Genomic DNA, 71,740 nt, shown 5'->3' on the forward strand with positions numbered 1-71,740 from the left:
ACTTTCCAAAGAATGCTTGAAACACCATGTTCATGAAGCGTTGGAAAGTTGCAGGAGCATTTGTCAGGCCAAATGGAATGACTCTAAAAGCATAACAACCCCAAGGAGTGATAAAGGTTGTTTTCAATTGATCCTCCAATGCGATACCTATTTGAAAGTAACCCGAGTAGCCATCGCACACAGTGTACTTCTCATGACCAGCTACCTCATTTAGTATCTCATCCTGGAATGGGAGGGGAAAGTGATCTCTTTTTGTTGCCTCATTGAGTGGACGATAATCCACACACACCCTCCACTTGCCGTTTTTCTTAGGAGTGACAACAACGGGAGAGACCCACTCTGAATTCTCCACTGGATAAATGAAACCTGCTGCTAGAAGCTTTCTTACCTCCTTGAGTAGAGCCTGCTCCTTAATGACTCCTAGCCTTCGTAGCTTTTGAGCCTTAGGTGTGGCCTCTGGCTTCAACTCAATCTTGTGTTGAACAACATCTACTCCATGCACATCGGTGTAGTCTTTAGCAAAAAGCCTCGGAAATTTCCTTAGCACACATTTGAACTCCTCTCTTTCATCCTTTGTAAGTGTTGTAGACAACATACCTTCCAGCATCCCTTCATCTTGAACACCTTCGTTCTCTTGAGGACCTACCTCCTCCAAGCCTTGACAAGAGGTCTCTTGGTTGCTTGGCTTAAACCTTACCCCCATGACCTCGATGGAAGACTCCTCTTCAGTAATGCTGCCGCTACTTTCTTCTTCTGAAGTGCTATCGGTCCAACCTTCTTCCGTCTCACTTTGAGATGATTCTTCATGGAGCTCCTCTTGGCGTTGCTCCTTCATGTCAAAGACAACCTTCTTATGATTGTCATTCCTGCAAATTAATTTCCCACTCTCCCAATCCTGCAAAGCTCGCATTTTCATTAGCCATGGTCTTCCTAGGATAAATGGATAACCACTTCCCTTGGTCGACATAACATAAAAATCCACCGCTTTCTTAATGCCAAAGGCCTCTACAAAGACATTTTTACAAATACCTACACACCTAGCCTTGCTATTGTTTGTCATTTTCACTTTGATTTCAGGTGTCTCATGGATGTGCATGCCTAGTCTTTGCATGAGTCCCTCTGTCATGATGCAAATTTGTGCACCCCCATCCACTAGACCTTTCCTAACCAATCTCCCTTTGATGTAACAGTCTAGCACCGGTGTAATGTCCTCATTCATTTCAGCTTGTGCAATTTTTACAACAGGCACACTCTCTTTTACCTTTCTCCTAGTGCTAACTGCCCTTGTTAAATCCCTCCTAACTTGTGGACATAATGCAAGAAATTGAGGCCATGAAATATCAGGACCCTTACCTCTCATGTCTTCCAACAAGTTGTACGGAGCCATACCATGTCCAAGAGGGAAGTCTTGGAGGTTGATACGACGTCGAGTCCTCTTGGTTTCCTTGGTTTCCTTTGCCTTCTTGCCTTGTCCATGGTCACTCTGTGATGTGACTCCTTCTTTCTCTTTACCTTTTCGTCGGCCACGCTTAATGCCATTGGCTTCCATGTCAACCTCATTTGAATTTGTCACCTCTACCACATGCACATTTGGATCCGGCAAAGGTGGAACTCCTTCTACCCCTTGTGGAGGTGGTCTTGGTCCATTTGGCCTTTGTAGAAGCCTTGGTTGTTGACCAGCTCCTTCTTCTGCATTCATCACTGGGTAATTCAAGTTAGGTCTCCCTGGCTCTCCACGGGGCCAAGGACAATTATACATCCCATGTCCAGACTCTCCGCAATTCCAACATTGCAAGACTCTCCTAGGTCGTGGGTCTCGCTCTTCAGACTTCTTTGCTTGTCCCTTTGGACCTACGGCTTGTGCAAGGTGAATTGACAGGCTGCTTAAGGATTCATTTAACTTCTCAATCACTTCAACCGTTACCTCAGGAAGCTCCTTAGATATTGATGCTTGTGACTTACCTTTGGGTCTAAGACCTTCTATTGGAACCTCCCCCCTTAAGCACTTGAGTTTCCTATATTTCTCAGCAGCCCTAGTTTCAGTTGCATCAAAGGTAGCAGGTGCACCCGCCTCAACTTTTACCTTAAGGTCAGGAAAGAGTCCGGCTATGAACCTCTCCTTCTTTAGAAATTCTGCACCATCACCAGGGTTAGCAACATTTCGTATCCATAGAGCCCAAAGACGTAGGAACTCTTGCTTGTACAAGTAGTAGTCATCTAAGTCTTTTTGCTTATGAGAAACAATGTCTTGCCATAGCTTTTGAGTGTTTTGGGGATCAAAGAAGTATCTCTTGAAATGATTGACAACTTCCATGTAATTCTCTTTAACTTCCTCAGGCAAAGAGTCAAACCAAGTGCTAGCATCTTTCCTAAGGACTACCTCAAACATTTCTACACGTTCTTGATCAGTTACTATCCTCTTGATACGACAAGACATCTTGAAATTTGCCAAAAATAATTCTGCATCCTCTCCAGGCTCTCCAAAGAAAAGAGGATATCCAGACATTTGGCGTTGATTCTCCATTGAATTGATTTCAAAGTGACGCGTTTTGTTTTTTCTTTCTTTAAAAGATCTACACAATAATATTCTCTAAATTGCAATCTATTCTACAACAAAATAAAAATATTCACATCAAATGACCTATAATAATCAATGAGAGGTAGGATGACAGGGTTTGGTGACGCGAGAATTTCTCCTACTCTTTGGGCACCAAACATGAACACCATACGTTGTTGAAAATGGATTTTTCTACTAATTGCAATGTTTATTCTAATGTGTGGAGTGAAATGAAAGGGGAAAACCTCTATTCTTGGGCCATTATCCATTGTCTATGCATGACCTTATGCTTAAAACAAAACAAAAATATAGACGTCCAAACTAAGGTCGTACCTAATGAGAGGCAAAATAAAAGGATTTACTGATGCGTTTATCTCTGCCAACCTAAGAGGACCTAAAATTCTACGAATTACACGTTGAAATTGCAACTTAGTACTAACAATTATGTGTACCTTTTGCCTTGCAATGGGAATGAAGGGATCATACAAATTCTCGTGATTCATGCAAGCTACTTGATTATGCTAAAGGTTGAGCCTACACAAAACATACACAAGCCTTTCCTCAGTGGGGGCACCAAAATTGAGGCGGTCCGGGGCGGGCAACAAGAGAGGCGACCTCTAAACACCCCTCAAGGCTCCCGTGCTGCTCAATTGGGGCTGGGGCAACCACAAGCACAACACAACAACAAACCCACAGCCAAACCAAAACAAGATAGGGGCACCACCTAGTTATGGTATGCGAACTAGGACGCAAGAGAGATTTTGGCACAACCAAGAAGATGCACCACACAACACACACAAACAACCTCACACCAAGACACACATGAAATGGACCAGAGAGAGCTACAGCAAAGGGAAGAGAGAGAGGGAAGGATCTTGCGTAATACCTTATTTGTGACTTGCAAATGGAGATGGTTCGTTATGATGCTATCGTAGAACTTGGATAAAACTCACTCAATGCTTAGTGATTGCTAAACATTGCCAAAACACACACACACTGTCTTAGGGTGTGAGAGACCTCTCACCACAATACCCTCTTACAATGGACACAAAACTGGCAATGAAAAACACACTAAAACACTTTCTAAAATCAAGATCAACCGATAAAAACTCAAAATACACAAGTCACCTTGAATTCACCAAACCGTATTGCACAAATGGAAGGACGAAGATTTGAACGTCGAATCACGCCTTTGAATGCACCAAACCTCAATTTATTGATGATAAAGGAGCATATACAATAGTGGTTTTGAGATTTGTGAAACTCACGCTCTCTCACTTGCAATGTGTAGCTTGAAAGCTTCTCTCACACCAAGAGTGAAGCTCACAAGTGGTTGCTACACCTAAGTCTCTCCTCGCGCATAGAGTGTTGGGGTGCTATGTGAGATGTTGGAGGTTGTTTTACAAGAAGGAGAGGGGCCTATTTATAGGTTGGAGACCCCATACTAAGATTATTGGAAATCCTAATTTACAAGCTAACAAATCAGGATTATGATTTTTTTGAATATCAAAACATTGCGGGCCTTCTTTGTCTGCTTGAGTCATGGGTGTGGGCTCAAAAGAGAGCATTATTGATGGTAGATAAGGTGAAAGTAAGTTTTAAGGAAGGGGAGAGAGAGAGAGAGAGAGAGAGAGAGAGAGAGAGAGAGAGTTACTATACATGTCTTGAGGTGAGGTGTCTTTTATGGTTAGGTCAATGCTATTTTGTGTTAGTATGTTAGTGGTTAGTGTTAGTAATCACTAGAAAGTTAATGTTACATTTACAATGGGTAGAATGAGGTGGATGGTTGAAGTAAGATGGTTGAATGAAGTGAGAAAATCCTTGTGATGGTGAAGCTTGAAGAAGTTTTGGACTTACTTGTGTAGGTTCTCAAAATGACTATCGACCTTCTTCTTCGTCTTCCCTTCTTTACGCCACCGCCGCCAACGTTGATTATCGCGATGAAAATGGTAATTCCGTTGATGATATCTCTTGATTTGCAGAGGTTAATCGTGGTACACATGCTGAATTTATGTATATATATAAGGGGTAAGATGGAATTGTACTTTGGAAGTAATAGAGAGAGGCATAGAGATGGTGTATGTACATGGAGAGCTCATATGAGAGCTATGGGAGTAAGTGGGGAGGTTAATGGTGAAGAAGGTGAGAGAAACCATTTAAGGTGCAGGTTTGAGTGAGGGATTGAGAGAAATGTGTGTGTGTGTGTGTAGAAGTGTGGAAAGAGGTGAGAGAAGACTATGGGCTACTTGTGAAAAAAGTGGGCAGACTGGGGTCCACTCAAAAACTCATAGCTCACCGCTGGTAGCTCCAAAAATCATGAAAAAATTTGAGGTCATTATTCAGAGCGTGGGCTACATTTTCTCTTTTGACCACTGCTCCAAATTCAGAGTGGAGATAGGTGCCAAAATTCTCACCAAAAAGCCTGTTTTTATGCTTGCAAAAGTCTTTTAGTGGACCCCTCCTTTGTTGAATTTGTACAATGCATCCAAGAGTGAGCCCCTCCTTTGTCATATCATAATACAAAGCATCCAAGTTGCCCTTGACACATGCATGGAGGAGGATTATTGGTGAATAAAGAAATATATACATGGTGGGACTAGTGTATGGACTATTCATGGACTTTAGCTCAATGAGCACATGGTGTTAGAATAATGAGTAAAAATAATAATAAAAATATGGAGGAGTTATGGATATGGAAAGATATTGGAATCATATGATATGGTCCCTCTTTGAATTATTTTGGGTGAAAGAGGAAAAGGTATGCAAGTAAATAATATAATAAACTTGACCAATGAGTAGAAATCAATTTTTTGTTTTCACAAGGGTGAGGGTGAAAATGTGGGAGTGATTTGTATAAAGGAAAAATATAAGGTTAGAGTATGTACATATTGGCAAAAAATATACTTATGGTGTAAGAGGATGAAAGAAGGTGTACATATGTTTAATAAAACACACACCTAAGTAGAAATATTTAAATAAAATACCAAAATAATTATAAAAAATCCCTATATTTAGGCCATATATACAATGAAATATTTACACACAAAGAGGCCATAATATACTTTTATTTTTTATTTTTTTTTATTTTTTTTGGCTCACCTAGCCCAGTGACTAGCTAGCTGAGGGTTTTTAAGAAGATATGGGAAAAGCCCCCTAACTCACACACGCCTATGTACAGTGAAATGGTAAGGATAGCCATAGCGTTTGGGTGAATTTGGTAGGGTGGAGTAATCTAGTATGGCAATTATGGAGAGCCGAAAAACGGCTATCATTAGCCCTTCCCCCAGGATGATGGTATATTCATGTACCATCATAGAGCATCTTTTCCAAAGAGAGTGCTTCAGAGTCCTTGACGAGATCTTCATTGTTTGGCCCCTCAGTATTTTGGCTGGAGTTACACTCATGCTTCATGTAACAATACTTACATGAGACAGCGGTCTTTGGACAGATCTTTGGTAGATCCTTTGGTAGAAGGCGACTCAAATAGGGCTTCAAGCGATACCCGTTTACCTTCCTGGAGTGCTCTTTACCATTCATGTCCATAAGCTGATAGTAACTAGAATTGAAAGCCTTCTTGACTATGTATGGCCCTTGCCATCTAGTTTCAAACTTGGCATCAAAACGATTGTCAAGTCGATTGTCATACCTTAGCACAAGCTCTCCTTCCTTGATGCCTTTGTCCTTCAGTTTCTTGTCGTGCGTTTCTTTCGCTTGTGTGGCTTTCCTCTTGTAGCACTCGTATGCTGCTTCTCTTTTCCACTCAAGCTCCACTAACGTAAGAAGTCGATCCATCCATACCTCTTGTTCATCTTGTGCTCCTTTGCCATGAAGTCGCATTGTTGGAATGTTGAAATTCTTGATGCAAGGAAGTAGAGGAAAATGTCGCAAAACCTTTTGTGGAATTTTTGTCCCGTGGAGATCTACTCGATATCTTTCGGAATCACATTTCGGACACTTCTCCATGTCTATGTATTCCCCTCTGAAAAGAATGCAGTCATTAGAACAAGCGTGGATAGAATTGTAATCCATCCCCAAGTTTCGCAAAATCTTTCTTGCTTCATCTCGGGAATCTGGCATCACATTGTCAGCTGGTAGTATGTGCTCTTTAAGCAATCTACACAACATAAAAATACGATACAGTCATGTGAAAATCTGTCAGATCATTATACATTTAGAGTTTTATTTAAGTAAACTAATTATAATAGATCACCTGAAAAGATCTGTGACGCTAGTGTCACTCCATCCAAACTTTGCCTGCATGTTGAGAAGAACCAGGAGTGCTTTCAATCTAGACATACGTGCTCCATTATACAATGGCGTATCGGCTTCACTTTTCATATCATCATAGATAAGCCTTTCTGAATCCATGATCATCTCGATCATTTCATCAATCTTGGGCTCAAACATTGCCTCGTTGGGAATGTGCTCTGCATGATCATTCCCCGAGCTGTCAGAGGCTACATCTTGTGGCCTCACATATGCTGCTTGACCAAAGCGCCTGCGAACACGTCTATTGGGTTGCAAGATTGCTGCTTGTTGGCCAGCGTCAGAGTCCAACGAGTTATAATTGGCAACAACTCGATCTATAATAGATGGATCAAACTCGCCAAATTCGCGAATGTGCTGCAAAGAAACACGTCTTGTCCGTCGCATAGCATGCTTGCATTGATTACAAGGACATAAGACCCTCGTTGAGAGATAGGTGTTTCGGTTGGACGGTCCCACATCCTCGTCACTACTCATAATGAGGATAAAAATCTTATAATCTGGACAACAAATTTAATATTCTATTGGCATTCTTCGTCTTATCTCTCTCTCTCTCTCTCTCTCTCTCTCTCTCCCTCTCTACCTCACATTCTCTAGTCATGTCCAATCCCCGCACACCTCGGTCTAGAGGTGCACGAAGATCAGAACCACTGGGTTATAATCTCGTCTTTATTGGTCAATACCTATATTTGTGGGTACAAGAAATCTACAGACCCACGTCTACATGATACTGCATGTAGTGGACAAAACCCCTTTGCCTCTTCTCTAGCTGTAGACACAAACATACAAGTGATCATTTCTTGGGCAGCATCATGAGCTTCTTCATTTTAAGACCTCTCAACATGCTACAAAGTCCATGCTTCAAACGTTTTGAGAAATGATTTCACCTTGAAGCATAAATTCTTCAGTTTAGGATTCTCATTCTTCCACACTCCCAATACTTGCTCACTACTAGCAAGGAATCTCCTTTGATTTGTAAGCGTCCGATTTTCAATTATAAACCAATGTGAAAACCACCTTGAAGATCCATGTACTCTGCTTCATTGTTACTTTTTGCATCAAGTTTTAGCCCTTTTTTCCTTACAAGTTTTCCTTGTGCATCATAAATGACAATGCCTTCCGAAGCAGCATTATGACTTCTTCAATAAGAGTCGTCAAAATATAACAATGAAGCATCGAATATGGCAAGAGTCTTGACTTTCTTATTTTGCACTACCTCTTCCTTAACCAAAACAAGAGTATCTTTATAAGTGAGTAAATCTTCCAGGGTAGCCCGAGTTACTCTCTTCCACCAAAAAGGTGAACAGAAGCTCCTGAAGTTCAATAACCCATTTCATCACTGTTTTTGATATATTCAAATTATTGAAAAGATGAGGAAGCAATGAATAGCTGGTGAGAAAAGTGAACAACTTTTGGAGCAAGTAGTGTCTAAAGTGTCTACAAGCATAAACCATACTGTTCGATCGGTCGTCACTAATTCAGTTTCAGAGTAATATCTTTCATGAGGAGTGTTCACTCTGCTATCATAATGAACAGGCTTCATATATTGAGATTCCTTCCCTTTTTTCAATTAACATGGACCCAATGGCATCGTGTCCCACTAATGGGTTAACATAAAACTCATTTTCCTAGTCAGGAGCTTGCATAATGGGTAGTGTACTCAAAACCTCTTTGACTCTGTCAAAAACATTGTCACAAACACGAGACCACTCCAAGGGATCATTCTTAAATGTTTGTTGCAATGGATATAATAGCTGTGATGCCAAAGGTATGAAACGAGACAAATATTTAACCTTCTATATGAAAGTGACCAATTGTCTGGTATCTTTTGGAGATGACACCAATAACAAAACTTCCACTTTCTTTGGATTTGATTCAATCCCATTTTCTAAAACGGTGTAAGGACCCAATCCACTTTCCTTTCAAAATTTTCAGGCCCATTTTTCAATCCAAAAGGAAGCTAGCAAAAGTAGAAACAACCCCATGGCGTGATGAAAGTAGCCTTTTTTCGGTCTTCAAGAGCAAGGATATCCTGAAAATATTCGGAATAACCATCACAGAGATTGTATCTTTCAAGGCAGCCACTACATCTACAAGTTGATCAATGAAAGACAAAGGGTAAGGATGTCTTGGTCACTACATTTAACACTAGGTTGGTAACCTAACAGGACATAAAAGTGTCCTTTCAGGGTTTTGAAAAAAACCTCCAAAACCATAGTAGATCCACTCATTTTGTAAAATCCTTTCATGAGGTTATAGTTCAAGGCCTACTACACATGGAAAAAATAAGAAACTTGTAAAATTTCTCATCTTTTGGTCACACCAAGCCTCCAAAGTTGATGGACCAGTGCATTTTCATCAAAAAAGTCATTTCTTACGTTTTGTTGCATAAAAACAAGATTAGGGATTTTTGTAGGACTTGAGATAAATTCCTTAGTTAACTTCAATGGGTTGGTGATCAGAACATATGATTGCTTCTCACTCATTTTATCTTTTTTTGCCAAAATAAATAGGTACAAAAAAGTTGAATTTTTACCATTCTGCAAACCTATCATCAAAGTTTCTATAGCCACGCTCAATACAAATAATATATGCATGTTTTCTTAGTTCCCTATTGTCCTTTATGTTCATAAGGAGCCATGGAGCATGTCAAAAGAATAATACATTTCTTACCAAGGGGAATCTTGGGGACAAAGATGAAGTGTTAAATACAGCAAACATGAAAAAACTGGGTTCAACATTATGAGTTGTAGAATCCCATAGAAACTATTCAATATATAGCCAAATTTGATCTTTATGTGACTAGATATGGTTACTACCTACAAAATGCATGTAGTTGTCACAAGAAACTAACAATATTAAAAAAGCTATACTTGATATACTATAATGTTTCGTTTTCTTCTATAATTGAAAAAATCAACCATCGTTGTGTACTATGCAGAATAGGGTATTAGGTGCTCCAAAACTCAAGGAATATTAGCTTTATGTTACAATATGCGACATAGAAAATCCAAAATGCATTTGGATATCATGAAATCCACCAAAAAAATCATAGAAGAGCTAAAATTGGCTAAAAAGCAGGATTTGACAATTTTTGTAATTTGGTCATAACTTACAACTTTAATATTTATTTCTCCCTAGAAGCATCACGACATGTTGAGGACTACTAAAGATAGTTCTCTAGCATTATAGACCTCACAAACATGAATTCTAGAGTAGTAGCTGATATGACCATGACCATGACCACCACAACGACCTCCACCTCCAAGAACACTAAGTTGTAATTCCTGCATCATGGTCATCATGTCTTGCATATTTCACTATAATTGTTTAGTATTAGCAACCCTTTGAGCAGGTTGGGCTCCAACCTCTACCTCATTTCCCTCATTTTGGCCACCATTACTTTGCACATGGACCACTTTCCCATACTCATTAAATATTTGATCCTTCCATTCTTTCTCCTTGGCGATAGTGACTCCTTACTCAAAGGTAGCGGGAATTTTCAGCTCAACTTTGAGCTTTAAACTTTCTTTTAAGTTTTCCACAAAAAGGTCCTTTATTAACATGGATGGAGGGATTTTATTTTCCAAAGCTCGGGTCCATTTATCCCATAAACGGGTGAACTGCATGACAAAATCATCAACACTTTGATTAACCTTTTGAGTATAGCCCAAAATTATATGCCAAACTTCATCAGGTACCTCAATGGATCTGTATTGTGCCAAAAATCTTGCTTCACAGAATTGTATTCCAAAACCACCCTTGGAGTTTGTGCTTGAACTAGCTCTTCATGTTTTTGTAACCACAATTTTTCCTCATCCTGTAAACAGTATTACCATAGCCACAACAATATAGCTTGGTCTAGTATATTTTGGAGCAAGCAATTGACTTCCAATTTTTCAATAAAAGTGTGTGCATTCTCATTAGGCAATCCATGAAACTGTGGAAACTCGTCCACCATGTTTGATTGCCACAGAAACACTTACATGTGACGCCAAAAGTTCACGGGTTGTCGATGGATCTCTCCAGTACCTAATCCACCTCACATTGGTCAGCCCAGTCCCAAGTGCATGGCTTTGCAAGACCTCATGACCCTCCAAAGTCTGCAATTCAATTACACAATTGCCTCAAGCATGCTGTCCACATTGGCTAACCCGGATCCGAGTGCATGGCTTCACAAGACCTCATGACCCTCCAAAGGCTGCAATTCAATTACACAACTGCCTCAAGCATGTTGTCCACAATTTGCACATACAAAGGAGGTTGTTCATAAGGACCCACATCCCCTTTACAGTCTCTCGCAGAATATACATATTTCACAAGAATTGGAGCATGGGGGCACTTGCTCCTCTGTGGGCGCACCAAAAATATGTTAAAATGCAAACAACAAGAAAAATGAGAGACTCTATAGCCTTGATGTAGGGGGTCCCATCGTTGCAATAGCTCCAATGACCAATAAAATTATCAATCCGGAGGGATGAGATACCCGGCTAGGGCATGGACACACTCACACGGTTAGTGAGCTAATCGTGGAAACACAAATGGTTAACTCTATGAGGTGAGCTTCTCGGCCTATGGAGGAGAAAATCTGCATTGAAGGGCAATCTCCATATCTACCTCTCTTCACCTCTAATCAACCCAATCACACACACTACGATTGCAAGATGCACACAACACTAATCCTATCATGCAACACACTAACCGCAAGCACACACACATAGATCTATCGAACACCACACTCCAATCAAACCTACATGCACACACAAGCAAAAGAGGGTAATCACACAAGATTAGAGAGGGGTTAACCACTAATTAGTGTAGATCTAGCTAATCTAAGCATCATAGGAAATCATAAGAAGCGTGAGAGAGGCATAGTGAAAGAGAATGAATCATTGATTAGTGTTAATCAATTCTCATGATCAAGGAGTAGCTCAAGGACTCCATACCCACACACCTCAAGAGCTCTCACGAAAGAGTGCTCTCAACAAATGACTTGGGAACCCTAATTTCTTTTACACACTGCCTTATATACCTAGGTTAAAAATATGCAATGTCCGGGCGCCCAAGGCCTTTAGGGCTCACTACTTACTGAATCTGCAACCTAGGCACATTAAGTGACCTATTCTTTACAACTTGGAACTCCCGTTCAGCCTGTAACACATTAGAAATATTACAATGGCTTGAAATAAATCGCAAATTTACAATACGTTACCATTTTGGAAAGACGTGGAAAATGTGTAACTCCAATCTTTACTGCTTCTTCACTTTGATCTTCAATGTGCATCCGTACGTCTTCAGTCTTTAGAAGCTTCTGTTGACTGACGTTGACTCAATTAACATTCCCCCCTTCCTATTTTAGTGTCCGTCCTCCGGCACTGTTGAAAAGTGTACGTGGAGGCTCTGGAAGGTATTTGATTGGTTGTTGGTGGGCTGATTGTCTTCATCTGTTGTTGAATTTGTTGGATGAGGTTCAATCTGCTATAGCATCTTCATTGGTTGGAATATGTCTGATGTGAGAGATGATGTTGCATTTATCCGTTGTAATAGAATAATGAGGAGGCTGTTGTTTATTTATGAAAAGTATATACAAGGGAAGTAGAATGATGAGGTTCTAAATTAGGGTTTAATACTTGGATGACAAGGGAAAAAACCCAATGGGAAAAAAGTGCCTTTGGGATACGCGCATTGTTGGGGTACTTATTAGCATCGAAAATAGTAATAAAGTACTCAAGGGGTTATTTGCTGATAGATATGGAATTAAAAAGGTAGCAAATATGAGAGGGTAGCATGATGGAACGTTGGTTTGCCTATTTTAGTCCACTCAAGGTGCATAGGTGGAAGCAAAAAAGAGTGTCTAATGCATATGTCCAATGGTGGGACATCCTATTTATGCATACTCAAAAATGCATGGAAAACAATATGCTGTGCAAGAAAGATTTTGAGGGGTTATTCAAAAAGATGGTGTAGCTATAAAATCATATGACATGGCTTTGAAATCTTGCACCCCTTTAAGAATGGTTTTTGTTGACGAGGATATCTTACTGTGCACTGTGCGTGACTGCTGGACTCTACGACACTCCACCAATTGTAAGTTAATAGACTTTGACTCTTATGTTCATCTCATCTAGCATGAGCGACATGAATCAGATATGCTCAACTCTTCCCGCTTGAGCGTAAGCCTAATAACTACAACTCTTAGCACAAAGTTTAATATGACTTGAATCTTTGGGACGAATGCTTTGCTCATTTTATGGCTCAGCAGCCCGACTCTCACTATGCCAAAGAGTGTTTTTTGCACCCTGGCGACTTAACTTTTTACAATCTTGTGCTTACTACAAACATTTCTTCAGGTAAAAGTAAGCTTGAATCCTCAAAAAGAGGATTAGTGAAGGACCAAGCTGGCATTGAAGGTTTCTTTTTCCATACTTGTTTTATCATCTTTGAATCTGCATTCATGTTGGTTGGGTTGTCCTTCTTTGGCTATGAAGACTCCATTATCTGTTTGATTCTCCAAGTAGGCATGTTGATAGGAGTCTTTGATGTTGTTGTAGGCCTTTGTTGATCGTTGACATTTAACTTTTGACTAGGAGCATTGGAAGACTTAGGAATCCAAAGCTTTGGATGAACTTTGTATCTCCATTGTTGACTTTTCTTCGTTCTAGGTCTTGTTGAGTTCTTGAGATATTCATGCAGGTCTGGTGTAGTTGCATCTGCTGGCTTTCGGTTGACTGGTAGCCAAATCTTTGTATAGCCTGTGTAGAATCCTTGTCCAAGAGGAACATTCCTTGAGATGTGTCTTTGTTCTGTATCCTCTTGAGAGTTGTGGTTGACTTTAACATCTTTCAATGTTGTTCTATTGTATACCTGCTGCTTAGGTATCCTAGGATATTATCGATGTTGATACCTTGTGGGACTTCTTTCTTGGGAGGGACTTGATGTTACTTCATATGCCCTTACCTACGGTTTTGGTACCCATATTTGTCTGTTACTTCCATAGTACTCCTGTGCTTTTAAGCTCAGTGTGATGCTATCCATCCCATGTGTTTGTCTTTCTGTGTTGATTTCATGTTCTTAATCCAAACTAGATCATTGACTTTGACTAAATTGCTCGAGACAAACACTTGCTTGACTTTTGTTTGCTTTCTTGAGTACTTTGGCTGAAATATCTTTGCTTTTCTAGGTGTCTCCTTAGAGGGTTCACTTGGGTCAGCAATTGACTTGAAATTTTGAAAGCATGACTCGCTTGAAGAAGCTAATCTATGAGGGTTCTTTGATGTAGAGGCATATTCTGTCACACCTTCTTTGCTAATCGATGGAAGTTCCACGCTAGCTTTACCTTTGTCTGCAAGATTTTTCTTCTTTAGCTCTGGTCTCGGTGGAATTCTCTGCTCAATAGCTTTACCTTTGTCTGCAAGATTTGTCTTGTTTACCTCTGGTCTTGGTGGAATTCTCTGCTCAATAGCTATTGTGGTTGCTCTTTGCTCTGTTTGATCTGCACTTGATATTGCCTGATTTGCTTCAAGCTCTTCTGAAGTTCTGATTGATGGAGATGAATCATCTTCAATAAGATCTGCTTGAATACCAGTCTCCATTTTAATTGTGCTTGAGGACTTTGTGCTGTCATTCGCGGGTGACTAGTCTTGGTCTTCCTTCTTTGATGTCTGTGATGACTCCGTCCTGTTTGCATTCTGTATATCTAACATCTTCTACGCCATTGGTATTCCCATGATGATGCTGTCTGGCATATCTTTTGTTGTGATCACATAGAATTGGGCTTTGATGATCTGTGCACTTACTTCAATGGTGGTGGAGATGATTCCCCAGCATTCTACTCGTTTATTTGCTGATATGCTCACAAATTTAGGAGCATCTTCCAGTTGTGATTGGCCATCTTTTCCAAGCACAAAAAGACATGAGGTTCTTGTCTAGCTGAAAATCTAGCTTTACTTCTCTTGAAAACTTTTCTTCGTTCTCACCAACAATGTTGCACTTGATCGTCTGAGGATTTGTTTCTGTATTGACTTCTTTTGTTGTGGCAGTGTCCTTTGGTTGAGCTTTATCTGTATTCTCTTTGCTTTGACTATCTGCTTCCATCGATGTCGACTCATATGACTATGATACTACACTTTTTTGCAATTGTTGAGCATTGCCCTCCTACATCTGAGTAATCTTTGACCTTACAAGATCCATTGTACTTTCTGGCAGAATTTGTCTCTTTGGAGGAGATTTTGGTGGTGACCTTTGTGTAGGTTTCTGGACTTTAGCTTTCATTGACTTTGACTTTTTAGCCACCTGTTCTGGCAGCTTGAGGCTTTGTATCACCTTCAGATAGTCTTTGACTTTAGTCGAATCATCTGTAGGCATTTTTACAAGATCATGACCTTGTTGATATTCGTTACCATGTGCATCTTGATATGCGTATGTGAGCTTGGTCACATGTAACTATTTGAACACTATTGGATTGGTCAGCTTTTGGCTTTGATTTGTGGAGATCAGCTGAAACTTTTTTCCCTGATGATTTTCATATAAGCATTTGTCTGCAGATTCTGAGGGAACCTGGGTCAATTGGAAACTTCCAGCAACCATATGATATTTCAATGGTTTCTGCCTTAGAGGGGTCTGTTGGCTAGAAGCTCTAGGGCTTCTAACTGCTATAGAATTTCCTGGTATAAGAGTTGAGCTTGAGGGATTTGCAGCTCCCCCCTTCCTAGGGTGATCACTATAGCCTGCTTCATTGCAAGAGGTCAAAATGGTTTGGCTCTGATTTAGGTTCATCTTTTGGGACTGTAAAGGTACACTTTGGGTAGCACTGTTGACATTTGGGATCGGTAAACCTTCTACATAGTTTCCTATGTATTTCCTTAAAACATGAAAAATTATTCCCCAAGTTAAGCTATAGATAGCATTATCTTTGCCCTGATATTTTCTATCCCATGGGTCTCCTATGATATGAGCTTCTGTGGTTTCAGGACCCAAGGCATCATAGATGCTAGACTCTTGTCTATGTCTATGATTGTTTTGGTCAAAGTATATGCTCGTTTGGTCATAACATCGAAGTTTGATTTCCAATGGAGGAGAGTTTGGCTCTGAACAGATTTCTGGGTTCACTTGGGTAATATCCTTCAGCTCTAGAGAGGATGGGCTATAAAAGATTCTTTCCTCTGAAATGAACCATCCTTTCTGATTTATCACTGGACGCACTTCTATGAGCTGGTATGTGGGCCGTTCAAACACAGGTTGATCCTTTTTGTACAGTTTTCCTTTTTGGTCTACATAGTGTGCATATGAATTATGTGTACCATACAAAGCTAACATCATTTTGTTTGATATGTCTCTTAGACTCGTGAATGATTGAACACTTGTGGCAGTGGATGCAAAATATTTTGCAAACCTAACATTCTTTTCAACCTTCGGTGATATCCTGATACCTTGACTAAATTCATGCAAGAATTTGTTGTTCAAAGAATCAATTTTAAGCTTTTCAAGTGCATGTGCATCTTTATGATAACTTTGAACTTGCACTGTTCTTACTTGTACTTCTAATGGTAATGCAGAATCATCTGATTGCATTAAAAGTGATGAGTTAAATGCACTTACATCGAGATTCGTATTTCCAATTTGCTTTGTACCTTGCTCGGTAGTTGATGTATCCCTCTTGGCTGGATTTCTTGGACAATTTGCATCAAAATGTCCACCTTTTCTTCCACAATTGGAGAAATACGCCACGACTGATGGTATTTCATTTGGTTCTGTCATGTCAAGCTCTAGCTGAGAAGTTTTTGTTCCTGTGCTTACCAAATTGTCGGCATCTTCTTTTAGAACACTAAGCATCAAGCTGTAGATTGCTCCATCTTGACTTTGTAGCGTCTTTGGCTTGATTCTCCAATTAGACTGGCTTCTACCGGTTGATCTGTTGGATCTTATAATTCTAGCTCTCGACTATAGATCTAACCACTGTAATCCATGTACAATGACCCTGATTGCATATGCACTAAATGGATGCTGTGCTAGCTTGTGCAGATTTTTGGATAAGCACTTGGGTTGATCTTTTGCACTTCTATCTACACTTCATCTTTGAGCTTGCAATACCTGACTCCAGTGAAGTATGTGAACATCTGGGAGTTCTTTGAATCTGGCTTTACTCTAATCAATAGGATCTTGGCTTCTGTGTTGCTTTTTTTGTTGCTCATAAGATACCTATGGCCTTCTGGATCTACATACAAGATTTTTTTCTCCATTGTAGCCATAAAGCTGTAAAATCTGGGCTTGTGCAATTGTGCACATGTTGCTACTGCTACTAGCATGCTCTGTTTTACTTGAATTCTCGGTTCAATTTAAGTCCATGTCGAATGGTTTTGTAAAAACTGCATGCTAAAAGATTTTGGTCAATTAGCAGAATTTTTTTTGCTCATTCTAGCTTAATCTGCAATCATATGTGAGTCGTGCCCTTGTTTGTTCAATTGGAAGCTAATTTGCAGCGCAATTACTCGCACTAGCCAATTTCTAGCATGCAGAATTTTTGAAATTTGATTGCCGCTCAACAGCTTCGAGTTGGTCGATTTGTCGCTTCTTCTGGCTGATCTGATTCTCTTTTGCACGGTCTGCTCGATGTGCGGTGTTTGCTCAATCTGTGGTACTCTTTTCAACTTTGCCATTTTCTTTCTCACGCTTTCTAGCTCCTTCTGATTTTTTCTGTCTTTTTCTGGCACTTCCGATGATATTCTTTTTATTTTTCTAAAATTTTTATGAAATTCTTAACTTTCTTAAATTTTCGGTATTTTTGCTGATTTTAATGGAATTTGTTGGGATTTTTTGAATTTTTTGATTTATTTGGACAATTTCTGAATTTTTGTGAATTATTAATGAATTTTTTTTGTAAGTTTTTGAATTTTTTCGTGACCTTTTTGAGTTTTTTACTATTTTTCTGATTTTTTCTAGAATTTTCTAAGAAGTTTTTAATTTTTTATGAGTTATTTTTATGGTATATTTTTTTATCAATTTGGAATTTTTATGAATTTTCTAGGTTTTTCTTTTATTTTTTTATAATTTTTTAAACTCTTCTTCGAAATTTTTATGATTTTCTATGTGATTTTTTATTTTTGTGAAATTTTTCTCTATATTTTTTAACTTTTTTGTTAGGTTTTTTCTAATTTTTTTTTAAAAAATAGTGATTTTTTAAACTCTTTTTTTAATAAAAGTTTGTGAGTTTTTTCTCCATTTTTTGTAAATTTTAATCTCTTTTATGATATTTTTTCTTTTTTGTGAGTTTTTAATTGGATTTTTGATTTTCTTAATTCTTTTTTTAAAATATTTTAATTGGGAGTTTTTTATTTTCTTAATTATTTTTTTAAATATTTTAATTGGGAGTTTTTTATTTTTGTGATTTTTTTAATTTATTATTATTAAAAGCCTTACTACCTGCACCTTACTTGGCTACTGACTTCGCTTACCTGACTGTTCAGCTCGTGATGGAAGGGACTGTCGGCACCGCTGTCGTGCTGTGACACGTACATAGTGGGAACGCATCCTACAAGATCTATCTTGTAATTTTTTAAATACATAATTATATTTCCTATAATATACATATGCATATTTAAGTATAATAATAAGCCTTCTATCTCATCCTATTATTTTTCTCAAGGGTAACCTATTCTTACTTTACCATCAAAAAATACTATGGGAAAAACGTCAATAGCTCCGCCTCTTTAACTTGGGGAAAAAAGCATTGATTCTTTATTTCTACTATCTCATTATCATCTCATACCATAGCTAGATCCTATATCTTGGGTAAACTCCAATATATATATATTATATGTATTTTTCATATTTTTCTTATATTTCTTTTTAAATAGCTACTATGAGGAAATCAAATCCTAGTGCGACACTATATAGGTGGCATGATTTCAAAGATGTACTTATTTCAAAGCATGATTACAAAACTTTGTCAAGGAGCAATGTCATGCTTTCATATGGCATGAGGTGTCCCTTGGAATCAAATGAAGTCTATGCTAAGGGGACCATAGGAAGACTTTTGCTTCCAGACATGGACCCTATTTTGATGATTTTTTTACACAAGGTTCCAATCCGAATTGGAAAACGATTTTAAAATGAAAATTGTAGATAATGAGTTGAAGTTTTCCATATTTTTACTTTTTTATTTGAAGCCATGGCTGAGGAGATATGATGAAAATACTGGACCCCAGTCTGCCCACATCATGCAGGGACAGCTCATTTCCAACTTTTCCAACTTCTGTTCACATTGGCTCCTCTCTTCTTGTGTAAACCCTTGGGGGTTCCCTTCACCTATAAAAGGGGACCTCTTCTTTCTTGAAAAGAACTCAAGCATTCAAGCCATTGATGAGAGGAAATTATGAGGGAGTGAGTAGTAATGCCAAATTGTACTTAGCCCCATTAACACTAGGTTGGTAACCTAACAGGACATAAAAGTGTCCTTTCAAGGTTTTGAAAAAGACCTCCAAAACCATCGTAGATCCACTCATTTTGTAAAATCCTTTCATGAGGTTATAGTTCAAGGCCTACTACACATGGAAAAAATAAGAAACTTGTAAAATTTCTCATCTTTTGGTCACACCAAGCCTCCAAAGTTGATGGACCAGTACATTTTCATCAAAACAGTCATTTCTTACGTTTTGTTGCATAAAAATAAGATTAGGGATTTTTGTAGGACTTGAGATAAATTCCCTAGTTAACTTCAATGGGTTGGTGATCAGAACATATGATTGCTTCTCACTCACTATTTTTTGTTTTGCCAAAAGAAATAGGTACAAAAAAGTTGAAATTTTACCATTCTGCAAACCTATCATCAAAGTTTCTATAGCCACGCTCAGTACAAATAATATATGCATGTTTTCTTAGTTCCCTAGCCTATCGTCCTTTAGGTTCATAAGGAGCCATGGAGCATGTCAAAAGAATAATACATCTCTTACCAAGGGGAATCTTGGGGACAAAGATAAAGTGCTAAATACAGCAAACATGAAAAAACTGGGTTCAACATTATGAGTTGTAGAATCCCATAGAAACTTCAATATCTAGCCAAATTTGATCCTTATGACTAGATATGGTTACTACCTACAAAATGCATGTAGTTGTCACAAGAAACTAACAATATTGAAAAAGCTATACTTGATATATTAGAATGTTTTGTTTTCTTCTATAATTGAAAAAATCCACCATCGTTGTCTACTATGCAAAATAGGGTATTAGGTGCCCCAAAACTCAAGGAATGTTAGCTTTATGTTACAATATTGGACATAGAAAACCAAAACTGCATTTGGATATCATAAAAGCTACCAAAAAAATCATACAAGAGCTAAAATTAGCTAAAAAACAAGATTTGATAATTTTTGTCATTTGATCATAACTTACAACTTTAACATTTATTTCTCCCTAGAAGCATCAAGACATGTCGAGGACTACTAAAGATAGTTCTCTAGCATTATAGACCTCACAAACATCAATTCTAGAGTGGTATACTTGAAAAAAGCCAAAAACAGTACCCGTTTTTTTACACAGTTTAGGTTGTGAAATGTTGTGCAAGGACAAGGTTAAAGATGGAATTGATATTCCAAAAAAATGTCGAGTTTTTTTCAGCTCATGAGACAACTTTCTACACAGATAGCACCTCAAAATCCATTTTGAAACTCTAGACATAATTCAAGGAAAATGGTCACTTAATAGGACATAAAAGTGTCCCATTACCAACCTAGTGTTAACATAAGCCTAAGCCTACACTTTCTCCTAGAGGAAGACTAGCCGTTCTTGCATGCTATCCTTGGAAGATCAACTCTAATCAAAGAAGGTCGTGGACTTGGGGTATAAATCAAAGTTGAATTCTCCCCTCTTATTCTTTCTCGACCAATAATGCTGCCGAAGGGTTTGTCAAGTAAGATGTGTTCTACATTGATGTTTTCTTGATTTCTTGTTGTTTTCTTTTTCATCTCTAATCCAACATATATATATATATCTATATATATATATATATATCTAATCTCATCTCCTTAACCAAACCTATCTCTCTCACTCTTAGTAATTCATCGTCTCTAGAACTTTTATGTTCTCCTTGCTACAGGTACATCTCTCCCCGAAGTATCCTTAATAGCCTACGGGCAAGAATAGGGCTTGGGAGGGAAAGTCTCTTCTCTTCTCTTCCCTTCTCTTCTCTCATATCTACATTTTGCACATACTAGAGTTATCCTAGATGAATAATCCACATGATGATAATTTCTATTGCTTTCACTCTGTACGATCTATTAGAATTATTGTATGGATTAGCTGTAAAATACACTTTCAACAACGTATAGTGTTTCTCTTTGGCCCAGAAAGGCTCAATGAAATACTTCTATCACCGGATCCTATCATACTACCTCTCATAGACTATAACTTTTCTTTTGACGTAAACGTAGTTATCTTGCTATGAACCAAGAGGATTTATACACACAATTAATCCCAATCACTAGACAAAATATATATATTATGGTAAGCACAAAACGAAAATTTCAAAGAACAATTCGTACACACAATTAATCCCAATCACTAAACAAAATATATATATTATGGTAAGCACAAAACTACAATTCCAAAGAACAATTCGTAGCCTATTTGGTCAGCCAAGATTGAATGCCATTAACTCATCTATTAACCTTTTCATATTACCCATAATACGATATGACCATAGCGTTGATGTTTTCATCTTTGTGTTGTTTTGACACTCTCTTTTGTGTTCTTTCTTTGTGTGTGTGAGTGCAAGAGAGAAAGAGTGGGGCTTCTTTGATTGCACTTCCTTCCAAACCCTAGTCTTGATGGCATCTATGGTTTAACTCCTTTATATAGTTGTTTTTGAGTTCTCTCACAAACTCTCACAACCATAAGCCCGGTGCTTTCCTGGCAAGATCGCAAATTTCTCGATGTATTTTTGGGGAACCCGACGTGAAACTGACAGGGTGAGAGTTTGTGGGTAACCATGGGTGATCATGTTGAGCAACAAGGTATGCATTTTGACCCAGCAACAATGCAAATGTTTCAAGAATTTTCAATGTTCATGCACCAACAACATGCCACTGAAAGAAGGGAGATTTCTGCAATGAAGGCGGCATACAAGCGTCGTCAACAGAATGGATCAATTCAATGGCAAAGATGTAACCAAGTACTTACGCGAGTATGTGAAGGAGATGGAGCTGCATCGCGTGTCAGAAGGTGAGATGATTCAAAGCTTTGAGCTAGTTGTTGCTCCAGAAACTAGGGAGCATGTCAGGGCAATTAAAGATGGACATGAGAGAAATTGGGAAGAACTCAAAGTAGATTTAAAGGAGGAATATTTCATGGAGTACTCAGAGAGAGTGACCAAAAGGACATTCTTAGAATGGGTAGTCAAGCCAAAGCAAGAACTATCAATAACAGAGCTATGTAGGGAATTTGAGCGGCGCTATGCACAACTCACCAGGACAGAAAGGGCCACACTAGATGCAGAGAAGACAGATCTTTTCTTACAAGCCGCAAGTAAAGAGTTCCAAGAAAATTTGGAGCTTCTTCTTGAAGATAAAGATGTTGAGCAAGGACTAAAGACCGACTGGAATGAGGTTGAAGGTGCTATCTCACTGCTTGCCAAACGACAAAGAAGAAGGGTCAAGATGGTAGTAAACACTACAAGTCCTTCCACCTCAACTCCTGAAAAAATGGTAAAACCTACTTTTATCACTCCAAAGTTTGATGAGTCCATGCTAGATAAGCTTGTGAAGGGAATGCGTGACTTGAAGGTGAAGCTTGCAAATCTTGAAGAAAAAGGCCAACCGTTAGGGCCACTTTCTAGGCAAAGAAAACAGCCCAAATAAGGATTTGTTAATAGATGTATTTGGTGTGATAGTACATACCATGTAAGAAGGGATTGTGATGATTTTAGTGATGCTTTGTCAAAAGATGTTGTCTTTTTTAAGGATGGTAAAATCCACTTAAGAGAGACAGGTCTACCCTTGAGAACTAACTTTGGGAAGGGAGGAATGAAAACCTTAGTTGAAGATATGGCTACTAAGCATGCCACCTCTTCAGTTGAGGCAGCTACTTATGGAGTAAAAATTGATCATTTTTGTGATGAAGAGGTAAGTGACCATCATGGTCAAATTTGGCCAAATGTCATGCAATTAGCTAAAAAGGGAAAGCTTACAAAAGAGATTCTACATGAAGCAGGTGATTGCATATGTCTAGAAATAGGATGGAATGATCCAGTGGACTCATTGTCAGTGCATGCCTACATTACAAAATTCCAAGAAAATGAGGAAATTGTAGAAGAGAAGCATAGATGTGAGAATGCTGATGAAGGACCATCAAAAAGAGCTTCTAGAAGTGGGGGAAGAAGCGACTCAATGCCTTCTCAAACACCCTCAACACAAGGAACATCTCCACCTGAAGTACTCATGGAGGAGTCTACAACAGGAAAGAAGAAAGAGCCAACAAAAGGTAAAACAAAAGGCCCAACTTATAAACTACAATATGATATTGAGGTTGCTATAGATTTAAAGAAAGTCTTGGAGGAAAGGATCTTGAATAGCAAGATTGAGTTTACTATGGGAGAAGTTCTTGGCATTGCAAAGCGTGAATTCCATGAGGATATCATTGACATCATCAATAGGAAGAGGCAAACCCTTGCTGAAGTTTCTCGTCCTCCACAGGTTGAAGGGGAAACCTCGAAGACACAAGGGATGCAGCTGCAAAATAAGGAGGATGATGGAGCTGTGGTAGGATGCTACCAATCTAGTGGGAGAGTGAAGCAAGTGCATTTCTCAAATGATCGATGATGATGAAGTTGAAGATATTCCTAGCTAGGAGCTACTATTCACGAAGTCACTGGGCAAGGGCTACTACAGAAACTTTGGTCAAGGCTCGTGATCTTGAAGAGCCATTTGTTGCCTTGATTGACCATGATTTAGAAATAAACATAATGTCAAAGAGTCTCTACAACAAGTGCAAATGGCCGATGGACACAGATGATGGCTAGATGGAAAAAGTGGCAAACAATTCATCCAGTGAATTGTATGCAGCATGTCCAGGTGTGAAGGTAACAATAGGTGATGTAAAGATTGACCAAAAATTCTTTGTACAGGATACATCTTCATATCATCTCATCCTTGGACAACCCTACATTGTGGGAGTTTGAATGGAAACAAAGGTAATGGATGATGGTTCAGCATATGCTAGGTTACGTAGCAAAGATGGTAAACGAGCTGTCCAATTTCTCACAGTTTGTGTAAACCATGAAAGAAATCATGACAACCTCAGGAGAACATCCTCTACCAAAGGTGAGCAAAGAGTTTCATGATCATAGAGAAATGATGGGTTTTGACCAAGTACCATTATAAAGCGGGATTGCAGTGGTACAGAAAGAAAAAGGGTCTCGCCTGATCCAAAAATAGGTGAAACTTTCTCAATGAGCTCCTTGGTAACAAGGAATGGATCAGTATGTTTTACAAAACCTTAAGATTTGAAGAGATGTGAGAGGCAATATGTGCGTAATGTACAAATAGGCATGAAAAAGAGTGGGTTGCTAGAGCCTACTAAAATTTTTTTGGGTTTGTGTGAACAAGTTTCTTTTGTAGATACTATGGGTGAGCTTGATGCTATAATGGGGTCTAGTTTGCATCTTGAAAATGAAGTTGTGGAAGTTTGCTCTATGGAAATGTATCAAGTAATAGAAGCCTTTAAAGAAATCCAAATAGTTGGCCTAGAAGTCCATATGTTGAAACTAAATACAAGAGTGTAGCAAAAAATATGAAACTAGTACTTCACCCTTACCACCCAACAAACAGGGAAAAGATTGAGCAGGCTTCTTTACAACCAAGTTTGAGGAATCCTAAAAAGATCAGGCATATCTTCACAAAGGAGTCTTTTCAAGAGTTGCAGATTGGTTGCGAGGAGTTTCTAACACAAGAGGAGTTTCAAAGCATGGTAAGGCTTTTGCATTTGAGCCACATGAGATAGGATGTGTTGATCCTTCTATTGTAGCTCCTATGGTAATTTTCACAATACCTCATGTGCCTTGGAATCTACGGCCTATTCTGGTTCCAAAGCCTCATTTGCCAAAGTTAGTAGAGCTACTGAATGAGAAAATCAAAATGGGAATCTTGGAGCCTTCTTTTGCTCCATACTCAAACAGGTGGTTCATAGTTCCAAAGAAGAATGGTTCTCTACGCTTCATCCAAGATATGCAACTAGTGAACAAGGTGACAATTAGAAATATAGGTACAGGTCCAATTGTGGATGAGTTTGCAGAGGTGTTTGCAGGGAGGGCAATCTACTCAATGGGGGATCTCTACTTAGGGTATGATCAATTTCACCTTGCAATCGAAAGCAGATACTTGACAACCATGAGGACACCTTTGGATTTGGTAAGGATGTGTACCCTACCACAGGGAGCAACCAACTCGGTTGCACATATGATGAATGGGATGAATAAGGTCTTACGTGACTTTATTCCTCAAATCACAATGCCTTTCATTGATGATTTTCCTATCCAAGGATGTGAAGAAAGTGAGAAAGATGAAGCTTTGGATCTAAAGGGATGTCGCAAGTTTGTGGTAGATCACATAAATGATTGTGATAAAATTCTATCTAAGTTGGAAGAAGTCAATCTTACATTGTCAGGGAGAAAGTCTATATTTGGTGTCAATGAAGTGCTCATTGTAGGGCACATGTGCGGGCCATATGGTAGGAAACCTTGTCCAGCAAAGGTAGACGCCATCCAAATAATGAAAGAAACATGCACTAGCATCACTGAGGTTAGAAGGTTTCTGGGAGCATGTGTCTTCTATTTTATTTGGATTCCACATTATGCACATGTAGCTGATCCTCTTTATTAGTTTCTTAGAAAGAATCAAAAGTTTAAATGGACAGAAGCATGAAAAAGCTAAAGGAGTTTCTCCAATCAGCAACAACTTTGAGAAAGGTAGACTATGAGTGTCAAAGGCCAGTAATTGTGACTTTATACACCAGTCCTACAGGGATTGGATGGGCAATAGGGCAAGATGACAAAGAATGACACAGGCATGTGGTAAGATTCGGAGCAAAGGTACTAAGTGCTTGCCAAAGAAACTATCCAGAGGTAAAGAGAGAGTTATGGGGTATGGTTACAGCCTTGAAAAGTGGGAAAGAGTACCTAATTGGTGCATGTGTGGTTGGAAACAGATTGTCTACCACTTCTTGGGATGATTACAAGCTGCTCAACACCAGACATTGCTATGTTGCGGTGGATTGTCTACATTAAGTCCTTAAATCCCGAGTTCAAGCACATTGCAGGTAAAGAAAATACAGTGGTAGATATGCTATCAAGGTCAAGGTATGAAGATGAGTCACAAATGATTGACGAGGGAGATGATGTAGGCACAAAGTTCTATTCTATCTCTCATGTCAAAGGTAACAATGTCTGCATGACTAATCCACTTGAATTGTTCTTGAAAGAACTTTATAAAGATGATTGGCTTCTTACTGGAAGCTACTTGAGTACTCTAACAAAACAGGATGATTGGTCTGAACATGAATTCAAGAGGATACGTAGGAAAGCATATGGGTACTTTTTGAGGGATGGTTACTTGTGGAAGAATCGTAAACAAAAGGGTGCTACACCACAACGGGTTATATGTAAAAAAGAGACTCAAGTAAAGCTCATGCAATAATTTCATGAGAGTCTATGGGCTAGACACAGGGGTGTGTGGGCAACCTTCTCCAAGTTGAAAGAAAAATACTGGTGGAAGGGTATGTATAAAGATGCATCTCAATTTGTAGAGTCATGCGTAACTTGTCAAATGTATTCAAATGTCCGACATTGTGATGGATTGCACCCTACATATCCACTAGCCATGCAAAATAAATGGGTTGTGGATCTAGTCACAATGCCTCTAGGACTATGGCAGATGAGATACTTGGTTCTTGCACGAGAGGACCTAACTAACCAGGTTGAAGGAAGAGCATTAAGAGCTAGAACCAAAGAAGCTGTGTGCAAATTCCTTCTTGATGAGGTGATTTGCGGTTATGGTTGTGTGGGAAAGATCACTGCAGATAGAGGTGAGTTGGATGCTGAGGAAGCAAGAGAGTTCTTTACCAGATTAGGAATCAAGCTTTCTCTTACCACAGCTAACAACCCTGAAGACAATGGAAAGAGTGAAAGAGGGAATCCTCCTATCATCAAAGCTTTGGCCAAGGCTTGCGAAGGAAGAGTTGGTGAGTGGCCAAAACTGTTACCATATGCTTTATGGGCTGATCGTACAACACATAGCTCAGTAACTGACTACATGCCTACGGAGCTAATGTATGGTTAAAAGCCAGTGATCCCGATTCAAGATACAATTCCCACATGGAATGTACTACCCTGGCAAGAGGGGCTTAGTAGGAAAGAACTACTCAAAAATGCAAGGTTGAAAAACAAGGACTATTTTGATAAGCGACATCGACTCAGGAGCAAAGCAATTGACAAAGGTGACTGGGTTTTAGTGTATGATAGTAGCCTTGATAACCAGCACACAGTCATGCGTAAGTTCTCAAAAAGATGGTTTGGACTGTATTATGTAAAGCATGTGAATGAAAATGCTACTTACAGCTTGTCTGAACTAGATGGTACAGAAGTAAAGATTCCCATTGCAGGAAAAAGGATCAAAATTTTTAAGAGAAGAGGAGACAATGATCCAGAAGATGTTGATGAGGAAGAAGAGCAAAACCCAGGTGAAGATCAAAGTGAAGATGAAGCTTTGGAATTATTCACTGAAGAAGAAATCAAGGAAGATGTACAAGAGGGCTGATCTTACAAAGAAATAATGTGGCACATATCGGAGGATGTGTAGGTTTAGAGGGGGTGGATGTCGTGTTGTGACACGTACATAGTGGGAATGCATGCTACAAGATCTATCTTGTAATTTTTTAGATACATAATTATATTTCCTATAATGTACATATGCATATTTAAGTATAATAATAATCCTTCTATCTCATCCTATTATTTTTCTCAAGGGTAACCTATTCTTACTTTACCAATCAGAAAATACTATGGGAAAAGCGTCAATAGCTCCGCCTCTTTAACTTAGGGAAAAAAGCATTGATTCTTTATTTCTACTATCTCATTATCCTCTCACACCATAGCTAGATCCTATATCTAGGGTAAACTCCAATATATATATATATTCTATGTATTTATCATATTTTTCTTATATTTATTTTTAAATAGCTACTAGGAGGGAATCAAATCCTAGTGGGATACTAGGTGGAATGATTTCAAAGATATACTTATTTTAATACATTATTGCAAGCATGATTACAAAACTTTGTCAAGGAGAAATGTCATGCTTTCATATGGCATGAGGTGTCCTTTGGAATCAAATGAAGTCTATGCTAAGGGGACCAGAGGAAGACTTCTGCTTCCAGAGATGGACCCTATTTTGATGATATTTTGTACACAAGGTTCCAATCCGAATTGGAAAACGATTTTAAAATGAAAATCGTAGCTAATGAGTTGAAGTTTTTGCCCATATTTTTACTTTTTTATTTGGAGCCACGGCTAAGGAGATATGATGAAAACACTGGACCCTACTCTGCCCACATCATGCAGGGACAACTCATTTCTAACTTTTCCAATTTCTGTTCACACTGGCTCCTCTCTTCTTGTGTAAACCCTTGGGGGTTCCCTTGACCTATAAAAGGGGAGCTCTTCTTCCTTGAAAAGAACTCAGTTCAAGCCATTTATGAGAGGAATTCATGAGGGAGTGAGTAGTTATGCTAAATTGTACTTAGCCATTAACATAAGCCTAAGCCTACACTTTCTCCTAGAGGAAGACTAGCCATTTTTGCATGCTATCCTTGGAAGATCAACTCTAATCAAAGAAGGTCGTGGACTTGGGGTATCAATCAAAGTTGAATTCTCCCCTCTTCTTCTCTCTCCACCAATAATGGTGCCGAAGGGTTTGTCAAGTAAGATGTGTTCTACATTAATGTTTTCTTGATTTCTTGTTGTTTTCTTTTCCATCTCTAATCCAACATATATATATATATATATCCAATCTCATCTCCTTAACCAAGCCTATCTCTCTCACTCTTAGTAATTCATCGTCTCTACAAATTTTAGGTTCTCCTTGCTACAGGTAAATCTCTCCCCGCAGTATCCTTAATAGCCTACGGGCAAGAATAGGGCTTGGGAGGGAAACTCTCTTCTCTTCTCTTCCCTTCTCTTCTCTCATATCTACATTTTGCACATACTAGAGTTATCCTAGATGAATAATCCACATGATGATAATTTCTATTGCTTTCACTCTGTACGATCTATTAGAATTAACGTATGGATTAGTTGTAAAATACACTTTCAACAACGTATAGTGTTTCTCTTTGGCCCAGAAAGGTTCAATGAAATACTTGTATCACCGGATCCCATCATACTACCTCTCATAGACTATAACTTTTCTTTTGACGTAAGTGTAGTTATCTTGCTATGAACCAAGAGGATTTGTACACACAATTAATCCCAATCACTAGACAAAATATATATGTTATGCTAAGCACAAAACTACAATTCCAAAGAACAATTCGTAGCCTATTTGGTCAGCCAAGATTGAATGCCATTAACTCATCTATTGACCCTTTCATATTACCCATAATACGATATGACCATAGCCTTGATGTTTTCATCTTTGTGTTGTTTTGACACTCTCTTTTGTGTTCTTTCTTTGTGTGTGTGAGTGCAAGAGAGAAAGAGTGGGCTTCTTTGATTGCACTTCCTTCCAAACCCTAGTCTTCATGGCATCTATGGTTTAACTCCTTCATATAGTTGTTTTTGAGTTCTCTCACAAACTCTCACAGCCATAAGCCCGGTGCTTTCCTGGCAAGACCACAAATTTCTCGATAGCGCGCAGCGCGATGAGACCATGGCACGGAGTATGCGGCAGTAAACCCAGCGGAGATGGAGATCGCGTGTGCATATTGTGGCGTGTTAGTGAGGTCAGCGGGCACGACAGCGAGAGGAGAGAGAGAGAGAGAGAAATAGGGTTCCTGCGAGCGAGAGAGGGGAGAGAGTAAGAGGGAGAAAAAGAGACAGAGAGAGAAGAGAGAGAAAGTAGGGGGAGAGAGAGTGAGGGTTAGTGAGAGAGAGAAAAAGTGAGAGATATAGGGGGAGAGAGAGAGTGAGAGGGGGGGTTTAGAGAGGAGAGAGAATTGGAGGGAGGAGAGAGAGAATGAGATTAGAGAGAGAGAGAGAGAGATGAGGGGGTTCTTGCGAGAAAAGAAGGGCACTCTCGAAATTCTTCTAGTTTTAGGTCAAAATTTCAAGCTTTAGTCGGTAATTACACTAAAACTCATGAAAATTTCTCGGTTTTCTTCAAGGCAAGCTCAAAAGCAAGACGGATTTTTAGGATTTCAGCCGGTTAAAATAGATTCGATCTTGGTTTTTATTCTATCTTTGATTTTACGCACTGCGCCAAAAGGCAGAGAGAGGAAGTTAGAGAAGAGAGAGCGGGTGAGGGGGTGTATTCATGCGGAACGGGAAATAGGGAACGACCGGCGAAAAGAAGAAGATTTTTTTTAACGTCGTAGGAAACTGTCCCAAGAGATCGTAAAGATCTATCCGACGCGGAGATTTATTATGCGCCGCAAGGCACGGTACCGAAGCTCGAAACCTGCTTCCTTTTATTTTTTTTATTTTTTTTAATTTCAAATTTCCAAAAAATGCCAAAAATGCCCAAAAATTAGCCGAAACTCCAGAAAATCACAAAATTTGCCAAAAAAGTCAAAACAAATCTTGGAAAATTCTAGAAAATCTTTAAAAATCATTGTAATTGACAATCAAGCATTTATAACACCGAAAATAGCAGATTTTACCAAAAACACCAAATTTGACAAAATTGTCCATCGGTCCCCGGAAATAGTAAAACGCTGAAAACTCGACCACGGAGGGCACAAATGCGAACAAAATGATGCCATAAGTAGTCACACAAAAAATAGCTTGTAAAGATCGCAAAATCAATTTTTTATGAAATTATCCAAAATTAATGCAAAAATTAGTAAAAAATTATCAAAAATTTGCAAAAATTATCCAAAAAATACCCAAAAACTTTCTACGAATTCTCCACACATTGCGAAATGGTGCAGCCAAATAAAATTGCACAAATCACATCAATTCAATTGCCGATAACTTTATCAAATAAATCAAGACTAGGCAATTAAACCGACAAAATTTGGTAAAAAATTGACGCAGTTAGAGTGTGTAAATACCTATTTTGAGCACAAAAACGCAGCATCTCATCATTACTCACATCATTTATGCAATCAAAACATTGAATTATCCATGCAAAATTTACACACTTTTTAGGCACACAAAAGGGTTAAACTTGTCGGATTTGCAATGTGACTTTACAAATCAATAGTTAAGCATGAGCACAGTACACATCAATCATCACAATTCACAAATCATATTGCACACGTTGATTTCGAGGTGCTCAAACATGGGCAAAATAGTGCACACACACCTAAAATTAGCATACACACACTCAATTAGAATGCACACACACAAAATTAGCATACACACACTCAATTAGAATGCACACACACTTGAAATTGACCATCCAAGAATGCAATCAACTCAATTAAACATCCAATTATCAACACACATTCATCAATTAGCAATTGAAACTTATCAAATTCATGCACCGCCAATTCTTTAAAATTTCAGCATTACGATGGCGTGAAAATGAATAATCGCAAAATTTTCAATCCCTAACATCACATTGTATTGCATCAACATAGCATAGCATTACATTGCATCAACACTACATTGCATCATGGTGGGATCCCTACACAATTCTACACATCTCTAAATTCTCGGGAGGTTGAGAATACCACCTTGATTACCTTTCCGTTGAAGATCAATTGAATGGTCGAATGCTCCAATCCTTCATAGAACATTAGTAAGTTAGAAAAAATTAGTCAAATTAGCTAGGGTAACCATTAGTTAAATACACAATTGGCAAGATATGGTCACACATTAGGGAATTATGAACACAATGCTTCATGCACACATATTCAAAATCCACAAAAACATAAACACACAAGTGAAATTAGAGAGGGAACGCATTCGTTTATGCCACAATTACACTAGCGTAGGCCATCACCCCCGGCAACGGCGCCAAATGTAGGGGGTCCCATCGTTGCAATATCTCCAATGACCAACAAAATTCTCAATCCGGAGGGATGAGCTACCCGGCTAGGGCATGGAGACACTCACACAGTTAGTGAGCTAATCGTGGCAACACAAATGGTTAAATCTATGAGGTGAGCTTCTCGGCCTATGGAGGAGCAAAGCCGCAATGAAGGGAAATCTCCATATCCACTTATTTTCACGTCTAATCAACCCAACCACACACACTACGATTGCAAGACGTACACAACACTAATCCTATCATACAGCACACTAATCGCATGCACACACACATAGATCTATCGAGCACCACACTCCAATCAAACCTACATGCACACACAAGAAAAAGAGGACAATCACACAAGATTAGAGAGGGATTAACCACTAATTAGTGTAAATCTAGCTAATCTAAGCATCATAGGCAATCATAAGAAGCATGAGAGAGGCATAGTGAAAGAGAATGAATCATTGATTAGTGTTAATCAAGTCTCATGAGCAAGGAGAAGCTCAAGGACTCCATAGCCACACACCTCAAGAGCTCTCACCAAAGAGTGCGCCTCTCAACAAATGAATTGAGAACCCTAATTTCTTTTACACATTGCCTTATATACCTAGGTTAAAAATATGCAATGTCTGGGCACCCAAGGCCTTTAGGACTCACTACATACTGATTCTGCAACCTAGGCACAGTAAGTGACCTATTCTGTACAACTTGGAACTCCCATTGAGCCCGTAACACATTAGAAATATTACAATGGCTTGAAATACATCGGGAATTTACAATACATGACCATTTTGGAAAAACATGAAAAATGTGTAACTCCAATCTTTACTGCTTCTTCACTTTGATCTTCAATGTGCATCCGTACGTCTTTAGTCTTCAGCAGCTTCTGTTAACTGACGTTGACTCAGTTAAACACTTGACCAAATCACTCAAAAGATGCACCTTTTCTCTCCCATGAAGCCCACGAGCCCCTCCATAGCCAAAGCCTTGAGAGCTCCTTTCACTTTCATGCACCCATAATGGGCTCCCCCTTTAGCCTATCAAAAGGGGTGAGGGGAGAATCAACACCAAAAATTGGGGGAAAATGGCTTCAAATTTCTTAGGAAGAGCATAGACAAGCTTCCATATGCCATGAACGGCGAGCTCACAAAAAAACGCCCTTCAATGCTCACTGTTGGATTTCTCAAAACATGGGGAAAAGGCCATTAAAATTATTACATAAAGTGTTTATAAGAGAGCCCTACCCTTTTTTAGTAACTTTCATTTGATTGGATCTCTCAGGTGGCCCTTTTTGATCATTTTCCAAAGCTTGGACTTCTCATATCAACTCTCTCTCACCCTCTACCACATTGAACTTCTCAAGCTCAAGGAAGGGGGGACACTAACACTAGCGCCTTGCCCTTTGGCCTTCAAAAGTCCAGGCAACCAATGGACTGTGTGAAATGTCCTTGAATTGGTGACCATTGCCATCTTATAATCTAGTGCATTTCCACCCAACAGGCATCATTCACAACCGTCAGCTGCCACCTCGCTACTCTTGCTGGCCAAAACCATTGAGCCCTGCCCCCTCGGGGGGTGCACTATGTAATCACGTTAATGTATAATGTGAGTTTGAAAGGAGGGATTTTAAAATGCAAAAAAAATACGCAATTTAATAGAGATACATTAAAATAAAAGGTTTTTATATTCAAAATTTTAAAAAAGTCCTAAAATAAGGGGTCATTTTATTCATTCAAACATGTTAAAAGAGGGGTTTTATAATACCCCACGAATGCACCTTATATAGGGGGGTACTGAATGTTGGACCCCCCAACATGTTAAACATGTTGGGGGGTTTTATAATACCCTACGAATGAACCTTATATAGGGGGGTACTGAATGTTGGACCCCCCAAGCCTATCCCTGCATGGCCGCGTGCAACGTGCACACAACACCCAGACTAGAATGCCATGGCCATGCTCGTGACGAGCTCCAAGCCCTCATTATGATACCCCTACAATGGGCATGCTTCAGCCCTTATACACCACCCCCCAAGCCCTGGAGCTTTCTTGTGGGATTACGTGATGTGCCACGTGGTGGGCTTCCCTTCGATTGCACCCCTTGGGGGTCAAACCTTCACCAAAAAATTACTTCACATGAGTTTTTTGCCCCACGTTGGCAACATACCATGTTGTGCTTGGTCCACCGATTGATCGTCACAAAACCCGATCAAAAGCATACATTCCACGCTTCATTCTCCTTGAATGGCTCTACATTGCACTTGTTTGATGGCCTCAATCGCGGCACTCGACAATGCAAAAAAACTTTAGGCTCTCCACAGGCATAGTCAACTGCTAATTTCAACTCGCATTGATTTTGGTTAGCTTCATGCTCTGCACAGTCCACACCGGAACAATGGCAAGGCCAAAGAAAACTTTGGTGAAACACTTCCCAATGCGGCCAAGTAGGCACAAACTTGGCCCCCAAAAAATCTTCATCTAACAATATCTTGCCTTGTAGAGCTCCGATTGAAGATTCGAAAAGACCGGCATGCTCCATAATTCAAGATCTTTGATCCTCTCCACTCCCACCAGCTCTGATCACCTCTCTCCCTCTCTCTTTTTTCAAAAAATTGAACACCTTGCTGTCGTAATCCTGCTTAGCTCCTATTGCAAGTAGCCATGTCCTACGCAAGATGATAAGGTACACATTATCACCTGCTTTCATCACAAAAAAATTGATCAGGCACTCAATGCCCATCACCTTCACTCTCACGTCTTGAGACACACCTAAACACCTGGCTTTGGCATGGTTAGCCATCCTCGTGCACACATTTGATTAGCTACTTCTTTGACACCTGTTTTCTTCATAACAACCTCCATCATGATGAAAAATTGTGCTCCCCGTCTATATATGCTTGAACCTACATCCTCTTTTAATAAACACATCCACCAAAGGAAGTACATCCGCCAGGCTACCCACTCTCAATGCATGTTTTTCACTGCATGTACATTGCCCTTAGCCTTTTGAAGCCTAGTGCTAATGCTATAGACCACTCTCTTTGCAGTTTAGGATTAAAACCAACAACTGACCAAATGTGATGTTAGCCTTTCGGTTTTGCACATCACTCACCAGATCATATTTGGGGTAGTTGTGTCCCAGCTGAAAGTTTGCTTGCTTGATTTTGGGATGTGTCTTCGTTTTGCCAGTTTTTGGCTTCTCTTTGCCCTCATACACTTTCTCCTTTCTTTTACAAGCTCTAATTTGAAGATTAATTTCTGTTTTCCTTTCTATCCTTGCTCTTTTGTTGGCCAAAGCTCCATTATCCTTCTATTCTACCCCAATCGCTAGGGACATCACCACCATCCAAAGGAGCTGGTTGCACCTGATTCTTGACTACCTACTCTCTCAAGCCATTGAATTGTGCTTGGCCTCTACCTCTACCAGACTATGGAGAGATACCACCCCTTTCTCTTGGAAGATGAAGGAATTATGGTGCATAGTTTCCTGCTTCATCACAATTGTGACACCTGCCAGGCAGCGGCCTTGCATTGTCCCTTGCTCCTCCTGGTTGTCCTCTATCTATCACACTTAGCCACAATTCCTGTATTTTCTCAGATAAATCTTGTACGGTTTGCACCCAACCCTGAGGCACAATAGCTACACCCCACTTAGCATGGTTCTCCTCACGAAGATCATCCCTAGGACCATGCGGCCTGGGTAGGAACCACCACTTTGTAGCCCTACACACCCTATTCAATTTTGTTTTTTATTTTTCTACTTTTTGCCTTTGCAATGGCTATTGCACCATTGTTAATTTTTGGGCTTTCAGAATCCACCTTTTCCATCGCTTTAAGATGTAGGCACACGATGAATTTATCCACCTTGAAGTAATCTCCATGTTGAGGGAGCGACTCACACACCCATGAAGTGCATGCAAACACTACCTAGATCAACATAATGTCAATCGAGGACAAAGATGACACGACACTTTAGCAATGTATGCCATTGTTATCATTAAGTATTTCATCATGTGCATCTTTATAGAGTTTATACATTGGCTTTGGATTAAATACCGAAATGATAAGACCGCGCCAAGGCACATTGGGAGAGAAAAATGGAAAAAGCAGTCTGCAAGGGGAGGAACACTACAAATTTTCATTGCATCTAATTTTTCATTTTCCAATTTTGCATTTAGATTTTTGTTTATTAAGGTGACAAGGATTGCTATCCTGGACATTTCGAGAACGTTTTGAGTTTTAAAGCATGTAGCAACAACAACAACATTTAGACTGCAACATTGTAAAAGAGATGGAAATTAAGCGAGTGGCCCGTGACTTCGTAGTGACAATGGAAACTTGTAGGCAAAATATGGTTGAGCCCCAACCAGGAGTCATCTTGGTGGATAGCTAGGTCTGTGGTGGACAACTGGTCCTAAGAGACTCATGTTCAAGGGGAGGCATCTTTAGCCTTTGTGGCACCCTAGTTCAAAGAATCATTACAACCTATTTGGTATTGTCTTCGTGTTTGTTGAGCTCTTTGTTGTTGCACTTCTCTAGACCATAGTCCAAGAGGAGCATTGTTGGTTTTGTGGCCTTTGGTCTACTGCTAACAGCTGGTGTGAGAACCGTCTCTTGTACAATAAGTAGTCCAGTATACGCAAGTAAACATATGAGGGCCCATGGCTTAGCACATATGGTAGATGAGTTTCATAAGTCCAAATTTCCATCCTAGTAGTCAACATGTCTTTTCCACACTTTATGGAGCCACTCTTCACCTTTGGGATTTGCCGTTGACCCTTGGGAAAAAGTCACATGTGACCCTTGAGAGGAGCATCTAGCCACTAAAAGCTACTATATAGGTAGCTATTTTCTTGTACACATTTGAAACCCCAATTATCATTGTATGCATCTTGTAAGTTTATTATTAATCAAGTTATGTTTTGAGTCTACTCTCTCTCTCTCTCTCTCTCTCTCTCTCTCTCTCTCTCTAATAACAAGTGTAATTATGGAATGCTATCACCATGAATGCTAGTCTTGTCGATCCACCCTAGCCCAACAGATACCACTCCTTTCTCTCGACAGATGAGGGAAATGTGGCACATAGTTTCCTTCCTCACCATAATTGTAACACCTGTCAAGCATCGTCCTTTCCCTGCCCCTTGCTCCTCTTGGTTGTCCTCTATCCATCACACTTAGCTGCAATTCCTATGTTTTTTTGGACCATTCCTATATGGTTCGTACCCAACTCTGCAACACAATGTCTATGTCATTAAATATAATATCTAACCAACCCAAATGATTTTCTCATATCAAATTGATCATTTAATATGCGATAATAAATGGGAACAAAGGGTTAGAATATAGACATGTGCTACGAATCTATCTCAACATGGGGCCAATGGTAAAGGTGTCTAAATGAGAGATGGTCTGTCAAAGAGCAATGCTACCTAATGGAGCTTAAAGACCGTAGGGTTAGCTTCATTAAGGAACTCCAAAAGTTAGTGTTCAAAAGTCCTTGGACCTTAGTCAAGCTAGGGCTGACCTTGAGGTGGGATTCATACCCAAGCATGAGGTGCTTGTTGGCTTGCTACGTTTTAGTGGGAACTTTACCCAAAAGCTTGAGGTGTTTCTCACATGCTTAAATGATTAAAGTTCTTGAAGTATTTAACTCAAAGATATCTCTCAAAGACATGAACGTGCCATGCTTGGTTGAATAAGTCCTTGAAGTATTCCATTCAACCAAATGACTTAGTAATCATAAAAGACACACGTTCAAATGATCCTCCACATGTGACCCTCATGATGTGTTTGAATGCTACTGGATAGGTTTTAAAGGGGTCCAATGAGAATTTAGATACATAAAAATAAATAATCAAGTTCTTTCTCTCAAAGAGGAAAAAGAGGACACATGTCCAAAGGAAATAATAAAATAATACGAGAGGGAGAGAGAGAGAGAGAGAGAGAGGTGTGGACCAAGCATGAGAGAGGGGTATACTATCCCACACACACATACATTCTCTCATTGTGTGGAGTGCAAAATGCAAGAGCTCCATCTTCTTCTCCAAGTTTGTTGAGAAGTGGAGAGCCTACACCAACACTCTTGGCTATGGAATGCAAATCCAACCAAGACCTATGCTTCAATGCTTAAGCTTTCCATCTTCTTTATCTTCATTATTATTCTATTATGTTATGCTAAGAAAGAGGAGTGATGATAAGGGAGGCACTATTTCTTTCTCCTATGGAGTGTTTCTTCTTCCTCTTCCCTACCCTCATTCCTGCTAGCTCTCTTCACCTTCGAAGGTGTTTGAGGCCTAGGGACCGAGGCTTGAGATAGTTAATGCTTTTTGCAAAGTTTATGTTAAGCTCGTGATGCATGAATCTTTCCATCTTCATAGCATCACCAAGGTCACAAGGAACACAAAGATTGTATTGTAACAAAGTCTCTCTTGATGGCAGAATCTATAATACAAACCCCTTTCGGAGGGGGGACCGGCGGTACAGCCCTACTGTGTCGACCCATGGAGGTGCAAGAAATCCATACATGGCGGTTTGCAGGCAAGTGGCAGGTACATTGGGCAAGTATTTGATGGTGCTAGGGACCAGGTACACCGAGATGGGGCGCTTGCTAGTGGATAGTTGTCAGTGTTTCATCCAATCACAGGTGGTAGGAGCAAAGGCTAATATCACAAGCTTGGAAATGAAGCAAGGGATGCTGGATCCAACTGCCATAAAGTTTATGATATGGGATTCGGAGCGAGGTATCTTCAAGACACACGACTATCCGGATGTGTATGCCAAAGGCGATACTATACAGGTCATTTGTGGTTCTCAAACTTGAAAGGAAGAGGGTGCTATGATTGTATGTCAAATCGGACATCAAGGTCAGCGGAGTCGAAAGCTTTATGGATTCGAGTGCGGCTTCATGGTCGTTTCGGGTGTCACTTCGAGCTCCAAACGATGGTCGACCACGGCAAACACTATTTTGAACAATATTTTTGGTGATCGGGTTGGGATTAACACAGTGGAGCTGGATATTGAAGTATTCGGAGCTCACGAGCATTCTCACATGGGAAAGGAGGCCATGCTGGCTATTTTTAGAGGAGGTTTAACAGGGAGTTGCAAAAAAAGAAAAACGAGGTGTGGAGCATCCAATCGGGTGGCGCATGCGGACAGAGGACGGCATTTAGCATGCAGGAAGGCGGCCGTCTGTGAAAGGGAGAAAGCGGGCCAGTTGGGGGCACATGGGGAGAATGCAGCGAGCGATTTGCAAAGGAGGCCAAGGGTGGGGGCCACTTGCATGAGGAGGATGCAGCCGGTTGCAAGAGGGAGCCTTGCATGAGCCAAAAGGGGCGGATGGTTGCACAAAGAGGTCCTGCAGGGCGGCCAGTTGTGAAGGAGAGCCTGAAGCCGATGGGCTGATCTACATGGAGTAGGAACGCAACGGAAGTTGGCTTGTGAGAAGCCGCCATGGGCTGATCATGTAGGGCAGCGCTACAGTGAGGAGGGTCGCCACGGGGCTGCAGAAGGCAGAAGAGGAATCGCCAGGAAGGTGTTGCAGTTGGGGAGGAGGGACGCCCCTTGCATGGGAATAACAAGAGGCCATCGAGAGGGCCTGTAGAAAAAGCAAGGAGGTGGGAAGGTTGCAGGGGTATTCATGGGGGCGGCAGTGGAAAGCCAGGGCTGGCCAGTGGAAGGAGAGGACTGCCTTGAGATAGGGCTGCAAGGTGGCCAGTTGAGAAGGGTGGTGGACGAGAAGGAGTTGCAGGTGGCGCATCTGACAAGGGGGCCAGGTTGCAGTAAAGGAAGGGCCCGCCATGAGCCGCCAGGGTGGTGGACGAGGAGGAGTTGTAGGTGGCGCATCTGACAAGGGGGCCAGGTTGCAGTAAAGGAAGGGCCCGCAATGAGCTGCTGAGAGGGGAGTCGATTGCATGGGAGTAGCTAGGCGCCATCGACGGGATGTCACCCGCGGTCTCGATGATTGAGGGAGTGCCAGTATTGATGAAGCCGAAGGCGTGCCTTGGAGCAAGCGTAGAAGGTCGTCAAGTATATACGGCTACTAGCAGCCAAGGAAGGGTATCCAATGGCATCCTTGCACAAAATCGACAGTGTTCAAGATTGTGTTAGAGTTTTGTTTGTTTACTATGCATAGCTGAGTTTATAGTTTGGCCGAGTTATCTCGTATTTTGCTGTCACCTTCTCGCTTATCTCATCTTGTGCTTCTAGCCCGTGGTAGCGGTGGCTCCGGGTCTTTTGTGTGTGTGTGTGTGCACAGAGAGAGGTTGGGCGAGCTTACTGTGTATGGCAAAGTTAGATGAATGTGATTGTATATAGCTGGTGTCGGTCATAAGCGAGTCGGTTCATAGAAGATCGGCAGAAAGTGTGCGATTCTGTGTTGGTATGGGTGCTAGATAACTACTGGGCTATAGAGAGGCATTGAGTTTTTGTCCTGTGTGTGTTCTCATTTCCCCCATCCCATCAGTGGTGCCCCCACTGAGGAGCTACTAATTGCTCCTTGGTGAAGTCAAAGACGGTGTTGCGGCATTTCCAGCCTCAAAGAACAAGTGCGGCTAAGAAAGATGTGGTCGGGTTTTCCTACTTTTAGAGGTGCTGAAGATGCTAAGGTTTGGCTACAAGACTATGGTCTTTGCCTGCTGGAGAGCGGCTTGTCGAGAGAAGAGGGAGTGGTCCAAGCTTTCCCGCTCCTGATTCGTGGCAAAGCAAAGGTATGGTATGAGAGCTTGCAGGCTGAAGAAAAGCTAGATTGGGGTACATTGGAAGCGGCATTTCAAAGCCGATATGTGGTCAACCCGAAGTGGAGTGAAGTGAAGCAGATGATGGACGACCTAAAGCACAGCCTTGACGGTGATTTTCGAGCATTCGTGTGGGAGTTCAAGGCCATATGGAGCAAATTGGTCAAGGTAATTGCTGTAGAGAATGACGATTTTTTGAAGTTGACCAAGTTTATGGACTGCTTGCATGTCAAAGTTCGAGATAAAGTCGAGATGGATGGGCCATGCACATACAAGGAGGCAATAGCCTACGCACAGAGCAGGACGAAGAAGCTTTTAAAGAATCAGCAGGCAAAGTGGGTTCTCGCGAGTCCATTGGTGTCAAGGCCAATTGTTAGGGAAGAGGCTCAGGTAATACGACCCTTTGTTGATGCACATGTGGTAGCAGCGGATAGGCGTGATGACCGAGTAGAGACGATACCATGTGGGCCTATGAGGCCTCAGTAGCTGGCAGAGAGGAGTCTACCAAGTACCGCTTGATGTGCTTGACCAAGTGACTTCTGAAAAGCAAGCAGTGGAGAAGATAGCTGAAGTGCCAAAGTCGGTGAGTTTTGTGGAGAAAGCCGAGATGTGTTCGAGCTATAGGAGTGCCTTGGATACGAACAACACATGGGAAACGGAGTCTGCTTTCTCAAGGTATGAGACCTATGATGTTATGTATGTCAATAATTGGGTCAAAGAACGGTAGGTTGTAGGTGAAGAGCCAATTTGCAAAGACCAGGGGGTTGGGAAACCCTCTCTCATTCCTTGTGATGATCAGGCCATGCTGACTGAAGAGGAATGTCTTGATGAAGATGGTTGGGGATTCGATGAGCCGGTGATCGAAGTAGATGACGAGTAGCAGGTTTTGGTTGCTAAAGCTATGGCGAGGATACACGACATGCGAGGCTGTGTGCCTGCTCCAGTACCGCTTGAAGAGTCTACAGATGAGGTTGCCTTGCTTAAAACAATGACGTTGTGGAGAGTTCTCTAGCAGGTGAGGCGATGATGATGTATGGTGCAGATGCTTCACAGGTTGGTTTACAGGCTTGTTTTGTATATGAAGCCGACATATGGATACAGGTTGAAGATCGATGCTATGCGAAGCTGCACGAGAGGCTTGTTTTCGGGTTTACAGGTGCAGAAAAAAGGTTGATTATGCATGTACTATAGACGCATGGTTGTGTACAATGCCATGTATTTGATCCCGGTGGAGTTTGCATCACAGTAAGGAGAGCCTATGACTATCCATTTGATCCACGCGGGTGCTACAGCAGATGAATATCTCTCTCTATCTATATACTACCATTTATCTAGCTCCTGTATATAATATCTATCAGTTTTCTTCTTATACACTGATATCTTATCTAAATAATACTACGGTTGAGCATGAATGCTCAACAAGGGGTTGGGCAATGATGGTACAACCCTAGTGTGTTGACCCATGGAGGTGCAAGAAATCCATACATGGCGGTTTGCAGGCAAGTGGCAGGTACATTGGGCAAGTATTTGATGGTGCTAGGGGCCAGGTACACCAAGATGGGGCGCTTGCTAGTGGATAGCTATCAGTGTTTCGTCCAATCACAGGTGGCAGGAGCAAAGGCTAATATCACAAGCTTGGAAATAAAGCAAGGGATGCTGGATCCAACTGCCATAAAGTTTATGATATGGGATTCAGAGCGAGGTATCTGCAAGACACCCGACTATCCGGATTTGTATGCCAAAGGCGACACTGTACAGGTCATTTGTGGTTCTCAAACTTGGAAGGCAGACGGTGATATGATGTGTACGTCGGATCGGACATCAAGGTGAGTCGAAAGCTTTATGGATTCGAGTGCGGCTTCATGGTCGTTTCTAGTGTCACTTCGAGCTCGAAATGATGGTCGATCGCGGAAAACACTATTTTGAACAATATTTTTGGTGATCGTGTTCGCATTAATACAGTGGAGCTCGGATATCCAAGTATTCGGAGCTCACGAGCATCCTCACGTGGGAAAGGAGGCCATGCTCGCTATTTTTAGATGAGGTTTAACAAAGAGTTGCAAGAAAAGAAAAACCAGGTGTGGAGCATCCAATCCGGTGGCGCATGCGGAGAGAGGACGGCATTTAGCATGCAGGAAAGCGGCCGTCTGTGAAAGGGACAAAGCGGGCCAGTTGGGGGCACATGGGGAGAATGCAGCGAGCGAGTTGCAAAGGAGGCCAAAGGTCGGGCCCACTTGCATGAGGAGGATGCAGCCGGTTGCAAGAGGGAGCCTTGCATGAGCCAAAAGGGGCAGATGGTTGCACAAAGAGGTCCAGCAGGGCGGCCAGTTGTGAAGGAGAGCTGATACCGATGGGCTGACCTACATGGAGTAGGAACGCAACGGAAGTTGGCTTGTGAGAAGCCGCCATGGGCTGATGTAGGGCAGCGCTACAGTGAGGAGGGTCGCCACGGGGCTGCAAAAGGCAGGAGAGCAATCGCCAGGAAGGTGTTGCAGTTGGGGAGGAGGGCCGCCGCTTGCATGGGAATAACAAGAGACCATCGAGAGAGCCTGGAGCAAAAGCAAGGAGGTGGGAAGGTTGCAGAGGTATTGGGGGCGGCACTGGAAAGCCAGGGATGGCCAGTGGAAGGAGAGGACCGCCTTGACAGAGGGCTGCAGGGCGGCCAGTTGAGAAGGGTGGTGGACGAGAAGGAGTTGCACGTGGCGCATCTGACAAGGGGGCCAGGTTGCAGTAAAGGAAGGGCCCGCCATGAGCCGCCAGGGTGGTGGACGAGAAGGAGTTGCAGATGGCGCATCTGACAAGGGGCCCAGGTTGCAGTAAAGGAAGGGCCCGCAATGAGCTGCTGAGAGGGGAGTCGATTGCATGGGAGTAGCTAGGCGCCATCGACGGGATGTCGCCCGCGGTGTCGATGATTGAGGGAGTGCCAATATTGATGAAGCCGAAGGCCTGCCTTGGAGCAAGCATAGAAGGTCGTCAAGGATATACGGGTACTAGCAGCCGAGGAAGGGTATCCAATGGCACCCTTGCACAAAATCGACAGTGTTCAAGATTGTGTTAGAGTTTTGTTTGTTTACTATGCATAACTGAGTTTATATTTGGCGAGCTATCTGGTATTTGGCTGTCACCTTCTCGCTTATCTCATCTTGTGCTTCTCGCCCGTGGTAGCGGTGGCTCCGGGTCTTTTGTGTGTGTGTGTGTGCACAGAGAGAGGTTGGGCGAGCTTACTGTGTATGGCAAAGTTAGATGAATGTTCCGTACCATGTTTATGTTGCTAGCATCAATTAAGTTCCCCCTCCATATTCTCAAAGTAATCTCACAAAAATGCTCACTCTAATTCTCTTAATTCCACTATTCTCAAAGTTCATAATCCATTTCCATTACAAGCTACACCTCAGTTCCCATGGTTCTTCTCATGAACAACGTCTCTCAGACCCTAGGCCTACGTAGGAACCACCAATTTCTAGCCTGACACGCCCTATTCAATCTTCTTTTTTTTTCCTACTTTTTCCTTTGCACCATTGTAATTTTTTGGGCTTTCAAAATCCAAACTTTTCCTCACTTTAGGATGTCGGCACACCATGAATTTATCCAGATTGAAGTAGTTTCCATTAACCAATTGCTAGGCAATTGCTACTTGAACACACTTTCAAGAAATCTAAAAAGAAACTGGATTCTTCACCTACATCCCATTTGACTGCCTTCGATTTTGCATCCATTTGGACTGGACGTCTCTTTGCAAAAAAAAAATATGAAACTTGCATATAGAGCTGGCCAAGCATGCCTCGACTCACCTTCCAATGATTTGTACCATACCTTCTCTTTACCGTGCATCACCAATGGAGAAGTCTGATTTGTACCATACCTTCTCTTTACCGTGCATCACCAATGGAGAAGTCTGCATTTGTTGTCCTTGTTCAACATACATGGTGACAACATATAGAGCTCATAATCTGCAATGCACTCGTCTGCTCGATTCTCTTCACTGGTGAAAATTGGCCCATAGCTTCAAGATGCCATGTCAACCAACACCAAAACCGCTTTTTTTCATCTACTAATTGGGAGCAATCAACATGCTCCTCAGTGGGTGCACCAGAAGATGCAGAGGGGAAACACACCCGACACACAAGTAGGTTTCCTCTCTATAGCCTAGGATATACATAACACTCTAATCCGCTAGAGTTCACTTTTGAAACTCTACAGTCACTCCAGCAAACCACCATTTTCACACAACATAAGGACACACGTTGATGCAGCTAAAGTTGGTTCGAGCTAGGAGATCGTCAATGCTAGGCAGAGGCAGTAGCTGAGTGCAGTGCAGAAGGCTAGGCAACCAAAGGATAGCGGAGGAGTATGCTAGATGTGGTTTCTTAGGCCAAAGGTGTGCTGCAAAGAGCCAAGCAGGTTCGTGGCCTATTGTTTCAGAGATGTGGGTTTTATATGCTAAAATTTGGTGCTCAGTGTGCTCTAGAAGCCGGTCTAGACGGCTCATCAAACGGAGCCTCGGTGCTCAAGATATTGCGATTTAAAGTTGAAGTGTGTAGTAGATCCCCAACGGACAGGGCAGCTGGGAACAGGTGGCCCGGGCTGATGTCAGTGTATACATGTGCACAGCTTGAGTTATGGAGCATGCCTGTCTTTTCAAATTACGAATCGGAGCTCTGGATGGCAAGTTATGGCTATTGGAGGATTTTTCGAGGGCCGGGTCTGAGCCCAGTTGACTGCATTGGAGGATGTGCCGTTTGGCAGTTTTGCGGCCTCGCCAAGGTTCTCGAAGGTAGTATGCACTATGTGGAGCTAGTCGAAGTCGACTGCACATCAATCGGATATTCGGCCGCCCAGATGCAGGAAGATGAAGTTGGAAGCCTTGGACAGTGAAAGGTTGCAGATGATTTTTTCCGGTTTTTGTGGCTTTAGATAGCGACCTAAGAAGAAGCATAGTGTAGTGGGGTTTGCATGACTCAGGGGGCAATTCAGTGAAGATTTGGTCCAACTTGGCAATCTGGGTTTTCGATCATCCCACAAGGTAGTCGGGGCCAGGAGAAGAAGGCAAAAAAGAGGTTTTATATATATATATCTTTGGATATTTTGGAGCTTGAGGGCCTTGGAAGGTGAGGCTGCCATGTGGCGAGCACAGTGATCCCATATGCGGGCGCGCAGGGCATGAATTAGGGTATAAAGGCTGGAGAGCGAGCCCCATTCGGAGCATGAGGTGAAGAAAGGGGTCCTCCCCTTGAGCGTGGCTATGGCGGGCCCTGCCATACGTTGGTGTGGTGGCGTTCCGCGGTGATTTTGGCGGCAGTCGGCGAGGTGGGGGGCAGAGGTGGCGGCGCCCATGGGCTTGGTGATGACGTGGCACTACTCGAGAGGGCCCTATCCCGTGGCTGATAATTTGAAGGCCCCCTTTTGGAAAGCCAAGGGGGAAGGGCATTAGCGACATTGCTAATGCCCCCCCGGCTCGAGATAGGGAGTGAGTCGCACAACAGAGAGAGAGAGAGAGAGAGAGAGAGAGAGAGAGAGAGAGAGAGAGAGAGAGAGAGAGAGAGGAAAACCCGAAGGTCGTCAAGTGGGCAAAGCCAAGCAAGGCCAAGTGGCCGGACAAAGGGGAAGACCAAAGGAGCAGGGACAACTCTAAGCCAAGGCGGACAAAGTGAACCAAAGAGCAAAAGGAGCCAAGAGTGTCGGGGCAAAGGCATGGACCAAAGTGGTGAAAGAAGAGAAGAGAAAAGAGAGAGGGCTGGAGGGTGTTGGGTAAAAAAAAATCAAACCAAAAGGGCAATGCAAGGCTAAGCCCAAAGAGGGTAAAAATTGAAGGATAAAAGATAAAAAAATAAAAAATACCAAGGGGCAATAGCAACGTCGCTAATCCCCCCCCCCCCCCCCCCCCAAGTGCAAGAGAGAGAAAGAGAGCATATGGAATAAGGCGGTGCCCCCCTTCCCAAAAAATACCAAAAATGGGTGCCATATGGACCAATTAAAGGGCAGTTTCCCCAAATTGAACCCCCCACCCTATAAAACTCAAAAGTTGATCAAATTAGGGGCTTTTTGGCCTAGTTTTTGTGCCGTTTTGAAGCCTGCAAAGTAGAGCTTTTGGACAAAGGAGTGTGCCTGTCAAAGCCCTTTGCATTTTCTCTTATTTAAATGGCCATGATGATGGCAGTGTGAGTTTGTACAGGTGTTTTGTGGAGTGCAATTGAGCCGTTGTTGCCTCGCCTTGCTGTAGTTTCCCCTTTTCACCTTCTCTTTCTCCTGCTTTCATGGTTCTCCTCGGTGTCGGCTGTGTGGAAGTGGGTGCCCCTTGGACCGATGGTGTTTTGAGTGAGAGAGTGAGATTGAGTGTCTATGTGCATGTGTAAGGGTGGAGACAGGCACTGATAGTAGGTGTGTGTCGCGTGGTGGTTTTGTGGAGTGTGTGAGCAATGGTAATCGAGCAGGCGGTGGTCTTCTACTGTCAGTTGTGTGTTTGAAGGTGTTTTTCGAGAGGATAGGGGTGTTGTGAATACCTTGATCTATAGAGGTTCCCTTGTGTTTGTGTCAGGTGTGTTCCCCCATTCCCCCTCTCCATCTTCTGGTGCTCCAACTGAGGAGTATGTTGATGCTCCTAGTTGGAGTCGAAGCGGTGATTTCGGTGATGCCAAAGGTGCAGCCTTTGAAGAGCAGGTGCTGCTAGTGATGGCTTGGATGGGATTTCCCATTTTCACTGGGGTTGAAGATGCGAAAACTTGGCTTCAAGACTACGGGTTTTTCGTGTTAGAAAGTGGTCTATCGAGAGAAGATGGTGCGGTACAGGTATTCCCGCTCCTGGTTCATGGTAAAGTGAGGCTATGGTTCGATAGCCTTGGTGAAGAAGGAAAGGCAGATTGCGAAGCCTTGGAGGCGTCTTTTCGAAGCAGATTCGTAGCGGATGCGCAGCTAGATGAAGTAAAGCGGAAGCTGGATGGTTTGAAGCAAAGCTTGGAAGGAGATTTTCAAGAATTTGAGTGGGAGTTCGAAGCCCTATGCGGGAAATTGATCAAGGTAACTGCTGTAGAAAATGCCTGTTTTTTGAAAGTGTGTAAATTCATGGATTGCCTGGATGAGGAGGTGCAAGATAAGGTGGAAATAGATGGTCCAATGTCGTATGAAGAGGCGGTAGCTCTAGCGAGAGGGTGGACCAGGAAGATTTTGATGAAGCGCGAGGCTAGGCAGGGTTTTCCAGATGCTGGGATGCCAAAGCAGTGTGAGGTGGTAGTAGTCGAGCCACAGGTGATGCAAAGAGAAGTGCAAGTACGAGGAGAACCAAGGGTTCTTTGGCTACAAAGAGACATGATGGTTCCTATGCCTAGGATGCCGACTAGAGCGGTTCCAATTGTGGAGGATGTGCAGGTGGTTCCAGAGGGGACAAAGAATGTGCTGTCAAGTTCGAGTGAAGCTGTTGAAGCTCCCGTGAAGTGTGGTAAAGAACAAGGAGTGCGGTTCCTGAGCTTGAAACCGAAGAGGAGACTGGGTCAAGTGACAGTACCTCTATGGAAGCAGACACGAGTTGGGAGACCGAGTCATCCCAATCTAGGTATGATGAGTTTGACCTCTTGCATGTGAGTGGAGAGGCAGTGAATATGTGCGAGGAGCAGCATGAAGTGCAAGCTGAGATGATTAGTGAAGTCCAAATGGAGCAGTCTAGGCCTACGAGTGGTGAAGAGCAAGTAAAGCTGGTGTGCAGTGCCATGCTAATGGCCATGTTGATGAAGATAGCAGTGGATTATGCCATAGTGGTGCAGCAGGTGCAAAATTTTACCAAGAGGGATAAAGCATTTGTACTTATGGAAGAGGACGAAGAGGAGGTGGTTGAAACGGACAAGCAAGTGGTGCTTATTGACCTCGAAGGGCCAATGGACGAGGAGGAGCTCGACAATGCTGGAATTGAGTTCATGGCAAGTGAAAAGTTCAATGTGGATTCAAAGAAGGAGGTGCTTCTTACACAGTCAATGCCCTCTATGACACGTGATGCGAATTCCAAGGTGGTATCCAAGCTTTGTAAGGAGGTCTATGAGTGGTGGCTGAAAGAAATGGTGATCAAAGTAGCTGTGCAATATGTTGTTGACCAGGTATAGGATTTGCTAGACAAGGATCTAGCTTTACATGGATGGGAGGGTGGGTCAGGTAGGTCGCGAGTGTTGATTGATCAGGATGGTGAGCATGAGGGTGCTTTATTTATGGTTCTTGGAGGTGCTTTGTTGCGAGTGGGAAGTTTGCCAAGAAGGGCTTGGAGTGGTAGAAGCATGTTGATGGCGGTTTGGATATGCAGTTGGGTATGTGCCTTGGTGTGGCATTATGCAGGATTGCTGCAAGTGGATGAAAGAGACCAATCCAAGGTGTTTGACCCAAGAGGGTGATTACACGTAAAGCAGGGGTTGGGCAACCTGAATGAGCAAAAACAGCGGGTAGCAGGTGCCAGTTTTTTACATATGTTAGGTGGTTTTGCAGTGTACACTGAGTCTGTTTGTGGTGTGCAGTTTTTTAGTGCAATAAGGCCATGTGTGGTTGAACATAAATGTTGAACGAGGGGGTGGGCAATGATGGTGCAGCTAAAGTTGGTCGGAGCTAGGAGATGGTCAATGCCAGGCAGAGGCAGCAGCAGCTGAGTGCAGTGCAGAAGGCTAAGGAAGGTACCAAAGCCCTAGGCAACCCAAGGATAACGGAGGAGTGTGCTAGATGTGGTTTTTTAGGCCAAAGGTGTGCTACAAAGAGCCAATCAGTTTGGTGGCCTACTGTTCCTGAGATGTGGGTTTTATGTGCTAGAATGTGGTGCTCAGTGTGCTCTAGAAGCCGGTCCAGACGGCTCATCAAACGGAGCCTCGGTGCTCAAGATATTGCGGTTTATAATTGAAGTGTGTAGCAGATCCCCGAAGAACAGGACAGCTAGGAACAGGTGGCCTGGGCTGATGTCACTGTATACATGTGTAGAGCTCAACTTATGGAGCATGCCTATCTTTTCGGATTGCGAATCGGAGCTCTAGATGGTAAGTTATGGCTATTAGAAGACTTTTCGGGGGCCGGGTCTGAGCCCACTTGACCGCATTGGAGGATGTGCCATTTGGCAATTTTGCGGCCTCACAAAGGTTCTCGAAGGTAGTATGCACTATGTGGAGCTAGTCGAAGTCGACTGCACGTCAATCGGATATTCAGCCGGCTAGATGCACGAAGATGAAGTTGGAAGCCTTGGCTAGTGAAAGGTTGCAGATGTTTTTGTGGCCTCAGATAGCAAGCTCAAAAGAAGCATAGTGTAGTGGGGTTTGCATGACCCGGGGGGCAATTCAGTGAAGATTTGGTCCGACTTGGAAATCCGGGTTTTCGATCATCCCACAAGGTAGTCGGGGCCAAGAGAAGAAGGCAAAAAAGAGGTTTTTTATATATCTATCTTTGGAGATTTTTGGAGCTTGAGGCCCTTGGAAGCAGAGGCTGCCACGTGGCGAGCATAGTGATCCCACATGCGGGCGCACATGGCATGAATTCCTGGTATAAAGGCTCGAGTGCGAGCCCCATTAGGTGCATGAGGTGAAGAAAGGGGAGCTCCCCTTGAGCGTGGCTATGGTGGCGTTCCGCGGTGATTTTGGCGGCAATTGGCGAGGCCGGCGGCAGAGGTGGCGGCGCCCATAGGCTTCATGATGACGTGGCACTACCCGGGAGGGCCGGATCCCGCGGCCCATAATTTGAAGGCCCCATTTTGGAAAGCCAAGGGGGAAGGGCACTAGCGACATCACTAATGCCCCCTGGGCTTGAGATAGGGAGTGAGTCCCACAACAGAGAGAGAGAGAGAGAGAGAGAGAGAGAGAGAGAGAGAGAGAGAGAGAGAGAGAGAGAGAGAGAGAGAGAGAGAGAGAGAGAGAGAGAGAGAGGAAAACCCGGAGGTTTTCAAGTGGGCAAAGCCAAGCAAGGCCAAGTGGCCGGAAAAAGGGGAAGACCAAAGGAGCAAGGATAACTCTAAGCCAAGGAAGACAAAGTGAACCAAAGAGCAAAAGGAGCCAAGAGTGTCCGGGCAAAGGCATGGACCAAACTGGTGAAAAAAGAGAAGAGAAAAGAGAGAGGGCTGCAGGGTGTTGGGTCAAAAAAATCAAACCAAAAGGGCAATGCAAGGCTAAGCCCAAAGAGGGTAAAAATTGAAGTATAAAAGATAAAAAATAAAAAATACCAAGGGGCAATAGCGACATCGCTAATGCCCCCTCCCAAGTGCAAAAGAGAGAAAGAGAGCAAATGGAATAAGGCGGTGCCCCCCTTCCCAAAAAATACCAAAAATGGGTGTCATATGGACCAATTATAGGGCAGTTTTCCCAAATTGATCCCCCCACCCTATAAAAATAAAAAATTGATCAAATTAGGGGCTTTTTGGCCTAGTTTTTGTGCCGTTTTGAAGCCTACAAAGTAGAGCTTTTGGACAGAGGAGTGTGCATGTCAAAGCCCTTTGCATTTTTTCTTGTGTAAATGGCCATGATGATGGCAGTGTGAGTTTGTACAGGTGTTTTGTGGAGTGCAATTGAGCCGTTGTTGCCTTGCCTTGCTATTGTTTTCCCTTTCCCCCTTCTCTTTCTCCTGCTTTCATGGTTCTCCTGGGTGTCGGCTGTGTGGAAGTGGGTGCCCCCCGCGGACCTACGGTGTTTCGAGTGAGAGAGTGAGATTGAGTGTCTGTGTGCGTTTGTAAGGGTGGAGACAGGCAGTGGTAGTAGGTGTGTGTCGTGTGGTGGTTTTGTGGAGTGTGTGAGCAGTGGTAATCGAGCAGGTGGTGGTCTGCTAGTGTGAGTTGTGTGTTTGAAGGTGTTTTCCGAGAGGATAGGGGTGCTGTGAATACCCTGAGCTATAGAGAGGCCCTTGTGGTTGTGTCGGGTGTGTTCCCCAATTCCCCCTCTCCAACGTGTGAAAAAAACACCACACCGCATTCACATTCCACCACTGTCCATCTCTACCCGCTCACCACACACACCAACTCTCTGACTCATTCTCTCCTCACACAAGAATCGCCGGTTTGGGTTAGTATACAGTTCCACGAGCCAATACCGCGGGAAAAAACGAGAGCAGTAGAAGCAGAAGGATGGAGGGAAGAATGGAGACCAAAAATGAGGAGATATTGTCTTCAAATTTCTTAGGAAGTACATACACGAGCTTCCATATGCCACAAACAACAACCTCACAAAAGCCTCCAGGGGTCACTTCTTGCTTTCTTGCAGTTCACTGCTCAAAACATGGGGAGAAAAGCCATTAAAATAGTTTTAAAAAGGGGTTTCTAGGAGATCCCACCCTTTTTTAGTAACTTTCATTTGATTGGACCCCTCGGGAGGCTCTATTTGATCATTTCCACAAAGCTTGGACTTCTCAGATCAACTCTCTCTCACACTCTACCACATTGAACTTCTCGAGCTCAAGGAGGGAGGGGCACTAGCGCTAGCGCTAGCTCCTTGCCCTTTTTCATTCAAAAATCCAAGCGGCCAATGGCCCGTGTAAAATGGCCTCAACTTGGGCTCCATTGCCATTTCATCATCCAACACATTGCTCCCTAGTGGATACCTTTCACAACCGTTAGCCACCACCGTGCTACCTTGGTTGGCCAAAACCATCGGGCCTGCCTTGCACGATCGCCTGGAAAGCTTATGCAATGCCTAGAGAAGAACGCAATGGCCACACTCGTCAGGAGCTCCAAGCCCTCTTACCCAGGTCCTCAATACCTTCTTAAGTCCTTTCTCCAACCCTTGTATACACCCATAGCATTGCTTGGTACCATTTATAGCTTTGACCAACTTTTCATGTACCATCCTTGCCCAACCTGCTTGTCAAACATTTATGTTTGACCATAATCATATTTACAAAATTTGAAAAAACTGCCACAATGAACAAGCAACCAAAAAAACTCGCATAACCATAACCATATGCATAACCATAACCATATGTGCATGCTATGTACAAAGCTTCAATTATTTCATTTTCCTCATGCATTGAGATGGTTTTCCCACCCCCCTTGGTTATAATGTGATGCACATTAAAGAGGAGGAATGGAAGAGCAAACCCGACACACAAACAAGGGCCTCTCTATAGCTTTGGATATCCAAAACACCCATATCCTCTCAAAAACACATTCAAAAAACACACTATATGCTAGCAGACCACCACCTGGTCACTTCCTAATTCTTACACACTCCACAAGACCACCACTCAAAGCACACTCAGTGCCGTAGACCGTCTCTACCCTTGCACACACACAAAACTGCTCAATCTCACTCTCTCACTCAAAGCACCACAGGTCCGGGGGGGGAGGGGGGGACATCCACATTGCCGGTACCGCGAAGAAACACAAGAGAAGGAGAAAGAGAAGGGGGGAGGGGGAAATGAGAGCAAGATAGGCAATAGCTTCTGATTACACTTTAGAAGGCACATACAAACTTTTCACTGCCATCACAATGTCCATTTGCATGAGAAAATACAAAGGGGGTTGACAAGCACATTCTTTTGCCAAACAAATTCCATTTTGCAGGCTTTAAACAACACAAAAAAGGCCCACATTGAACAAAAAAATGTCTCTTATAGTAGGGGACCTTCAACTTTGGAAAACTGCATTTTAATTGTCCCATCTGGCATCTCAATTTAGCATCTTAGGAAGGTGGGAGCACCGCCTTGCTTCATTTTCCCTCTTTGCTTGTTCTTGATAGGGGGTGCTGGCTTGAGAGAGGGGTGCACTAGCAATGTCGCTAGTGTCCCATGGCTTTGTATTTTTATTATTTTATTTTTTTACTCTTCCGTTTTGACTTTGCCACTAGTCTCCCTAGAACCAACTCTCGCCACCCTAGATTTTCCCTCTTGGTCGGTCATTTTCTCCTTGAACCAACCCTTTGATGGACCTTTGAATTGCCCCTTTGCTTGCTTTATCCGGCCCTTGACTGCCACCTTCCACAAGCCTTTTCTCTCTCTCATAAGAACTCCCTCTCCCCTACCCCTAGGCACTAGCGAGGTTGCTGGGGGGGGGGGGGGGGGGGGGGGGGGGGGGGCTTTGAATTTGTCTTTAAAAGGAGGGGCCTTGGACGGCCATGGGACTAAACCCTTAGGGCCGCTACATCATCACCTATTGGAACCAATGTCAACCGCCACACCAACTCCCGTCGAGTAGTGAGCACCCACTCGCCATCGGCCCAAACAATGCCCGCAAGGAGGCACCATCGCCAAGAGCCACGCTCTCTCTCTCTCTCTCTCTCTCTCTCTCTCTCTCTCTCTCTCTCTCTCTCTCTCTCTTCAAGTGACTATCTAAGGCCTCACAATCCAACCTATGTACACCACCCTTCGATATCCACTTTGTACATGTGGGACTTCACTCTGCGCCACATGGTAGCATGTGAGGGTCTCACCCTTTAAACTCCCAAAAGCTTTACAAAACTTTCCAAAAAAACCCTTTGAATTGCTTTTTTTTTCAACCCCTTCTGGTATCCTACTCAGTCATTGGATCTTGGAGCCGTAAAGCCCAGCCGGTAGAGTCTGTCTTTGACTTGAAACCTCCCCATGCTTGATGCACTTCAACTTTCCCAGGAACTCTTCTCGAGGCCATCCAAATTGCACCATGATGTCGAGAACAAACAACGACTTCAACTGGCAATATCCCTCTGGTTCGGGCCCAGATTGAGGTGATGTTAGTCCCCATTGACTCCATTTGGTTCATACTACCCTCTAGAAACCCATCTACACCCAAAAGATACCAAATGGCATGTTACTCAATGCTGTCAACTTGGCCCATAACTACCCCCCCGACAAATCTTTTGATATCCATAACTTGCCCTTTGGAGCTCAAAGACATGCATCATCACCAACTTGATCTCTAAACATCTATTCTCTAGCATCCACTTTGGTGGCGTGTCCCTTGCTATTCTATTTGTTGAGGATTTGCAACACCCTCCATATTTGAACTTTAATATCTTTCACACTAGGGATCTGTTTAACGAGTTTTCTGGACCGGCTTCTAGAGCATATCGAGCACTCATAGAGCACTTTGTACACTTGAACCTGCCATCCCAATTGGCCCATTTTGGAGCCTTTTTGGTAGAAAAATCCACATGAGATATACATTTCCCCTACCTGTCGACTGCCCAAGACCTTGATACTGTTAAAACCCTTTTCCCTGCACTTGTGCACACAGCTAGTACTACTTAGCACCACTTCTGGCCTCAACCAACTTTGTTTGTACCATCATTGCCCAACCCCCTTGTCAAACATTTATGTTCAACCAATAGCATAGTTATAGAACTTAGAAATTGGCCCACAGAACTGACAACTCAAAGCACTTGCAAACCACAACCCTATGTATAGGCTATGTACAAACGCTTCATCTTCTTCGCACACTGTATACTTTAGGTGGGCTGCCCATCCCCATTAGCTACAATCCGATGAACCTCAGGCCCTAGATCTCTTTCAAAATACAACTTGAGCCGCAAATCGTTTACCCTGTGCCTAAGAGGCTTACCATTTTCTCTTACAAATTGACAGGCCCCATTTGAAAAGTCTTTTGGTACTTTTTACGGACCCATCCACTTCTTCTTAGACTTGAAATTCTCATACTTCATCACTCGCTTCCTTTTTGCATCTCCCTATCCTGAAAACTTGGTATGGCCTTCCCCACTTGTTCCTCTTAGTGCTTCACATTGTGATCCCTTGCTGCCTTATCATCTAGCTACAAAACATGCATACACGCTTCTTTGGACTCATTATTAGACCATAAAATGAGCCTCCCTTGAAGCCCTCCATAGCATGGTTCTTCATCAACCATATTCAAACCGCCTGGTAGAAAAGACACAATAGCACAATCCACACCGGGAAATCCTTGCCGCTTGCGGTCTATGTAAAGAAGTACCCTTCAATAGTATACTCACCAATAGCACAACATCAAGATCCAACATCTAGACATTTTAATCCATCTACGGCATGGATAAACATAGATTTTATCTTTGTAAACTGATATTTGAAGACCCTCTCACTAGTTTGAGAATAGGATCCACACCCAAATTTTTAGCCTCAAGAACCTACTCTGCTAAATCTTCAACCTGTTCACCATAGAATGGGCCAAGTTGATCATCTCCTATCTTTTGAAGTGCCACCTCACTCTCACAATCTATCCCCATTTGCCCTTCCAATACCTGCTCTACCATCACATCATCGAACATGCAAGACAAAAATTCATCGCATACTTCGTCTTTGAAAAGCATAGCAGTTCTCTTCTCATCTACACAAAAGCCCTCTATGGTGACTCCAAACAGATCTATATTAATTTTTACCAAGTTCCCCTTGATTTCCTCTTCCTCTGTGCTAGTCTAACCTTCATCGTATCTTGTCGTGTCATCTTCATCTTTAGCTGCCATAGGATGAGAATTACTCTCCTTGGTCTCCAAATCTTGTACAATTTTCTCAGTGAGGAAAAGTGAACACTTTGCTCTCCCAATCTTGTTTAGCACCTATTGCCAAAAGCCATGGCCTACCCAAAATGATTGGATAAGCATTATCACCTGCGTTCATCACAAAAAAGTGTATCAAGCACTCTATGCACATCACCTTGACTTTCACATCCTGAGCCACACCCAAACACCTAGCCTTAGGATGGTTGGTCATCCTCATGTGCACATTCAACTTTGCTACTGCCTTGACTCCCGTCTCCTTAATGACTGCTTCCGTCATGACACACGTGTGCCCCACTGCCTACATAGGAATGTATCTACATCCTTTTGTCAATGACCGCATCTAGTAGTAGTCAAAGAACATCAACGGGGCTACCTACCCTGAAGGCCATCTTTGTACTGCGTGCACACTCCCCTTAGCTCTTGGCATCCTGGTGCTAACACTCGTACAATTGACCAAAAGTAATGTTTGCTTTTTGATTTTGCACATCACTTACCATGTTTTGGTTGTACTTGGGGTATCCAAGTCCCAATTGGAAATCCGCTCGCTTGATCTTGTAGCATCTCCTTCTTTTGCTAGTCTCATGTTGCTCTCTACCCTTGTACACCTTCTCTTTACCCTTGCAAGATCTGGTCTCTCACTGGGTCTCTGTCTCCCTTTTGGCCCTTTCCCTTTTGTCGGCCAAAATATCTACATCCTTCTTATCCACCCCAATAATATTCACCCTTGGAAGTTCACCTCCATTTGGAGGAGCTCGCTGCATAGGAGTCTCCATTGCCTTCTCTCTTGGACCATCAAATTTCCCTTGACCTCGGTCTCTACCAAACAACGGGTATGTACCTCCTCTCTCTCTTGGTAGTTGAGGACAATCCGGTGCATAATGCCCCTCTTCTCCACAATTGTAGCACCTAACTAGCAATGGCCTTGCCCTGCTCCTTTGTCCTCTTGGATATCCTCTATGCTTAATTAGCTATAATAACTTTATTTTCTTGGAAAACTCCTGTATCGTATGCACCCAATTTTGCGCACAATGGCTGCACCTTAACTTCCATGATTCTTCTTGTTCATAGCTTCTCTTGGACTCTACGGTTGAAGGGGGTACACTGTTTTGTAGCCCGACACACCTTGCTCTATCTTCTTCTTTATCTTTTTGCTCTTTGATCATGCAATTGCTACAGCACCAATGTAATTTTCCTGACTTTCAAAATTAACCTTCTCTCTCACTTTAGGGTGCAGAAAGGCCATGAACTTGTCCAACTTAAAGTAACCCCTATTAGCCAATTGCATGGTTACCGCTAATTTTGGCCAAAACTCCTCAAAACAACCCAAATACAAATTTAATTCTTCACTTACATCTTGCTTAAGCGCCTTCAACTTTGCATCCATATCAACAGGGGATGCCTCCTTGCAGAAAGCGTGAAGAAACCTCGCCCATAGAGCCGACCACACTTACCTTGGCTCGCTTTCTACATCTTTATACCAAACTTTGTCTTTTCCACGCATTATTTATGGAAATGTCTACATTTTTCAATCGTCCTTCGATATACGCAATGATAGATTATACAACTCAAAATCCAACATCCACTCGTCGAGACTCTCCTCACCTCAAAAAATCGTTCCATGGCTTCTTGCCTTGCCACCATGACTTCCAACGCAAAAAAAACACTTATTTTTTATCAATTGGGAACAATCAACGTGCTCCTCATTGGAGTCACCAGAAGATGTATAGTGGGAATTGGGGAACACACCCGACACACAAACAAGGGCCTCTTTATAGCGTACGGTATCCACAACACCCCTATCCTCTTGGAAACACCTTTAAAAAAAACACTATGCACTAGAATACCACTGCCTACTTACTTACCAATGCTTACACACTCCACAAGACCATAACACAATGCACACTCACTGCCACAGTCCATCTCCACCCTTGCACATGCACACAATCGGGTCCAAAGGGACACACACATCCACATTGCTGGCACCGCGGAGAAACACAAGAGCATGAGACAAAGAGGGGGGGGGGGGGGGGGGGGGGGGGGGGGGAATGACAACAAGACTGGGCAATATTGATTTTATTACACTTAAGAAGGTACATACAAACTTTGCACTGCTATCACAATGGCCATTTTTTTGAGAAAATACAAAGGGGATTGACAAGCACATTCCTCTGCCAAATAATTCAAGTCTACAAGCTTCAAACGGCACAAAAAACCCCACATTTGATTTTAAAAAATGTCTTTTATAGTAGGGGACCTTCTACTTTGGAAAGTGCATCTTAATTGGCCCATCTGGCATCTCAATTTGGCATCTTTGGAAGGGTGGATCACTACCTTGCTTCATCTACTCTCTTTGCTTGTGCTTGAGAGGGGTGTTGGCTTGAGAGAGGGGTGCACTAGCAATGTTGCTAGTGCACCATGGCTTTGGATTTTTATTATTTTCTTTTATTTGTATTGTTTCCTCTTTCCTTTCCAGTCTCCCTTGAACTAGCTCTGACCACCCTAGATTTTCCCTCTTGGTCGACCATTTTCTCCTTGAACCACCCCTTTGATGGGCCTTTGACTTGTATCTTTGATTTCTTTATCTAGTCCTTGACTGCTACCTTTCATAAGCCCTTTTTCTCTCTCTCTCATAAGAACTCCCTCTCCCCTACCCCCAGGCACTAGTGAGGTTGGTAGTGGGGGATGGGGCTTTGACTTTGTCTTTAAAAGGAGGGTCCTTGGATGGCCTTGGACTAACCCTTAGGGATACCATGTCATCACCTTCTAGAACCAATATTAACTGCCACATCAACTCTTGTTGACTATGCAAGCCAACGTCGGCCATTGGCCAACACAGCTCCATGCGCCTGATGGGGCACAACCCTCGCCTACGAAGTGCCCACAAGGAGGCGCCATTGCCAAGAGCCATGATCTCTCTCTCTCTCTCTCTCTCTCTCTCTCTCTCTCTCTCTCTCTCTCTCTCTCTCTTTTTCTCCCCCTCTCTCTCTCTCTCTCTCTCTCTCTCTCTGTTCAAGTAACTATCTAAGGCCTCATAGGCCAGCCTATGTACATGTGGGACTTCTCTCTACGCCATGTGGAATCATGTGAGGGTCTCACCCTTTAAAATTCCCTGAGCTTTACAAAACATTCCAAAAAAACCCCTTCAATTTCTTTATTTTCAACCCCTTCCAATATCCTAGTCAGTCATCAGGTCTTGGAGCCACAGAGCAACATGTGTAGAGTTAGTCCTTGACTTCAAACCTCTCCATGATTGATGCACTTTCACTTTCCGGGGCCCTCTTCTTGAGGCCATCCAGATTGCCAAAATCAAGCTGGCACCATGATGTTGGTGCAACCAAAGTCGATCTGTGCAGGGAAGTGCTCTATGCCAAGATATGGATGCTAGCAAGTGCAGGACAAGGGGCCAAGGCCAATGTGGAGGACCTGGGTAGGCAAATGTTAGTGGAAGTGTATGTGTGATGCACTTTTTTTGGTAAAAAAAGGCCCTGAAATGGTTCAGCTAGGGTGACAGGTAAAGGTGCCCGAGATGCTGATTTGATGCTCTACAATATGGTCTTTGAGATGCTTTGCAATTTGGTTTAGACGACTCCTCAAACCGAGTCTCGTTGAAAGTTATGATTTTCCAAAGATGGAATGCTTTGCAAATCCCTGACGGGCAGGGAAGGTATAGACAGGTGTCCAAAGCCAGGATTAGTGGATAGCATGTAAGGCTCAAGCTACAGAGCACCCCAGTCTTTTCGGATTATCAATCGGTCTTCGGACGGGCAAGTTATGGCCTGTGGAATATTTGTCGGGGGTCGAGTGTGTGCCAACTTGGCCACCTCAGTAGGTGCACTGGCAATGTTGTTTCTTTTTAGCTCGCTAAGGTTCTTGAAGATTTCATGCGATGTGGGGAGCTAGCCAAAATTTGCGGCTTGCCGATCAGGGATGAGGGCATCAAGGTTCACCTAGTTCGCGTCGACAGGCAATCACGGCAAAAAGGGATTGAGTGGTTTTTTCCTGTTTTTTGAGCGTGTTGTTCGAGGGAACGTGATGATCGGGATGAACAAATTTCTTGGGGTTTGGTGGTAGCAAGTGCAACTCCAATGTGACATCGTTGGACAGGTGCCCAGCAAGGCCGAGCACGTGCCAAAACCAATCATATGCGAATTGGGGGTTAAAAGGCCATTAGTTGAGGACGTAAAAGAAGTGGTGGTTGGGGGTTAATACTCAAAAGGACTTGTGAGGGCAAATACAGGCGGGTACAAGCCATCCAGATTTTTTGTTAAAAGGTGGAAAAGGAATTGAGGATTAAAAAAAGGAGGAAGTTAAAAGAAGTGTTAAGCAAGGGTGCAACGACGGTGCCGTCGTTGCCCCTTTGAGATAGAATTAGAAAAGAAAGTATAAGAGGTGGAGGAAGAAAAAGAAAGAAAGGAGGAGGGTTTTCTTCGTCGCTTGAACTACGCACTATCAAAAAATCGGCGACCTCAAGGAAAGTCTTGGCTCCTGCACGTCAAGGAAGAGAGAGAGAGAGAGAGAGAGAGAGAGAGAGAGAGAGAGAGCTCTGTGTGGAGGAAGCAGCCATGGAAAGCTTGGTGCAAAAAGATGGGGAGAGCTCATCCTCATGTGTAGTTTTGTATGCATCAGCCAATGATCAGGGTTGTATGCAATTTTTTGTGGTTGAATGAAGAAAGATACCCGATTTTGAAGTGTACGATTGTGTCGTGCCGTATTTTCACCTTCCCTTTTCTTGTTTTCTCTATTGCAAGTGAGTGCGGGCGTGTGTCAACAGTGTTTTCCCCCCCGACAAAGTGTGTGCAAAGAAGGAGAGAGTGAGTGAGGGATTGTGTGTGAAGGGCAATGGCTATTGTTGCATTTCTATGGGTGTGGATAGCGTTATGCTCTGTGTGGTCTCAGGTGAACATCTGTGATCATGTGTGCACGTGTGGTCTTGGTAATTGTGTCATTTGAAGGTGGTTTTCAAGTGGTCAGGGATGCTGTGTATGACCTGAGCTATAGAAGGCAATTTTGTGTGTGTGTTGGGCATGTTCCCCATTCCCCCTCTCCATCTTCTGGTGCCCCCATGGAGAGCACGCTGATTGCTCCCAATTAGGTGAAGAGAAGCTGTTTTTGGTGTTGGTAGACATGGAGTCTCAAAGCTACGGGCAAATTTTTACTGGTGAGGAGAATCGTTATGGGTGGGTTGCAGACTTTGAGTTGTATGTGTTGTCATTGCGTATTCCGGACGAGGACAACAAGATGCATACCTTTTCTTTGGTGATGCGTGGGAGAGAAAAGGTATGATATGAAGCTTGGGAAGGTGAGCCAAGACATGCTTGGCCGGCTCTACGAGTGCATTTCCTACATGATTTTTGCAAAGAGGCGTCCCCAACCAAGATGGATGCCAAAGTGAAGGTGCTCAAGGAGGATGTAAGTGAAGAGTTCAATTTGTTTCTTGATTGTTTTGAAGTGTGTTCGGTAGACTTAGCGGGTGTGATGTAATTGGCTAATGGTGACTACTTCAAACTGGATAAATTCAGGGCATGCATGTATCCTAAACTGAGGGAGAAAGTAGATTTTGAGATTTCAAAAAACTATAATGGTGAAGTGGCCATCGCAAAGGCAAAAAGAATAAATATCAAAAAGAAGATTGAACAGGGCGTGTCAGGTTATGAAGCGGTGATCCAACCTTAGGGTCTGAGGGATGCGGTTCATGATGAGAACCAGGCAAACCGAGGTGTAGCCATTGTGCCACAAAATTGGGTGTGAACCCTGCAAGATTTGTCTGAGCGAATGAAATAATTGCGTCTAAGCATGATGGATAGAGGTCAATTAAGAGGAGCAAGGGGCAGGGCAAGGCCACTTCCCAGTCGGTGTTACAATTGCGGTGAAGAAGGGCACTATGCACCAGATTGCCCTCATCCGCTGATAGCCGTTTTTTGCCTTTCCATAGTGGCCATAGTAAGCTACCTCACCCTATCAAATCACTCAAACACTGTGGCTATCCCTACCATTTCACTGTACATAGGCGTACGTGAGTCACGGGACTTTTCCCATATCTTCTTAAAAAACCCTCAATTAGCTAGTCATTGGGCTAGTTGAGCCAAAAAAAATAAAAAAAAATTAAAAATATAAGTATATTATGGCCCATGCATATGTAAATATTTCTTTGTATATAGGGCTTAAATAAAAGATTTTTTCATAATTATTTTGGTATTTATTTAAATATTTCTACCTAGGTGTGTGCTATTTATGCTCTGTACATTGCCTCACCATTACCACAATTTGTTTTTATCATTTTTCATACTCTTTATTCCATATAGAAATATTTTCATGTAAGCTTCTCTTATATTTGGTGTAACTCCACCCCAACAAAAATCCAAAAAAACTAGTTTTATTTATGTGTATATTTTTTTACTATTGTGATTTTTCCCTTCCTACATCTATTTTGTTTTCTTTTCTAAAAAATTAGAACACCAAAAATATTTATCTTTTTATGGTAGCCTCATAATGAGAGAGATTTCTTTTGATCCCTTTATATTTTTTTCCACTTATATTATTTATATTTGACATGTACATTTTTTTAGACCCCTCAATATTTGATTTTCTTAGTTGTACTATTCACTTATATCATAATCTCAACAATATCTTCAATTATAGACCTACCAAATAAGGTCAAGGGTAGGTGGCATGCATACATGCACTATGGAGGGCTCACTCTTGGAGGTATTCAAAAAAATCATCCAAAGAAGGACCCCACAAGGACCTTGTGCAGTGGAAAAAAACGGTCGGTTTTACTGAATTTTTAAAGTTCACTTGCTCTCCGAATTTGAAAAGGTGATACAAACAAAAGTTATAGCTCGTGGGCTGAACTTTTGCCTCAAATTTTTTCATATTTTTTTGAGCTACGAGCTGTGAGCTATGATTTTATTAGTGGACCCCAATTTTCCCATGTTATGCAGCAACACTTTCTCTTCCACTTTATCATTTTCCTTTTTCACACACACTTCTCCACTCATCATCCCCACCTCTCTCACCCCTCCTCTCTGCACCCTACTCACCTTCTCCTCAACCTTGAAGAATAAGAGAAACCATGGTGAACTCATACCTCCCACACACAATTCCATTCCAAAATTGACCACCTATAGTCTCATTTTTCCTCCTCCAATTTACCCATATCTATAAAAAAAACCACAAAATTCAGCCTCTTCTCTTAAAAGACAGCATCATGGTGGTTGATTACTCAGCTTCAATTACCTTGTCTCTCAAGGAAGGTTAAGAGTGGAGAAAAAATGTACCGTCAAAGCTAGTGGACCGTCAACAAGCTTCAAAATTGGCCCTACTCAAGACACTTGGAGCATCAACCTTGTAAGAAATCCACCTTTTCTTACCTCTTAAGAGTTTTTTCTTCCTTATTTGTATCCTACATGGATACTCCCATTGTAAATATCCAATTCCATTTGTACATTAATACTAACTCTACTAACACTAACCCACTATGAAAAGTCCTATCACCTCCATCTCTCTCCTCTCTCTTTCCCCACCAACTTCTTGATAATTCCAAGCAAAAGAAATTAGATAAATTGCTGAAAATCTAACCCAACCATGGTTAGAGGAGTAACTCTAGCCTTCAAAATTGCTATAAAAGGAGGCTGTAGCTAGCACAAAAGGGGGGAGCCATAAGCAAGAGCACTATGCTATAGTTTGAGAAGCCAAGCTCAACCTCTCTAGAAGGAGCTCTTGAGTGGAAGCTCATTGTCTTATGCACGTGCATGTGTTGTAATAGGGGATTATCAAGGGAACTCTATGCCATTGTAAGAGAGAGAGTGATCATTCAATTGAGAGTAGGAAATCTATCATTTCTCCTACTAGTGTAAGCCCAACATTTGCTGAATCAAGGAGGGTGGATTTGGACTAAGCTTGGATACTTTGTCTCCCTTCCAATGTGAAGTAATGGACAACAATGATGCGTAAGTGTCTTGGTGTTTTTTGTTAAGTTCTTGATAGCTTGTCTCTGGTGTTGTCATCAATCTAGCCATAAGTCCCACATACTGTAAGAGGGCGACAGGGTGGAGAGGACTCCCCTAGCCTTAAGGCAGTGATTGGGGTAGCTTTTCTTGTGATGTGTTGTGGTGAAATTTACGCAAGCTATGTTGAACAAATACTAATCTCACTTTGATTTGTCATGACAGATTTGTAAGAAGGTATTAATGCAACAAGCATCCCCTCCCCCTTTCTCTCTCTTTCTTAAATATATAGTTGTGTTTGCTTGATCATTGCCGATACGTTTCAAAGCAGCCCGAGCTCTCTCTCTCTCTCTCTCTCTCTCTCTCTCTCTACGCGTCCTAGTTTGCATCCAAAACTAGGTGGTGCCCCAAATTTGTGTAGGGTTAGGTTGCGGGTTTGTGTGTGTGTTGTTGTTTTTTTCCAACCCCAACCCAATTGAGCAGCATGGGAGCCTAGAAGAGTGCTTGGAGGCCACTCTTCTTGTTGCCCGCCCCAGACCTCCTCAAATTGGTGCCCCCACTGAGGACGGCTTGTGTATTTTTGTGTAGAATCAACCTTTAGCATAGTCAAGTAGTTTGCATGAATCACGAAAATTTGTATGATCCGTCCATACCCATTGCAAGGCAAAAGGTACACATAATTGTTAGTACTAAGTTGCAATTTCAACGTGTCATTCGTAGAATTTTAGGTCCTCTTAGGTTGGCCGAGATAAACGCTTCAGTAAATCCTTTTATTTTGCCTCTTATTAGGTACGACCTTAGTTTGGACGTCTATATTTTTGTTTTGTTTTAAGCATTAGGTCATGCATAGACCATGGATAATGGCCCAGGAATAGAGGTTTTCCCCTTCCATTTCACTCCACACATTAGAATAAACATTGCAATTAGTAGGAAAATCCATTTTCAACAACGTATGGTGTTCATGTTTGGTGCCCAAAGAGTAAGAGAAATTCTTGCATCACCAAACCCTGTCATTTTACCTCTCATCAACTACCACACTTCTTTTGATGTACATGTGTTCATTTTATTTTAAAATGAAGTGCAGCCCGGCAAAATAGTGTGTATGTTTGTTTTTTATTTATCCAAGTTGTTACAAGAAACAAAAAAACGATCATTTGTTCTAACTGGGAATGTGTGTGCAATGAAAGTTCAATCCTTAGAGATCTAGCTCTATTACCAATTGAGTTGCAGGAGCAAGTAGTAAGGCATCTCCCTCATAACAAGAGGGTGGTGAAGTTAAGACGGAAGGTCCTACGCGTGGATTCCATTTTCCTCTTGTTGTTGGGCACTAAGGAAGACCGCGCATTCATCCAACTAGTGTGTGCCCTAAGATTGGTAAATAGAGTGAAATTTGGCGTTTGGCGAGTGCATTTCACCATTGAGGAAGACTCTTCAGGAAACTTGCGGCCAGAGTTCATGCTTCATAGACTCACATTTGGTGAATTTTTCCCTCATTTGCGTCTTATTAATAGTCTTCCTTTCGCTTTCAACAAAGGAGATAGGGAGCTATTCAGAGCTTGTCTTAATAAAGAGAGCATAGAGAAGATTGCAAATTTGTATAAATTCTCATCCTTCTCTACTTTCTATGACACTTTGTTCATAGAGACATTGTAAATCTCTTTATGCTTTTGAATGATTTAACCATAATCCTAAGGAGTTTTTGTCCAGGAATTTTGTAGGACAAGTGGAGTCTTTAAATCTTGCAAACTTGATTGGACTTGATGAGGATGTTCTTTATGAAATTGTGAGAAGGTTGCCTCACTCCGACTGTGTGGAACTCGAAGGAAAGGAGCTCCTAGTCAATTGCTACTTTCTCACGGCCTTCGACGAGCATGAAGATCTAGTTTTCATACAAACCGCTTGTGCGTTGGGAATTGTAGAGCAAGTACAATTTATCACTTGGGACGTGGTTGCTCTTTTGGATCCAGAAAATGAAGTTCTAGAGTTTTGTGTTTATCGCCTTAGCTTTGAAGAATTTCAACCCTTCTTAGAGCTCATCAATAGTCTACCTTTTTGTTTTGATCAAACAAATCGAGACCTTATTGAAGCTTGGATAGCTGAAGAAGAAAACCTAGAGTGGTATTTTCTTACTTCTTCATTTGCAGGCGAGTGGTTCTAAATCTCTATTGTATCCCTTATTGTAACTCGTGTTGTAATCTTTCATAATAATGGAGAGCCAACGCCAAATGTCTGGATATCCTCTTTTCTTTGGAGAGCCAGGAGAGGATGCAGAATTATTTTTAGCAAATTTCAAGATGTCTTGCCGTATCAAGAGGATAGTAACCGATCAAGAACGTGTAGAAATGTTTGAGGTGGTCCTTAGGAAAGATGCTAGTACTTGGTTTGACTCTTTGCCTGAGGAAGTTAAGGGGAATTACACAGAAGTTTTGAATCATTTTAAGAGATACTTCTTTGATCCCCAAAACACTCAAAAACTATGGCAAGACATTGTTTCTCATAAGCAAAAAGACTTAGATGACTACTACTTGTACAAGCAAGAGTTTCTACGTCTTTGGGCTCTATGGATACGAAATGTTGCTAACCCTGGTGATGGTGCAGAATTTTTAAAGAAGGAGAGGTTCATAGCCGGACTCTTTCCTGACCTTAAGGTAAAAGTTGAGGCGGGTGCACCTGCTACCTTTGATGCAGCTGAAACTAGGGCTGCTGAGAAATATAGGAAACTCAAGTGCTTAAGGGGAGAGGTTCCAATAGAAGGTCTTAGACCCAAAGGTAAGTCACAAGCATCAACATCGAGGGAGCTTCCTGAGGTAACGGCGGAAGTAATTGAGAAATTAAACGAATCTTTAAGCAGCCTGTCAATTCACCTTGCACAAGCTGTAGGTCCAAAGATACAAGCAAAGAAGTCTGAAGAGCGAGATCCACGACCTAGGAGAGTCTTGCAATGTTGGAATTGCGGAGAGTCTGGACATGGGATGTATAATTGTCCTTGGCCCCGTGGGGAGCCAGGGAGACCTAACTTGAATTACCTAGTGATGAATGCAGGTGAAGGAACTGGTCAACAACCAAGGCTTCTACAAAGACCAAATGGACCAAGACCACATCCACAAGGGGTAGAAGGAGTTCCACCTTTGCCAGATCCAAATGTGCATGTGGTAGAGGTGACAAACTCAAATGAGGTTGACATGGAAGCAAATGGCATTAAGCGTGGCCGAGGAAAAGGTAAAGAGAAAGAGGGTGTCCCATCACAGAGTGACCATGGACAAGGCAAGAAGGCAAAGGAGACCAAGGAAGCTAAGAGGACTCGACGTCGTATCAATCTCCAAGACTTCCCTCTTGGACATGGTATGGCTCCATACAACCTGTTGGAAGACATGCGAGGTAAGGGTCCTGATATCTCATGGCCTCAGTTTCTTGCATTATGCCCACAAGTTAGGAGGGATTTAACAAAGGCAGTTAGCACTAGGAGAAAGGTAAAAGAGAGTTTTCCTATTGTAAAAATTGCACATGCTGAAATGAACGAGGATATTACACCTGTGCTAGATTGTTACATAAAAGGAAGATTGGTTAGGAAAGGTCTAGTGGATGGGGGTGCACAAATTTGCATCATGACAGAAGGGCTCATGCAAAGACTAGGCATGCACATCCATGAGACACCTGAAATCAAAGTGAAAATGGCAAACAATAGCAAGGCTAGGTGCGTAGGTATTTGTAAAAATGTTTTTGTGGAGGCCTTTGGCATTAAGAAGGCAGTGGATTTCTATGTCATGTCTACCAAGGGAAATGGTTATCCATTTCTCCTAGGAAGACCATGGCTAATGAAAATGTGAGCTTTGCAGGATTGGGAGAGTGGGAAATTAATTTGCAGGAATGACAATCATAAGAAGGTTGTCTTTGACATGAAGGAGCAACGCCAAGAGGAGCTCCATGAAGAATCATCTGGAAGTGAGACGGAAGAAGATTGGACTGAAAACACTTCAGAAGAAGAAAGTAGCGGCAGCATTACTGAAGAGGAGTCTTCCATCGAAGTCATGGGGGTAAGGTTTAAGCCAAGCAACCAAGAGACCTCTTGTCGAGGTTTGGAAGAGGTAGGTTCCCAAGAGAACCAAAAGGTGGAAGATGAAGGAATTCTGGAAGGTATGCTATCAACAACACTTACAAAGGATGAAAGAGAGGAGTTCAAATGTGTGCTAAGGAAGTTTCCTAGGCTTTTTGCTAAAGACTACACCGATGTGCGTGGAGTAGATGCTCATTAGGAAATTTTGGAGGTCATTTGGAGGGCCATATGAAGAGAGAGAAAAATAGAGCGCGTCCAATGAGCATGAAGGCTACGTTACGTAGAAAAGTACCTGGAAAAACTCAAAAAATAGGAAAATAGCATAAAACTTTCACGAAACTAGGATTGTAGCATAGTAATTTCCTTACTTTTACCGAGCTTTTAGGTGCTTGCGTGTGGTCCCACTTCTGATATTCTCTCATGGTCATTAACATACTGGAGGGTGACCATTAAGCCCGCACAAGATATTGGAATTTTGAAACACTTTCCCTCCATTAGAATGCTTTCAAAGTGAATCTCCCTCCACTAAAGCTTTTCTCTGAGAGTTATGGCATCCACGTCTTCTCGCCCAAGAGCCTCAAGGTGTTTACTGTCTCTCACACCAACAAACAACAACGGCACTTTGCCTAGAAGGCCAAGTAGTAGCATATCCTCAATTACAATACCAGCTTCAATAAGTGCAGACAACCAATGGGTTGGACAAAGGATAAACAAAGGTTCATGGGTCCTCATGCAACCAAGAAGACCCAAGAGGTTTAGTGGTATCAACGTTTACCGCTCAGCATGGAAAGCCAGGGTGTTGGATTTCAAAGTTGAGATCGGCAAAAGATCTGTAAAGGAAGTTCTTGTTCAGCATGTGTTTACCCATCCAGAGGTGATAGCAAACGGTGGAAATGTATCAAATATACATCAACCACGTTGCAATTGTAAGTACTCTTGACATGTGAACTTACTGATACTCTCATTATAACTTTTCTTATATATTTTGCAATGTTTCTCCCGCTTGTTATGAGTAATGTCTCTACTCTTCACAACTCAATTACATTAGATTTGTCATTTGTACTTATTGATACTCTTAGTTTAACTCTTCTTTTATATATTGCAGATGTTTATCCCTCTTCTTATGAGCAATGGGAGCCTGTGGAGTGCATAATAGGCCTCTTCCATGTTGTACATGCCCATATTGGTTCTCTACAGTATTCAGAGAGGAGCAGCAAAAGATTGGCTGATGAGGGAATCTTTTTTTATGACCACTTTTACCAACTCAGCTCAGGCAATAAGAATGGCATGTTGGTGAAACTACCTCTACCGACCGATTGGAACACTGTGGACTGGCCAGTTCCCGAGGAAACAATGGTGGAGGCAATGCGAAGTAAGCTCTACAAGGATATACAAAGGTCTCTGCGTAGCTCTGTTCCTACCAAACTGGTTCGAATTGCAAACTTTTGTCCTGTTGCACTCTTCATAGAGCTGTTTCATAGCTACAACATCAGAGTTACAAAAACTATGTTCATGTGCAAGTCATTTCAGCAGTCATCCTGTGACAAACTTCTTGACAAAGGATGGTATGCAAAGGAAGAGATTGGTTTACGGTGCGAGGTCGCGCTTGATACTCTAGTTGTCAAGTACATGATTGCAAGCCAATCACTATTACTCTCATTTTGGTATATGCGATCACAAATGCTAAACGGTAAGTACATTCCTATGGACCAAGTTTCTGCAGGTTTGGAAGATAATCCTACTGTGGATGTGGAAGTGATTGATAAAGAGAATGGCCTACTATTGGTGGTTACAATAAGGGAGCTATGCAGTCTTCAGCATTTGCGAAATGACATCATTGAAGAGTCAATGGACAAGGAACTATCAGATTTTTCCTTTTTCTTAGCTGGCCGTAAGGTGATGCGGCGAAGAGAAAAAGATATTTTGTGCAAAGAGTTGGATGGTCGGGTTGAAGTAGTGTCAATGTAACAGATATTCTTGTAAACCCAAGTGTATACAAATGACTTTCAAGACATGAAGTTTATTGATCTCATTTTTCAATTGTGCCCTGTGAAAAAGTGTGCTTGAAATACATTTGTTTACCACGTCAAATCTCTCTCTCTCTCTCTCTCTCTCTCTCTGTCTATATATTAGAAAAAGACAGATAGAAGAATCATCTTAATTCATTAGAAAGTACAAACTCGTCCGTGAACAATGGACTGAGATACAATTTCTGTAAGTATGGAATCAGAATATCTTCAAGGTAAAAATCGAAGGAATGCCCCTCGAAAGAAGGTGGTGAGATGGTTGTTCCGGCGGATTTAGTTCTCCCTTTTCGGGAGTATCGTCAATTAGTAGTGTATTAGTTGCATCAAAGGGTACACCGATTTGGCTAAATGGTTTGTACAAAAGAGGTAATCCTGGTTTTTTAGGGTGGTAGTGGCCCTCAACAGTAACGCATTTTCTTTGATCATACAAAAAGGCAAAATCTGACGTGTGAGCTTGGCATACACTGCAAACTATTGCAACTAGTGGCGATAAGTTTTGCCTTTGCATTGAAGACCATATGCCAACTCTGAAGCGCGGAAGAAGAAACTCAATAAACTCCTTGGTTCCTGGACGAACCACGACTCGACAAGTTCCCATCCGAAACGTTTGCAAATCATCAAAGGGTCCTCTGTCACCGAGAGGCACCCGCATCAGCAGCAATCCATTGACGTCCAAGATAATCAACCTCTGTAAAAGTTGACAAGTACATATAAGTAGTTAGAAGCTGAACATATTTTGCCATACTTGAATAGACATTACCGGAAAAACCGTATCTACAGGTAGCAAGGGTCCATACTGGGTCTCTGTAGTGTTCATGTCATTGTTGCTCTCCTCCGCTTTATCTTCATAGTCATCATTCAAAGCTTCATCAGGGGTCTCCCCCATGGCCCTTTCTGCCTGATTCAAGGTTGATCGGCTTGCCTCATACATCCTTTCCTGATCCATATCATTTTGCTCGTCCCGAGGCCTGCTTTCCTCATCCATATCCTTTTGCTCATCTATAGGCCTGCTTTCCTCATCTTCGGTTTCAGCCATAGGCTCTTTTGGCTGTTCCACAGGCTGACTTGCCTCTTTTATTGTCTCCTCCGGTTGAACCTTAGCTGCTTCCATATGCTCATTTGTCCTTTCCTCATCCTCGACTCTTTGATCTTCTGCTGATATGACACCCTCGGCCCGATGCGATTCCACTGTATCGGATGTAGGGGTTTGTCGTGGTGGCACGTCATGTTTTGTAAGATCAATAGTGCGCTCATCCAAGCCGCTATCTTCAAGCTCTCTAGGGCTAGACATAGTAAGCAGGTGTTGTATTAAACTTACCCGATATCTTTGCAAATAATCATATGTGTAGTTTTTTAAAGCACTCTGCAAAATTGAAAGACCACATGATGAGAATTCTTTTATAGACTAAACCAAAACTAACTGAATGCATTGCAAAATGGGTACCTTAGTCATGAAAGGTTTTAATGCAAAGTAGCTTTGCAGGACATATTCTGCATGGAGAAGACATCTCCAGCCGCAAGAATTCCCATCGGTTTGATTTGGGACAGGTACTTCTTTGATTGTGGCCTTGTATAGTTCATACCTTCCACAT

General features: G+C 42.2%; 2 protein-coding genes across 2 annotated transcripts; both read left to right on the plus strand.

Moving 5' to 3' along the window:
- The first annotated feature begins 39,162 nt into the window (after positions 1–39,162).
- LOC147455470 (uncharacterized) lies at positions 39,163–41,665 on the plus strand. The gene is given in 3 exon segments (XM_086514247.1): positions 39,163–41,218; positions 41,220–41,404; positions 41,529–41,665. Coding segments are annotated over 3 exon segments (858 nt in total). The 5' UTR covers positions 39,163–40,555; the 3' UTR covers positions 41,539–41,665.
- A 549-nt stretch (positions 41,666–42,214) lies between these two features.
- On the plus strand, positions 42,215–42,559 carry LOC147455471 (uncharacterized). The gene has a single exon (XM_086514248.1). The coding sequence runs from the start codon at positions 42,215–42,217 to the stop codon at positions 42,557–42,559; it is 345 nt and encodes a 114-aa protein (XP_086370374.1).
- The last annotated feature ends 29,181 nt before the right edge of the window (positions 42,560–71,740 follow it).

This window comes from Adiantum capillus-veneris, chromosome 6 (genome assembly GCF_014529385.1).
Source record: "Adiantum capillus-veneris isolate H3 chromosome 6, ASM1452938v2, whole genome shotgun sequence".
Lineage (NCBI taxonomy): Eukaryota > Viridiplantae > Streptophyta > Polypodiopsida > Polypodiales > Pteridaceae > Adiantum > Adiantum capillus-veneris.

Coding starts and splice junctions, on each gene's coding strand:
- LOC147455471 (XM_086514248.1), top strand. CDS start 42,215: ATGGCGGTTTGCAGGCAAGTGGCAGGTACATTGGGCAAGTATTTGATG.